Source organism: Coturnix japonica, chromosome 2 (assembly GCF_054131305.1).
Source record: "Coturnix japonica strain WE chromosome 2, WE-NBRP24, whole genome shotgun sequence".
Lineage (NCBI taxonomy): Eukaryota > Metazoa > Chordata > Aves > Galliformes > Phasianidae > Coturnix > Coturnix japonica.
The window spans coordinates 40895622-40967710 of NC_140664.1; the positions used below are offsets into that span (position 1 = coordinate 40895622).

General features: G+C 41.3%; 1 protein-coding gene and 1 long non-coding RNA gene across 4 annotated transcripts; both read left to right on the plus strand.

Moving 5' to 3' along the window:
- Positions 1–409: 409 nt before the first annotated feature.
- Positions 410–12001, plus strand: AQP4 (aquaporin 4). Of its 3 annotated transcripts, none has more exons than XM_015855491.3 (5): positions 410–1202; positions 5197–5611; positions 6528–6692; positions 7579–7659; positions 10098–12001. In XM_015855491.3, exons 1-5 carry the CDS (start codon positions 1135–1137, stop codon positions 10374–10376), a joined length of 1008 nt encoding a protein of 335 aa, XP_015710977.1. In that variant the 5' UTR covers positions 410–1134; the 3' UTR covers positions 10377–12001. The 3 variants fall into 3 exon arrangements, with proteins under 3 accessions (XP_015710977.1, XP_015710978.1, XP_085393610.1); XM_015855492.3 differs by having other exon boundaries at positions 1196–1372; XM_085537484.1 differs by lacking the exon at positions 410–1202 and adding an exon at positions 1457–1615.
- Positions 12002–20583: 8582 nt separating this feature from the next.
- On the plus strand, positions 20584–32806 carry LOC116652953 (uncharacterized). Its single transcript, XR_004306206.2, has 2 exons — positions 20584–20751; positions 32693–32806. It is a non-coding gene; the product is annotated as an uncharacterized LOC116652953 (long non-coding RNA).
- Positions 32807–72089: the final 39283 nt, after the last annotated feature.

The following is a 72089-nucleotide window of genomic DNA, read 5'->3' on the forward strand; positions in this document are numbered from 1 at the left end:
GATAAGGGCTTGGGGAAACTGATGCATGGGTAAGCTGGACATGAACCAGCAGCGTGCTCTCGCATCCCAGAAAGGCAACACTATCCTGGGCTGCCTCAAAAGAAGCATGGCTAACAGGGTGAGGGAGGTGATCCTATCCCTCTGCTCTGTGCTGGTGAGACTGCATCCAGATGTGGCGTCCTCAGTAAAAGAGAAACACAAACCTGTTGGAGTGAGCCCAGAGGAGCGCCACAAAAATGATACAAGGGATGGAACACCTCTCCTGTGAGGACAGGCTGAGAGAGCTGGGGCTGTTCAGCTTGGACAAGAGAAGGCTCCAGGGAGACCTGGAGTGGCCTTTCAGTATCTAAAGGGAGGCTATATAAGAGGGAAGAGGACAGGCTTTAACAGGGTCTGTTGTGGTAGGACAATGGGAAATTGTTTCAAACTAGAAGAAGGGAGATTTAGATTGGATATAAAGAAGAATTTTTTTATAGTGAGGGTGGTGAGACACTGGAACAGGTTGCCCAGAGGTGGTGGAAGCCCTGTCATTGGAGACAATCAAGGTCAGGCTGGATGGTGCTCTGAACAACCTGATGTAGCTGTAGGTGTCCCAGTTCATTGCAGGGGAGTTGGACAAGATGACCTTTAATGGTCCCTTCCAACTCAAATGATTTTATGGGAATAATAATCCATAGAACCCAGCTGGGCAGCATCACAGCATAATTTTAGCTGTTCTTTACAGTGGCCTCTGTTAGTAACTTTGCTGAACGTTGCAAAGGGAAGAAAGCTGAACACTTCGTTATGTAACATATAGTCTTGCTGGTGGGGTTACCTGGTGAGGTACCCATAGGTACGAGAGAGACAGACTTAGCCGGGAAGTACTGGCAATGTTGGACTAGATGATCTTCTAGGTCTTTTCCAACCTTGATAATTCTGTGATTCTGTGATTCTGTGAAAGCTCCCCGCCAGCCGAGTGCCTTACACTTTATTTCCATGAGCCCAGCGTGCAGCTGGAAGAAGCAGCGAACACTTTGAGCTTTTCCCCATGCCGCTCAGCCCCCACCGCGGGATATCGACGGGCTGCACCCTTCTGCCCCGACTCCCTCTTTTCTCCAGCAGCCGCGAACCCCCCTCACCAATCTGCATATTCACATGATCGCAAATGACCCGCGGCTCCGGCTGCAGCGTCTCAAGCTCCCTCCGCCCGCCCGCAGCAGCAGGTAGGGGCCCGCCGCTCGGCAGCCGCCCGCTCGGGAGCCGCGCCCCCCACCCCGAGCCCCGCGCCCACCCCGCTCCCACCCGGGGAGCACCGGCTGCTCCGCACCCGCTCTGCAGCGGCTCCGCGCTGCCGGGCAGGCATGAGCGACCGGGCGGCCGCACCGCGCCGCGGGTGAGTGCGCTCCGAGGAGGGTGGGAGAGAAGGAGGGAGGGGTGGCAGAGCTTAGGGGAGAGGGTGACCCCCTGGGAGCGGGAGGTTCGGGGTGCGGTGGCTCGCAGGGCTACCTCGGCAGCCCGAGGGAGATACATTTCGCTCGCCAGTAGGTGCGCTAAGTGGGGACGGAGGGATGCGGAGCGTCTTCGTTCCGCGTCCGAAAAGTTTGATTCTCAGCTTGCGGTCTGAGCGTGGAGAGAGGTGCGTGTGCGGAGCGCCGGTTCCGCAGAAAGGCATCAGCCGGGAAGAAAGAACGCTAAAAGTGCCGTTTGGGATTCGTTGGGAAGCCTTTGTTATTATTTACATTGTTACGGCTTCAGAGCCGCTGTCACTGCAGCCCCAACGCGTGAGCCCAGAATAAGGCTGTCCCATACCCCAGAGTCTTTAGACCGTGACGGCAACTTGAGCTGTGGCACCCACACCGTGTCCCATCACACACCGTCTGCTGTGTGATCCTAGAGCAGAGAGCTCCAAGCGTGGCCACGTGGAATGAATGTGTGACTGTAACCTGAGTTCTGTTTTTCTGTTATATTTTGTATCTGCGGAACATTGCTTTGCAACTTCGGTGGCAAATCTTAGATGCTGCAAAGTCTCTTACCAGCTTCAAACCTGGCAGTCATCTCTCTGTCCCATCTCAAGCCTTGAAGTTAACTGTGTGCAGATGGGATAGTGGGTGATGGAGACAATATTGATGTCTAAGTTGCTGAGAGCCTTTGGATTTAAGTGAGAACCTGAACTCCAAGATAAAAAGAAAGAAAGAAAAAGAAAGAAGTGATATTAAGCTTGTATTATCCTTTCTTATGTGAGTGGTTGGGAGGGAGCTAAATTTTCTTTCATTTTTGCTGTGGGGAATAAAGTTGTGCAGCTTGAAAGAAACCTTTTGCTGTGACAGCTGGGTGTTTCATTGGGTGTTAATATCAGAGAAAAGCAGGCTGCTTCAGAGAGGAAAAAACCCACAGCATTAAAATAGGTGTTTAGGTCATTAACTATCAAAGTACGACTGGCAGTAGAGTTCAACCAGTTGGGTTGTGGGTGTTTTTTTTTTTTTTCCCATGCAGTATGCTATACAGCATAAATAGAAACTTCATTTATGTTGATGAACAAGCTTTTGTGCTTAAGTTACACTTTTAGCTTGCATGTAGTGTTTTTGCATTTTGAGGGCTGTAAATGACATTGGTTGACTGGACAGCAGGTGATCTCAGCTGGTGCAGCAGTATGAGGTCTGCTCTTCATGATGTGTGCCTGGCCAGGCCCACCCGCACTCCTGTATGTACAGAAAGTGGTGGTCAGGCACACTGGGGTAAAGTCATGAATCCCCATATCCCTCCCTCCCATGCTGCAAATACATCTGGTGCCCTCCTTGTGTCCTCAGCAGTAGTAAATTTTGCAAAATTTAATAGAATATAGAATTATATAGAATTATAGAATCACTTAAGTTGGAAAAGACCACTGAGATCATCTAATCCATACATCAAGTCTGGAATATAACATCAGGGCCACTTGTACGAGTGCTGCTTCTGTTGTGTGAGCATCCAGGTTTATTTTCATGGGATTCAGGATATGACTCATCCCTACATGAACTGTTCACTTGGGACATGTTCTGGGACACTGAGCTCTTCTCAGTACAGATATTGCTCCTGTGTCCTACTTGGGTCACTGAACCTGAATTGTTGGAGAGGAGGTAGCAAGGAGGATAAAGATAGCTGTGGCTTTATTGCCAAGGGAGGTGGTAAATTTGGAGCCATTTTGGGCAAACAGTTGGATCTTGGTAGCTGGTCATTAACTGACTGTTAATACAAGATCTTACAAAAACTATTTCAGTTTGTCTTGAGTTTAACACAAGATCAGATTTGGGGGTTGACTTCTTTCACTTTTGAGGTTCTGGTTTCTATTCTCCCTTAGTGAAACAAGTCCTGCTCAAATTTTTGAGTCTGCCAGATCACAAGTGTTTTACAATAACCATTTGCAAGAGGTTCTTGTTCTTGTTCTCATCTGAGACTCCAGAGAACTGAGATAGAGTGCAAATGGCCTATCCGAAATACACAGTAAATTAGCGTAAGAAATGAGACAGGGAAACACATATTACTTGCTCCAGACACAGAGTTAAATTGCTATTCCCTAACTCTCCACAACTGTTAAGAAATTCATGGCCCATTCCTCTTGCAGTAACTTGAAATGACTAGACATGCATTTTGTGCTTCTTTCTGATGTAAGTTGTATTAAATATGCATCGTGGTTCAGTTACCTTAGATAACTGAAAATAAATTCATCCATCTACCACTTGAAATTCTGTTCCCAAAGCAGAAGAGGAGTGTTCTTTCTTTTGCTTTCTGTTGTGGTTTTCTTTGTTTGCTTGTGTTTTGTTGTTGTTGTTGCTGTTTTTGGTGGGGGTTTTTTTGGAAGGATTGGAGGTTTTATTTGCTTTTGTTTTTAAAGGAGAATCTTGTTAGCATTCCTTAGAAACTCATTAAAATGCTTCCCTTTTGGCTCATTCTCCTAATTTATTAATACCACAAATAACTTTTATTTGGTGACCCACTTTCATAGGTATCTGAGCATCTAGCAAGGCTGTAACTCATCAGGAAGGTTGTGCAGACTAATAAATAGCACTTCCAGACAGTGGAAAATCCAAGCCATTTCTTTCTTTGTCACACACAGCTGTACACACCAAATGTGAAGAAAATGTTGTTCTCTTCTACTACTTGTTCTGCACCCTTAGCCTAAGAGAAAAGTCTTTATTAACTGCATGGTTGATGTAGAGGTCAGAGTTTAGAACTGCATTCATTTTCCTGATTGGATTCATTTTTAACCCTATGTCCTGAAAGGAGAAACTGCACTTTGTATAAATACAAATTTATATTTTTTTATTTGTTTGTGTGAGTGTTCAGAAAAGTAAACTCTCTCTAAGAGATCCCAAGGCAACGTCCCATCACTACACTATTGCAACAATGATTAGGATTTGACTGTGGTATGGGCTTAGGCTTGTTTGACTATTACTTGGGCTTGTTTAGCTTGGAGAAGAAAAGGCTCTGTGGAGACTTCCTTGCAGTCTAGTGATAGGAAACGGGAATTGCTTTAAACTCAATGACAGAAGATTTAGGTTAGATATCAGGAAAAAACTCGTTACTCAGAGGGTGGTGAGGTGCTGGCACAGCTGCCCATAGAAGCTGTGGTGCCCCATCCCTGGAGGCACTCAAGGCCAGGTTGGATGGGGCCCCGGGCAGCTGAGCTGCTGGGGTGCAGCCCTGCCCATGGCACAGGGTGGGACTGAGTGTGTTTCACGTTCTCTTCCAACCCAAGACATTCTGTGATTCTGTAATATTGCTTTTTACTGAACTATTGCACCTGCCTTGTGAAAAGTAAGGATTTGATTAGAGAAAGAGTATACCCATTGATTTAATGAGCTTGATGGTTAACAGGCCATTGAAAATGATAGAGCTCTGCAGGCTCCTAGTTAGACAGAGGCCAGCTAGGATAGGGGAATGCATTTATTTTCATACTTCCTTAAGAAAAAATAAAGGGTGTGTTTTGCACGAACCACAACTATAGGGACAGACTTATCTTAGGGAATGATTAATTACCCCATGTCCTGAAGACCAGCTTTGAACTTCAGCAATGTTTTAACGGCAGTCAGCTCTGACAGCACATCTGTCCAAGACTATCCCCTTCCAAGAGTACTCTGCCTTGAGTCTTCCCTCCAAGCTTTCCAAATAACAACCCTCTTACAGGAGAGAATTAGGTTTATTTTGTGACTTCTGATGAAGATTTGTTTTCCTTTCCAGTAAGTGTGGACGACTGTGCAAGTGTGAAAACATCATGGTAGCATTCAAAGGAGTCTGGACTCAGCCCTTCTGGAAGGCTGTTTCAGCAGAATTTTTGGCCATGTTGATTTTTGTCCTCCTCAGCCTCGGCTCTACAATCAACTGGGGTGGATCAGAGAAGCCACTGCCTGTAGACATGGTCCTTATCTCTCTCTGCTTTGGACTCAGCATTGCAACCATGGTGCAGTGCTTTGGACACATCAGCGGTGGCCACATCAACCCTGCTGTGACTGTGGCCATGGTCTGCACAAGAAAGATCAGCCTCGCCAAGTCGGTCTTCTACATTCTAGCCCAGTGCCTGGGAGCCATTGTGGGAGCTGGCATCCTCTACCTCATCACACCACCGAGTGTGGTGGGAGGCCTGGGAGTCACTGCGGTAATCACTTCTGCTCTGGCGCATGCAGTAGAGTAACTCAGAGCCTAAGAACACAGAATCAGCATCACACAGAATAAAGAGAGCTCGAGTAGAGATTTTAAGAGCTTGCTGGTTTATTTACAACACCCAGAAAGGGTTTAAAGCTCTCCCCAGGATGGCTTTATGCAACGCTATATCTGTAGCTGTTCTTTTTATAGAAGTAGGCTTTTCTAGAACTTCCCTAAATCTGATGACAGCAGGTAATGTTAATTTACATGCAGAATTTAAATAATATATGCATGAAATGCCATTTTCTTATGGACTGGGGAGGGGAAATTAATTCTCTGCCGTTATGATGGGGATTGAAAAAACATCAATTTAAAATGACATACTTTCGAAATAGATTGTGGCTTAGATTTCAGCTTTGTTCTAAACTAATAAGAAATGCCATCAGTTAGCCCTGTTGCAGGACTTATTAAAAATGCACTTGAGCTGCACACTGCTTAAATTTTAATTGAAATTTAAATTAATTAAGTCAGGGCTAATTAATGAATTTATAATTGAATAGTAAATTACAGCACTCCCAAGAAGAAAAAAAAAAACCAAAAAATGGTGAAGTGCAGCCTTTGCAAATCCCCATGTAAAAATAAAGGATACTTCTGCAATCTAACTTTGAAGTTCCCATTGGGTGTTACTGGCAAGCCGTCTGTTGTCAGTCCAGCAGTAATTTTCCATGGCTCTCAAACTAGACCAGCAAGAAAAGAAATGGAAGGGGAAGAGAGGGTTGGGAATGTGTGCGTCTAAATGTTCACTGTTGTCTTTCACTGCATACCACTTAAAAACATCATTCTCTGAAGTGTAATTAATGTAGGTGGTGTCTTTCCGATTTACAGAATCACCTTTGCTTCATCTCCTGTGTTTCTTTCCCTTCTTCCAGGTACATGGGGATCTTTCCGCTGGCCATGGACTCCTGGTGGAGCTGATAATTACATTCCAGCTGGTTTTTACTATTTTTGCCAGCTGTGATTCAAAACGAAGTGATGTCACTGGTTCAGTAGCTTTAGCAATTGGATTTTCTGTTGCGATTGGACATTTATTTGCTGTAAGTTAATGCCTTCATTTTGAAAAATAGAGCTTTTGTCCCTTTATGCTTACTTCAGAAGCAAATGGAAACTTCTGTAGACTTTATAGCTGCTATAGCTATATAGCTGCTGTATTATAGAATCATAAAATCCTAGAATCACCAAGGTTGAAAAAGACCTCCAAGATCATCCAGTTTAACTATCCACTATCACTAGTATTTCTCACTAAACCATGTTCCTTAGTACATCATCTAAACGCTTCTTGAACACCTCAGTGGACAGTGGCTCTACCACCTGCCTGGGCAGTCTGTTCCAATCCCTCACCACTCTTTCAGAGAAGGAATGTTTCCTAATATCCAACTTGAACCTTCCCTGATGCACCTTGAGGCCATTCCCCCTTATCCTATCACTGTTACTTGTGAGAAGACCTCAACTCCATCTGCACTGCATCTTCCTTTCAGACTGTTGTAGGGAGCAGTAAGGTCTCCCTAGAGCCTCCAGTTCTCCAGACTGAACAATCCCAGTTCCCCCAGCTGTTCCCCATAAGATTTGTGTTCCAGACTCCTCACAGATTTGTTGCCTTTCTCCAAGCACACTCCAGAACTTCAATGTCTTTCTTGCAGTGAGGGGCCCAAAATATGTTATTCATGGATAATGGATCATGGTACAGATCCATGTCAAAAACAGTTTGAAAGCAGCAGAATCTTCTTGGTTTGGGTTCTGGGTCTGAGATTGTCTTCCTGTTTGTTTGACAGTTTTGTTAATTTTGTAATAAGACTCAAACAGTACTCATTGTCAGGATTGGACACCATGCAATACCAGTCCTTCTACTATGGGTAAAAGGAAAGACACTGAATGGCTGTCTCTGAGGTTCTAGAAACATGGAATATTTTTTCTTTACTTTAGATCAACTACACTGGTGCCAGTATGAACCCTGCTCGCTCATTTGGACCTGCTGTCATCATGGGAAAATGGGAAAACCAATGGGTAACTCTTTTTCGTGCTTCCTTCTTCATAGCAGCAAACATCCATCACATTTCTTCATAAAGCACTCGATTTTTTACACATCCCATCAAGACCATTACTGGGAGGACGGGTGCTGACCTGCCACACACAGTAGTACAATCCTGGACCATTTCTAAAACTGCAATGTGGTAGACAACATTCTAAGATAGCACGTAGCTACCTGGGGTTTATTTTATGGAGGGAGTAACTTGGGTAGAAGAAAATCATACCAAAAGAGCAAAACAAACAAACAAACAAACAAACAAAAACCACCAAAAACAAAACAACCCAGTGATGGGAAGAAATGAACTGTAAGACAGAAAAAGTCCTCCAAGGCAGACTGCAAACCCTCACGTCATGTTGGTGAGAAGTTATGGAAGTAATTCTGTTGGCTTCACATTTCACCTGGTTCTATGGCAAATTGAGGCAGACATAAAATGAGAGCAGGGACTCCCTGTGATCTGGTTCCAGAGGGAGAACCTGTCATGGCAAATGCCCACAGAAAGAGATGAGGGGGTTGCAACCTGGTCTTTATGAGCTGGACCAGATGTTATCTGCTTTGATTAGAAAGCATTGGCTTGACTAGGAGCGTTCGCGCAGGCAACGGTTTAATAAACAGACTGTGCATGTTGCAGTTTCTTTAGCATCCCACTACTAAACTTATCAACATTTTATAAGGAGAGATGGATCACAGCTCAGCCTCACCTAATTAAACATAAGGAAAGCACTTCCAGGGATGATTTCAGTACTGACTGTGGAAGCTGAGTATTTCAGAGCATATAAGGATTTTCTTGATTTTTAAAGTATGGAGCCCACACTGCTCCCACTGAAGCTAATAACAGAAATAGCATTGTTTTCAGGCCCTGAGGCTTCAATTCTGCAAACATGATACCATGTGTAACTTCGTTCCCAAGAGTTATCCTATTGAGGCAGATTTACCCAGTTATCAGTGAATGGCTTGTTCCTATGAAAAATCTGCTGTAGTTTTCCACAAGATTAATTATCCATACTCTGGGGGAGTCTGTAATTTGTGACTAAAGCTGTAAACAATAAACAAATTTACTATGTAGAAAGTTGCTGGTCACTTAGAAACAGGGCCTTTTTCTCCTCCTTCAAAGCAGTGACATTAGCATGAGAAGTCAGTGGGCCTTTGCACCTACTAAGATTACAGAACTGCTGCATGTCAGACTAAAATAGATAGGTACCCTCCAAAGTTGTGTGTGTCAGTCGTATTTGTTTATCAAATTAGATAATAAGATAGCTGCCTGCCTGTTGCAATCTGCTGGATCAGAAGTCAAATTTGGACTCTGGAAATGTGAGTCTGAAATATTGAAGTAGAACTGCTTGTATGTATGCACTAGGATAGGATTTGTTTCCTTACAATTTTGTAATCTTTCTGGAGTAAAAATGCAGAAAGATCAGCTGCCTACATTGGTGTTCATTTTGTGTGGCATCTTGCAAACAGCACAAGTATGTTATCTACAGATGGCAAATAAACAATGAAAATTTAGAGAAGGCTTCTTGGAAAGAGATTAGAAGTTGGCAAACCCATTTTGCTTCAAGGATAGGGGGCTGCTTCTCTACCACCTTACTTTTGGTAGTCTAGAAAAAAACTGCCAGAGCAACTGTGTGTTGTACATGACTACAGAGTACTATTTCATAAGTCATACCCAGTTCCACAAAGATCTGTGGCCTTTTTTTTTTTTTTTCAAGAAATGCTGTTTTTATGATTGATCCAACTAAAGATGTTGAAGAATGTTCAATCTGTCCACCCCAGGAGGTTGCTAACCAGATATGTAGAATGAAATCTTTCTCAGACATCAAGGAAACAGCATCCCTGCTTACTGATTCATTATCATAGTTCCCTCTTTTCCTCTGCTTCATATGGTACACTCTATGGTGATTCTTTCAGTGCTGGCATGACAGGAATATTTAGGGAAAATCTGCACCCACAAGGTGTGAAATGGTTTAGATGACTACATTCAAGATGAATAGAGAGAGTATTTCTGAAGCAGACAAAATGCATGTGAAAGATGAGAGACTGAGAGGAAGCAGAGAGGTAAGAAAAGTGCATGGAACTAATGCCATTAACTGCCAAAGAGACTGCCTTTTGACCAGTTTCATTCCTCAATTTAAAGAATTCACTTCACTGCTGAGCTCCACATCACCTTCTGTGAAATGCTGGGTAGTTAGATTTCTCTGCCTCGTAAACTGTCAGATTTTATCCCAGTTCATGAAATCCAGTAAACTGTGTGACCAAGGTTTTCTGGAAAACAAAGTTGGTGTAAATGATGGGGCCAGGACATTTTGCAGAAAGTTTTCTGAATGAAGTCTGCAGTGACACGCTTTTCTCTGAGATTCTGGCTTCTTTATTTCTCTGGAACCTAATGCCTATGTTTTTCTTCCATCTCTTTTTGCAGGTTTATTGGGTGGGACCAATAATAGGAGCAGTCCTTGCTGGTGCTCTTTATGAGTATGTCTATTGCCCGGATGTGGAGCTCAAGCGCCGTTTTAAAGATGTCTTCAGTAAAACATCCCAGCCGTCCAAAGGGAAATACATAGAAGTGGATGACACCAGGAGCCACGTAGAGACCGACGACCTGATCCTGAAACCTGGCATTGTTCATGTGATTGATATTGACAGGAGTGAGGACAAGAAGGGAAGAGATCCATCAAGCGAGGTTCTGTCTTCTGTATGACTAGCAAGGAGCACTGAAAGCAGAGAGCAGCCTGCCAATGAGTCTACAGATATCCTTCCTATTAAAGAAACAGATCTCCTCTAAACTGAGCATCTACCATTTCTTAAAAGGTGTGGTGGAGGCAGCTGTGTGGTAGTAGCATGACGAAACCATACATCTGCTCAGCTGGAACATTAGGATTTTGTTCTTATTAGGATTCCCCATGAATTGTTCCAAATTAGGAGTTGTTCCTACTATTTTCCTTCCTTTCTTTCTGGAACAACCCCAAAGTCAAAAAGAGATGAAAGCATTCTTCTTTAATAAATCAGTCAATAATGAGATGAAGATAGAGATGTTTAACATTCAGATTGACAGATAAGACATATCAGGAAATGCCTATAGACATCAAGACCTACTTATCAGATTGTTCTTCTGACACTTAATTGACTGTTGTCAGCTTTGATTAGAACATCTTACCCATTAAGCATTCTCTGTGAGGTTCAGGGACAGCACCAACAGTTTTCAAGAGTTTTATCCAAAGTCAAGCGAAAGCGTATTGTTTCCACTCATGTATGTCACTACTACTTTGCAAACTACCTCTGCAATAAATTATTTTAATAGGCTCCAGAAAAAAAATTGATCAACCCATCAAATTTCACTCATATGATTTTCTATATAAATGTATTGCCTTCATCTCTTCCCAGGAGAATGAAATTGAATATTGAAGTCTATGATAATAAGGCTGCATAGCATTTAACAGTACTTCATGCTCACTTCCGACATTGTCTATCTGGTGAAACATTCTCCTGGGGTTTGACTATTGACCATTTCATGTTAGCAGACTCTCAAGGTCACAAGAAGAATATAAAGGCTTTCCTGTTACTTAATAACTCAAATAAGACCTATCAAAAGAAAAGAAGGCATATCTGTTTTCAGTGCACTTGTTCAGATACAAATTTCTGTGAGAATTTATGTAAACTAAAAGTTTAAATTACTTAACTACTTTCTTACAAGATGGTTGGAGGTATGGGGTTTTTAATTTATTAGTAATATAGAAAGTTTTTAAATTTTAACTGTATTGAAATATTGATTGAGAAGTATTTTTATAACAGAGGATAAAAACATGACTGCTTCTGCCTTTTTGTTGTAACTGATGCCTAACTAGTTGAACAGGATCCGCTCTTATTCCACAGCTCATCTAGTCTTAATTACATCTCCAGTAAAGGCTGCTTTATTTGTTGTTAGAAAAAGATGCAAGCACTTGCAGGGTTTTCTGGGGGAAGGGGACATGAAATCAGTAATCAGGCTTTCCCCCATAGAAGTATTTTGATAGACATAATCATCCCACTGGAACATTTCTATAAAGCTGTTACTTACTGCTTTTGCTTCTGATCGGTGGCTTTGAGTTTTACAACATGCAGCTGCCGGAGCAGTCAGGAGCACTATGCTATTACTGTAATTGTATAGTTTTTATTTTGAAATTGAAAAACTGTTCCTGCCTACTTAAGAATAAGAGGGGAAAAAAGCATTAGTCCTGGCTGTGGGCTGTAATAGACTTGTCTCCTCTTTGTCATGCTCTACATGCAATCTTTATTACAGGGAATTAGATGCTTCTGGTGAGATAATAAACCACTGCTAAACTCAAATCTGTGCACTGTGATCCAAGGGCAATTCTGCTATTCCAACTCACAGTACTGTATAGCTCCAGCATGTCCTGCTGTACTCATTCTCCTAGTTTCACACTTTTCTTGCCTTAAAAACCTTGTTAGAGAGTGGCACAAGCTCCCTGCATCGAGCGCTAGAGCTGTGATTCCTCTACTATTTGTGGCTGGTCCCTGCTTCTGCCTCTGCTGTACAGGCACAGCACATGGCACAAGTGGACACAAGTCATGGATTCCTCAGGTGACCCAGTGACAGCACTGCTCCTGGCCAGATGCACTCCTATTACTTACCTGTGGAGTGTGGTAAAACAGCTGATGGTTGTCCCTAGCTGTACTCCTTAGGACAGCATCGTGGTTCAAGGGCAGGAGCATGGCAAGATACCTTCTGGTATTTGACGTGCTGTATCAAATCAGAGATAAGAGCTAAGCAAGAGTCAAGGATCACAGATAAGAGTTAAGCCACAGCAGGAACTGAGTGTCCTGGGGATGGGCAACATAGGTGTGACGTTTAAAATTCCTGTATGCCTTTTTTCAGATGGGTAAGTATCGCACTAAATAGATTCAATCAGAAAGAGTAGAAGTAGTGGGTGTTTTTGTTTGTTTCTTTGTTTGTTCTGTTTTGTTAGTTGTTTTTTTTTTTTCTCCTCTAGGCATTTATTCTGGCTTTATTTTTTTTCTTCAAACACTGTGTTTGTTAAAGGGACATTTTTATTAAACCTTTTTCATGGCTCATGCAGGTAAAGTGAAGAGTTATATTCATAGCACTGGTGGACTGTTAAAATTTTTGCATTTTTGTGTTTAAAGGCACTCTTTATAATATGCAGATTTTGCATGGTGCTGTATTATTTAAATAAGAAGCTGTGATTTGCTTTATGCTTAAGGGTCCTTTACACAAATTGTGTAATATTTGTTTTCTTCACACAGACTGATTCTGCTGCAGAGGTGAGCATAGCATGAGCATGGCACTGGCCAACTCAATTAGATTGTTTTTTCCCTCTAAACACAGTTTACTAATGAGTTATGGCAAACACCTAGAACCAGTCCTAGGAGAACTCCTTACTCGACAGGAATATTGGAGATAAAATGCTGAGTCTCCTGAAAAGATGAAGAGAAATAAGTGAAGCTAAAGTAAAGAGACCACTAGCCAATAAAGGATGCTGTCATGCATTGGCCATTATTAGGAAAGTGAGAACTGTTGCTTTTGCTCCTGCTTCAATTGAATCAAACTCATGGAGAGGTTTGTCATTAGCTGCAATGGAAATGATGCTGAGCTTTTAAGGGAGCTGATGGCTCCTTTCATGCACTTCACTGTAGTTTTTCCAAAATCAGCACTTCTAAGCAAGACAGTAATTTCTGGAAGGAGGTACGTTCAACTTGAGGTTTATGACTCACCCTAAAGTAAATCTTAGGTGTAACTGCCACCAAAGCCCATTGTACCCCACAATAGGAGATCACTATTCATGGTGATTGAAGTATAATCAAGGTAACATCTCACTTCAGTGACCCTTGAGACTCAGCTTCAAAAATTTTGTTAAATAATAGACTGGCATCACCTTCCTATGGGTTGAAAACACTTAGCATGTGATGTATTGGTTAATATTTGTGTATATATATCACAGTAAGCTTGACAGGCATTTCATCATTATACTGGAGTCCTAAAAACAACTGTGGATAAGTCTCATACCTGTCCATGATGGCCCAGATGTTTTCAGCACTGCATCATTAATGAGCATATTCAGAATATTTAATCCCAGGCCTTCAGAAGAGAAAGGATGAAAGCTGAAGGTGGTTACATTGAGGCACACCTTTCAGGTTGCCTAATAGCTCCTGGGGAGTTTATCAGCTAAATCTTAACTATTCTCATGGGGAAAATGAAAGAAAGAAAGAAAGAAAGAAAGAAAGAAAGAAAGAAAGAAAGAAAGAAAGAAAGAAAGAAAGAAAGAAAGAAAGAAAGAAAGAAAGAAAGAAAGAAAGAAAGAAAGAAAGAAAGAAAGAAAGAAAGAAAGAAAGAAAGAAAGAAAGAAAGAAAGAAAGAAAGAAAGAAAGAAAGAAAGAAAGAAAGAAAGAAAGAAAGAAAGAAAGAAAGAAAGAAAGAAAGAAAGAAAGAAAGAAAGAAAGAAAGAAAAAAGATTCCTGCAGCATTTGAGATGTCATAACTCTTCTTATGTTGAAGTATATGGGAGATTTTTCATTCAGTGAAAGCAGGAGCAAGACTCATCTCACACACAGCATTTAGGCTTCTCACATGTTTTTACACATGAGTTTTTCAAAATGTGTTTTATTTTTAATTATTAATTATTGGTCATGGTAGATGTCTAAAAAGATTAATAGCCTTCAGATAGGACTTTCACCTTTCTAATGCTTGTTAACAGCAATTATGTCTGAAACCTACAGCATTTTAGATTAAGTCTGTGTAACACATGCAGGATGTTATGCACCATCCACTATTTGAAATCTAAATAAAATATGTGAGAATTTACATTGTGAGCCTTTCTGTCCAAGGTGAGAGATGAGAACGCTGCACATTCTGACTCTCAAATCAGCCTTTGTGTATCTGAGTTTCTCAAGGACTTACAAATAGACATGATGCAAGCACAGACTGAATTATTTCTTACGTGTTTACTTATATGATTTAAATCATACTGATGCAGTCTTTGTAATTTAGGACAAACGAGGTAGAGCAAACTATGTATGAGGATTTTTCCACAATTTTACTTATTGTGGAAATGTTTAGTCACCATCATATCAGAACTAATGTTATAGGACTTAAACTTTCCATGTGTTACATTTGGAATAATCTACTGAGGAATGCACTATAAAATAATATATCATTTTCTGATTCCCACATGTATTCTACTGTATCTCACACTTCTGTTGCAAATAAATTGTCTGTTCCAAAAAAGAAAAGGCATCATTTATTCACTGAACACATTCAACTGTCCCAAGGCTCATGCCCAAAATATATAGAAAATAAACAATCTGAAAAATAGCACATCTGAGGAGTTTGGAAGTGTGCTTACTTAGATGTATTACAGAAGTTGTATGTTAGTAAAGAGGTGTGATTGCAAAAGACGAAATATCTTTATGGACACAAGCTAAAACAAGTAGAGCAAAAGTTATGCTGGTGCACTCAACCCGGACTTTGCTGAATGGGTTTAAAATGCATATATAATAGTGGGGAGCTAAAGTTTTATGATATCTTTTTTATCTAAAGTGATAGAATCAATGCAGGCATTTCAGAGTTCTTTTGCTAATGCTGAGTTGTGAAACCCAGATTCCATGGAAAACTTCAGCAACAAGATTGGGTCTGGTAGCAGTAATATTTTTTGGTGCCTGACTCCTTACTTGGAATTCAAAGCTTAGCTTCTAAAACATGCATGACAATCAGACAAGTGGGGATGTAGCTGTGTCCAGGGTTAATACACAGGAGGGTGCTGGGAGGAGCAGGAAAGCAGCAGTGTGGCAAGGGAGAGCTCTATAGTTAGCTCTTACTGGCACTGTGGTGTCACTTATGTGATAAGGACATGGTCATACAAGGACATGCACGTAGGCTTGTGGAAACACAGCAGAGACACAGAACAGGAGGAACTGCACTGCATCAAGCAAGTGATGTCCTCACCCTAAGCTCCAGTAGTGACACACGCTTCAGCTGCAGCAACTGCAAACTGTGGCTCGATTGTCTTCTTAAAAAGATAACTGAGGATGTAGATACTCCCAATATCAGCTTCCTTTTGAACCCTCCCTTGTGTTTTGACTCCTTTATCTGTCGCAGATTGTGGTATATTGTAAGCTTTATAACTTTATTTATATCAGATTGATAGCTCTTATCTTGGCTATTAATTTCCTTTGACCTTTCTTACCTCATTAGAAAAGCAATCCTCACAAATACAAAGACTGTGGAATAATCTATCTAAAAGAGATATCTCAAGGTTCTTTTGAAAGGCAAAGGGAACTTATGCTGTTTGTCAAGCCTAGCAAAGAGTTCCCAGCCACTCACCATAGCAATGGTTTTCCTCTGATCTCTACTTCCTTTTGGATAGGAATCTTCATAAAACAAAATTCATGGTATGTATAAATGTCCGTATTAGTGTGCTCTGTGCTGAATGCATGTGTATTTGAAAGTGAGCTGCACAAAAAATGAGCATTGGATTTACTCCTCGAGAGGGACAAGATTGGTAGGTAAATCTTTGGGAAACTGGGAGATTGGCTGCCACTTCAGATTGCTGCATGCCCCACCGGGATCCTCATATCTCATTTATTCCCACTTATGTCTGAGCCATTTGGATTTCAGCCTGGAGTGGTGTTAGGACCATCCCCTACTGACATGAAACTCAGATGGGTTCTGCTGCTCTTCCTCACAAGGATCATATGCCATGAGGTTTTTTCTTTCCACACACGAACCATTCAAATGTTGCTTGCCTTACACATTTTGGAACCTTCAAGCATTAGAAATATTTTGTCACTATCCACTTGTACCTTAGGTTAGCTTCATTTCTTCTGTGGAGATTATTGCTTCACTTTGGTACTGAAGATCCAACAGCATTGTAGATGAATTTGTTTTTCTCAGAATTTCCTTTGATAATGGTTTGATTTAGCTTGGCTTGGCTTGGTTTGGTTCCCTGCCTTCCCAGAAAGATGGGCTCATTGGAGATGTAGTGAGACATTTTAGTTTCCCAAGCATACTTCCCCGAACTTCTTCAAGAGGATGCTGCCACTCCTTGCCACTTTGCCCTTATGGCCACTCTCTCCAGGCAGCAGAAGAGATGTCCTAAAGGGTACTACTCATTTGCCTTGACTTGCCAGAGCTGCACAGTACTCAGGATAAATCCCGTCTTCCCTTCACAGAAAAGACAAAGTCAGCTTGCACCAGTTGAACTAAGCCTTAGAGAATCACAGTAGAGTAAATAGGGACCCAGAAAGGAGGTAATACATTTTGAAAGACTGGAGCTTGTAGCAAGTCCCTGGGCTCTGATTAGAAAGAAAAAACATCAATAGGAAAACTGGAACAATTGTAGATCAGCCCTGTAAGTTCTGAACATATGCACATGAATATCCAGTAAGAAAAAGCTTAATGTTTCATAATTAAACATGACAGGGTAGGGACAAAATGAACTCTGGAGATCAGGAAGATGTACATAGATGCTGGACTCTGCTGCTGCTTGCCTACAGGTATAGCTCCAGAGGAACAGCTGCATGGCATCTTCAGAGCTGAGTCAGACCAGCTGTACAGGCGAGGATGCGCACAAACACAAATGTTTCAGACACAGGCTTTTTTGTTTTGTGCCTTTCTTCCACAGCTGCCCAGTGCAGTTCCGATTTACTGGAGGCAAACATTGCTAGGGCATAAATGCAGAAGACTCTGTGGCCTGAAGACTAAAATGTGAGAGTAAAGCTTTGTGTTCTCCAACCCCTTAGCTTGAAAAAAACCCAACAAATACCACAGAGGTCAAAAAGTTCACCTGGATCCCTCAGTGTCCTCATCATTCTATACTTAGAGTGGTTATCCTTATGTTAATTTACCGCTGTGTAAATAAACATACCCCAACTCCGTTCACCACTGGCCTTTCTGAGTTAGAATAGAAATCCTTTCACTGAGTGTGGCTGAAGAACATCAAAAGTTTATGTATAGCAGAAGATCAAACTGAAATGATTTTGTTCTCTCCCCAGTCAGAACAAATCACTCATTTTTTTGTATTGGTGTGGGAGTTCCTTTCCACGCTTTATTTTATCTTTTCTGGAGTTGTAAGTAGAACAGTGGAGCCTGAAGCATATGCATTCCCTGTTCATATTCTTCATCTCTGCTGTTGTTGTTCACATAGTGTTTTCCATAATAAAATACTCAGAATTTCCATAAACTTCATGCTAAAACTATGCTTTTCCCGATGTGTTGTCCTTTCTTACCCTTTTTTCCCAATATTTTGCTAATTATTTAGAAGAAAGCTCACATTCTGGCAGTTAAAGATTGCAAAACCAGAATCCTCAATACTGGAAGAAACCTAAAAAGCTATCATTTTACATCCCAGCAAACAGAAACTTCACTTGACAGTCAAACATCATTTAGAAGTTTCGTGGATGACTGGAAAATGTATAATCCAACCACGTGGTGAAATCCTGGGAACTGAGTTCCAGTTATGCAGTCAGAGGATGAAATAGCCAAACCACACCCCTCAGCCCAGGAAGGTCTCCCAGGTGATTTGCCATGTCTTAAAAACCGTCTTGTACAAAATGGATCTGAATCAGCTCAGAACATACCTGATAATTAGAAGGTTCCTTTGCCATCATTAAGAGCAGAGTGTCTCCATGGGCAGAAGTTTCAGAGCGGCTAGGACTTCATGTATCTGAACTCATCTGTGAATTTAACACGGCAGCAGAAAGATAGACATGGGGCTGTGCAGGGATAGGGTCATTGAGATGCAAGCTGGGGACAGGCAGAGAAGGGGACAAGCACTTGGCAAGTAAGGTAATGATTTGTGTTCCTCTGGGCTGCTCCCCCAACAGCTGCTGTAGAGCCAGTCAAGTAAGGTTCTCACCTCCACCTCCAGGAAAGGATGTGGTAGAAGGACCTAAATAACAATCAGCTTTCCAGTGCCCAGAAGGAAATCCTGTAGAACTTCATAGCTAAAATTCTTTTCAAACAAAAAGTCTTACAGTCCTAGGAAATGTATAAAACCTTTTTAGAATTGCAATCATAGACACACATTTTAAATTTTAATATTTACAACTATGTATTATATTAATATGTGTGTATATGTATATACTATATAGTATACATGCATGTATTACAAATGTTTAAGCAGTCTAGAAGTGGGAAAAAGGGAAGAAGGGAAGGGAAGGGAAGGGAAGGGAAGGGAAGGGAAGGGAAGGGAAGGGAAGGGAAGGGAAGGGAAGGGAAGGGAAGGGAAGGGAAGGGAAGGGAAGGGAAGGGAAGGGAAGGGAAGGGAAGGGAAGGGAAGGGAAGGGAAGGGAAGGGAAGGGAAGGGAAGGGAAGGGAAGGGAAGGGAAGGGAAGGGAAGGGAAGGGAAGGGAAGGGAAGGGAAGGGAAGGGAAGTTCAAACTGGGTTTTGCTGCTCCCCACACAGTGTGTGTGAATTCAAAGAAAATATTGGAATAAAATGTTTAAAATAAGAATAAAATTTGTTTTCAAAATAGACGGTAAAATAGGAATCATGAAAGCAGGAACTTCAGAAGGTATTTCCCAGGAAGCCGTTATCTCAGATTGTTTCATATTAGGAATTGCACTGTATTTTAGTATTTTTCATTTCATTATTCATATTATCAGCCTGAGTAGTCCCTTAGAACATTTCTTACATGACTCTCAGAGCTTCTGTCAAAATCCACTTGCAAGCCAATCTCATAAGGGAGGCAGGAGTTTATGCTGCTAATTAGTAAGGCCAACTAAAAGATGAGCTCACAGTCCCAGAGGCAGCAGTAAGTTGCTTTAAACTCTGTTAAGAAATGAGATCTTGTTGGGTTTTTTTTTATGCTGGATGTCACCTACTCAGTTAAATTGATGTATGGAAACAAATGCTTCCATAAAGAAGTCAGCCTCCTTGGAAGATGCAAACCTGTGCCAGACTTCCACTCCCAGAAGTCTGCATGTCCTTCCCCTCTATCATCAGTGCAGGCCAAGCAATGAGACCCTGAGAAGAAAATGTCAACATGTATGTTTTCAGATTCTGACTTTCCCACAAGCTTCTACACAGTCTGTGCTGACCTGCATGGGTTTCTAGCTACTGGTTCAAAACCATTTTGCCTTGTCAAGGCTACCCTTGACAACGCTTGCTGTAAGACTAGTAGCAATGTTCTTATTGGCAGCTGCCACTAAGGAATGTCATTATCTAATTGGACACATTTGCACAGATCTAGTGGGAGTGGGTTATTCCTATATTTTGATCCAGATCACCCATTTGTTGGAGAACCTGAAACAGAACAACAGAAAAAGTTGCTTTCCTCACTGGAAAGCAACCTTGGTTAAACAGCATATGAGAATTATTTAAACCAAACTGACAGAGTTTGCACCTATACCTTTGAAGATCATAGGGGATTGGCTCAGGAGGCAGCCAAGAGATAACATGAAAGTGATGTCCATAACTCTTAGACTCTTCTGCAAGAGGAATTCTGATCATTCCCATAGTCAGCTGGACAGAAAACCAACACGTATGAGTACTAAGAATACGTGACGCCTGCAAGCAGTGTTGCCTGATAATTTTCAGGGGACTCCTGATACAAAATACTAGGGCCATAGAGTTTGAAAGTAGTTTCATCATCCTGACAACAAACAGGCTGACAACAGGAGCTGTGGCACATCTAGCAATCAGAGGTGTGGAAATAGTCTTGTCAAATTATTTGGGAAGGCTTTGAATTTTGTTCCTTGACACAGACATTCATCACTTTTTATTGCACAGTATTTTGTACCAGCAGGTCAGATTTCCATTATTAGGAGCTAGCTGTAGTGTGATAACCTGGGGGTCAGTGCTTCACTGTACTAGAAATAATGCAAGTAAAACAAACAAATTACCTCCATCCCAGAAGCCTGGCACTCAAACTAGAGAGCTGTTGGCTGGAGAGGGGATAAAACAAACAGCCCTAGGGAGCAAAGAGAACATGAAACAGCTCAGAGGCAGTCAGGGAATGAGGATCACATCAAACCAGGTGCAAGCTGCAGGAGTTTCTCTTCAAGTTTCTGACACTCCTCAGTGATACAGGAAATCTTCCAATAGATTGAACTTACACAAGTGAGTATAAACTGTACGTATTGGACATATAAAAGTATTTTTAATGTGTGCTTCAAACAGACATTAGAATTTGATACACTTCCTGACTTCAAATTTAAATAAATGATAGATAGATAGATAGATAGATAGATAGATAGATAGATAGATAGATAGATAGATAGATAATGTAGTGACAGATAGTATGTATGGAATTTCTGGTTCAAAAAAGTTATTCTCTGTCATAATGCCAAGTGCCATTTGGGTGTAAAAGTATTTCTTTGTTAATGTGAAGAACTCCTGGATACTTACATGGATAATCGTCATAGGCAGTAAGTAGGGCCATCCTACCTGCAAATGTACTTTGCTGTTCTTGCTCTCAAAGTTGGGAGTAAATCTGAGGTAGTCTCATCTGCCCTCTTTTGATGTATCTTGTTTCTATTGAGCTACATAGTTTCTCTGTGTCTACTATGTTTACCAACTTCAAATATTGATTTTTGTTTATTTTATAACCAGCAAACAACTTGTGTTCTAGATTTACAATCCAATGCCTTCAGCCCATTGATCATTTAATAATCGCTGTCTGCATTTCTGATACTGTTAGAATCTTTTTAGCAAAATAATCCCTAGGACTTGCAAAAATTCTGCTGTGATGATAAACACCGAGAGATCTACATTGGATCACTCCAAGAGAGAATCTCTTTGCATATACAAGTTTTCATATAATCACTTACTGCTGCAAAAAAAACAGGCTGAAATACACTAACCCCAAGAAATTCCAGATTCATTAAAGCTGTGACCAGAAAAACTATCGTCTTTAAGTACATCAGTACTGCAAGCTTTGAAACTCTCACTTAACGTCAACCTGGAAAAAGACTGTAAGATTGAGAGGCAGGGTGGGGAATGGGAAGCCAGCAGATAAGCAAACATTTGGGGAATGTACTAGCAAACCTCCTGCACGTCCTGCAGAAGGCAGACACTGCACAGACTCTCTCAGCAGGGGTGCAACTGGCACCACTCATCCCAGGAGGTATTGCTGGGCTGTGCTGGAGCTGCAGCAGCAGTGTGCCCTCTTATGGCCACACCAGTTGCTTTCCAGATCAGTTATGCATTGTGGTGTTGAGGTGGCTTCTTCACGAGCATTTTTCTTCTGTTTTGTCATCTTCTTTCTTTTTTTTTCTTTTTTTTTTTTTTCTTTCTTATTTTCTTCCATAGAGAAAGAGATGTGGAAAGGAAGCACTAACCCTGTGTGCTGTGACATGTTTAGAAAACAGGCTTGCTATTTCATGTCAGAAACACCAAGCATCAGTCTCTGTGCCAAAGTAGATGAAATGGTGAACAAAACTTAAAGAGATGCTAAATGTCATCAAGTTTAACATTTTCTGATGACATGTAACAGCTTTCGTGCCAAGAAGAGTGTAAACTGCAACAGGGTTGTTGATTAAAGGCATTACCTCTAACAGATAACATCAAGTTAGTTGGCTGTTTCTGTACTGGATCCATCACAAACTCTGGTCTTAACATATTTGCCTGTATCGTTGCAGCATTTCCTGGGAATATTGCTTTATCAGTGTTCAATCATCAGTCCTGTTCTGAGGAGTGTGTTCCTGTGCCTCCTTCTCCCTTTGCATCTGGTATATTGATTTACCTGATGTTTTCCCATGTCATTTCTCAAGCCTGCCCCCAAACACCTCCTTGGAGCACCTCATGGCTCCAGCACAGCCTTCCCCCAATGCCCCTGAATCTCTCCCTGCCTGCTGAGGATGGTCCTATTCTCACAACATTTTCCAACCCACAGAATCACAGCTGGAACACTCTGGGATTCAACTTCTACTTTCATTTCTATTTTATCAGGACAGTCACACCAGTCTTGCCTATTTGATATTATCCTTCTGCTAGCTAAGTATTTAAAAGAAATGACCAGTTTCTTGGACACCAGAGACCCAGTATATTCTGACCAATTAGAGTTTCCAGTTCCTAAGCTGACCTAGTATCACAGGAAAACAAATACATCTCACTGTTCAACTCTTGGTTTCTCCATCAGAATAAATCCTGGAGCCGCAGGATGGTAGGCAGATGACACCACATGCTCCAAGCAAGAACTGTTCCTAGGATGACCTGTTGTCCTGGGGTACAGGTTCATAATGGTGCCCAGCAGCCATGCACGAACACCCTGGTATTTCTGGTTGCAGTGTGTTTGTGTTTCCCTCTGGCTCATTGCCTTTTATATTTACTTCAGCATGCCCATTCACCTTAACATAAAACAAACAAACAAACAAAAGAATAAAAAAGAAAGCAATCTAAACACTTTTCCTGTAGATCAGATATCTTCTGCTGCAGTTCATTTTCCTAAAATACATACTTCATTATAAAAGTACAATAATCAGGCAGTTCCAACACCTCTGATTATTGATAAGACAGATGATATTTACTACAAAAAGGCAAAGGTTTTTTAGAAACTAGAAACCAACCTGCAGGCTCACTTTGGATTTCAGTTGAACCAAAGCCCATTGAAATGGAGCTAAAATCCTATGATAAATCTATCTGAAATGTCACAGCTATCTTGCCACTACTTGCCTTAGAAAGCAAGGTAAAGCTGTCTAGAGTTACGTCACTTCCACCCAGTCTTTGGGAGCATAGCTCAATGACCCTTTGATGTTCCTTTTGTACTTCTTCTTTGATAACTGGACAAAATAATTGTAATTAAGTCAGTTCATATCACCTTGTCGCAGTTTTCTATACCATAGGAACTGCATTTTGTAGTTGAGAGAGAGCAAGGATGTCAGAATCTGGCCTTTTCTATTGACCTGCACGGGAGCAGTCAAGAGTGTGACTGTTTAGCACCACCCCCCTGGCACACATTTATTTACTGTACAATCCTTGCATTTGTTTTATTATTCACAGTAAGGATTGTACTGTGGAAGAGAATACTGGTGGGAAGCTCTAGAAGAAACAGAGAGGTTTCTGTGCACCTGAGGTGTTTATTTCCATACACTAGTATGATAGGTAGTGAGCAAATACTTTCTTTAATTAGGAACACAGAACAGGGAAGAACCTTGTGGGGTGCAGGGCTCAGTCTTTGACCATCTCCATTAACCATAAAGCAATACTTTTAGCCCAGTGCATCAGCCTCTCCTATTGTTAGGATCAGCAGCTTGTGAAACTGCTCTAATAGAAGGTTGCTCCAGAGCTTGCAGATCAGAAAGCTGAAAAACTTCTCAGTCTCCAGCCTAAATTTATACACATTTAGCTTGTGCTTACTGTTCATTGGTGTGATCCCAGCAGCATGGAGGGCCTGTGTCTCACCAGGACGCTGGACCTCTCTGCCCACCTCTGTCCCCAGCAGTTTCTTGTGAGCATTCACTGGCTTCCCCAGCAGGGCTGTGGCTGCCTCTCCTCATTCTTCCCTTTTAGTTTCAAGACATGTAGCTAGCAAAGTTGTGCACACTCTTAATTCAGACACTACCTTAAGGCTACTGGTTTTCTTCCTTAGCTTCCCCTCCAGCAGTCCTGAAAATAAAAGAAGGATTTGTGAGTTCTTCTTTCAATCCTAAAAGGAGAAAAACAATATAGACCTGTGCAAGAAACAGGAAAAACTCTTCCCAAAATGAGTGCCAATACTTGTCTCTTGATTTTTGCTTTCAAGGCTGGGAAACTCTCCATATATCTGCAGGGACAGAAATGAGCTGATACTGGATAGCACTCAAGTGCATATGTTCTATGAAAATGGAAGTATATTGTACAGAATATGCATACGTATTCTGCCAAAAGACTATGTCTAATATTGAAAATGAGCACCAATCTCTTCTTAGCAATAACATGGATAAAAATGTCCTTTGTGTCTGTATCATCCTTGAAAGGTCACAGAGAATGGGGAGAGGTGCCTGAAGACTGAAGAAAAGCCAGTATCACTCCAGTCTTCAAAAACAGTAAGAAGGAGGACCCAGGAAACTACAGGCCAGACAGCTTCATCTCTGTGCTTGGGAATGTGATGGAACAGCTTATTCTGGATGTAATCTCCAAGCAAGAGAAAGAAGAGAAGGTTATCAGGAATAGCCAACATGAGTTTTCCAAGGGAAAATCATGCTTGATCAACCTGGTAGTACTCTATGGTGTCATGGACTGACTGAGTAGATGGGGAGAGACTAGTGGATGTTGTGTACCTTGACTTCAACAAGGTTTTTGACACTGTCTCCCATAACAACCTTATAGGTAAGCCTAGGAACTGTGGGACAGATAAAAGAACAATGAGATGGGCTGATTGGCAGAGTTCAGAGGGCTGTGATCACTGGTACAGAGTCTGGTTGGAAACCTGCAGCTGGTGGTGCTCCCCAGGGGTTGGTAATGTCTAGTCTTGTTGAACATCTTCTTTAGTGACATGAATGAAGGGATAGAATGCACTCTCAGCAGGTTTGGTGATTATATAAAGCTGGGAGGATTGGCTGACATGCCAGAAATCTGTGTGTTGTCATTCAGCAAGACCTGGACAGGTTGAAGAGTTGGGTGGAGAGGTGAACTGCATGGATCAGGTTGTGGAGTCTCCTTCTCTGGAGACATTCAAAACATGCCTGAATGCTTTCCTGTAGGGAACCTGCTTTAGCAGGAGGTTAAACTTAGTGATCTCAAGGTCCCTGCCAACCCCTATGATTCTGTGATTATCCCCAAATAAAGCAGAATAAAGTAGGAGAAAACTAAAGTTATTGAATGTATGAAAACTAAAGTTATTTAAAGTATGAAAACTAAGGAATATTGAAATTATACCCAGGTAGGCAGTACTCAGTGAGGATATCTGGACACTGCGGTTGTGCAGGAGTACTGCTTTTTCTCCATTTCTTCAGCCTTTACACACTGACAAGTTCACAGGGCGTGCCTTGTTTTTGTCAGTATTCCCAGAGCATCCTTCTCTCTATTGAAATACAGATATTAAGAGTCCTGGCCCAGAGATGATTACTCACGTAATCAAACCTTTTAGATGTAATGGCATCTCATAAACCACCAAATTTTGCAGATTAATCATCATCTTCCTTTTATTTTATTTTTGGTGGAAGTAGTCTCTGTGTTTTCAAAACGAATAACAAGGGCTGGAGCATGTCTCTGTGTGTGTGTTCCACTAGTGCATGCTTGTTTCAAGCAAGGACCTGATCTCCCCCAAAGACATTTTGCTGTGAAAATTCTACTATAGTGAATTTGTGTATATTTACAATGCTGACAGATAATTTATCCAAGGCAACCTACAAGTTTCTTCTCTTTTAGTAATGAAATCTATGGATTTGGTTACACCTAGAAATCGTAACTTCATCTGCAGTCACATGTCAATAGAATGGAAATACGAAGGACTGTTTCATTATTTCAGTAAAGGAAGGCAGGAGGGAAGGAAGAGGGAAGAACGGAGGGAAGGAAGGAAGGAAGGAAGGAAGCAGGGATGGGAGGGAGGGAGTAAGAATGGAGGGAGGGGAAAAGGGAAGGATGGAGGGAGGGTGGGATAAAGGGAAGGAAGGAAGGCAGGAAGGGAGGAAATAAGGGAGGGATCTTCCAGAAAAATTTTAAACTGTATCTTGACATTTTCTGTTTCTAAATTGATTCAACATGAAGATTTCTCAGGAAAAAAAAAAAAAAAAAAAAAAAGGAAAATACCCTGCTATGACAGACAGATAAATCTGATTATGCTCTGCAGTGCAAAGCTGAGAAACTTGTAGGAATTGGCTTTATTAATTAAAGTAGGGAAAATTACAGATAAGAGCGTATCCTTATATCTACCACCAACCAGAAATGATACTGTGATGTACGAGCCATCACAGAAGCTGTTTCTAAGATGTTTAGAGCAGCCTAATTCAATTGGCTCAGCAGTAAAAGCTGAAATAGGCTAAGAGAATGTGTGAGAAAGATTTTCTTTGGTAAATAAATGACTATGGGGACACCACAGCATCCCACTTGTTATTTAGAGCTTGCTCCTGTATCTTTCCATGGAGGTCAGAATAGCGTGCTAGTTTTCAGTCATGCTTCTAATGGCTCTGAATCTCCATTTTAGTTGCTAGTGGAGCCATGAAGCTGATGTTGAAAATAAATAATACAAATTTAAAAGTGTTACACAAGAGCCTGGAAACTTAGGCTTGGGAGAATTCAGTACACTTGTCACTGCTCTTCCCGCACCTCAAACTCACAAGGTACCTTCACCTGATTTTGCCAGTCATGGATGAGGTTAATGAAGTGAGAGCCCCATGGGGTGACCTGTGCAGAGCCACCACTCCTGGCTTTCTTCCTAAAACAAGATTAAGCTGTGCTCTGGTCTCTGTGTGGACAACTCCAAAAGCTTGTTTGGAGATTTCAAGGGAGCCAGGGTCCCATGTGTCATCCTTTCACTTTCTCACAGGGAATAAAGACCACCAGGAAACACATTTAAAAATCATCTGTGTTGCACAGAAGGAGAAGAGAGAAAGTTGTTGGTACATTTCAGCAAGCCTCGTTAAAAACATCTCTAGGCACTACAAAGTGCATGTTATCAATATGCATATGTGATGTCTCTGAGGCAGAGTTGCCTTTAAGGTACATATTCAGCAGGACAACATTTTCCCATGTGAGGCAAGGAACAACAGTGAATCATATGTGTGGGAGGGAAAGGCCTTCTGGCTATGTACAGTATTTATTCCCTTTTGTGTCTTGCTTCACCCCCTCCCCTCTTTTATTAATGGCTTTTGCAATTACTGCTAACAGTGTATTGCTAGCTGGCAGAAAGTGGTGACTTCTGCAGTCGATTGTTTGGCAGATGCTGGATGCATGGGGAAATGAAGCAATGCTTGTATATGAGCTTTATGTACCCCTCGACCCTGGGTGAGAGCCGGCCAGCATGCAGTGTTTGCACTTCCCCCAAGCTGAGTGCCACATTACTGGGCTTCACATAAACACACACACAGATTTAGGAATCCAGAAGGTGAGGCCTGCAGTGTACACATTAAAAATTCCTACTGAAGATGCCAGTAGGAGTGCAGAGAAGCTGATTTAGACTTAGAGGTAATCTGGACAAGAGGTATCTGGAGTGGAAGTGCCTGCTCTGCCTAGAATCACAAAAGGCTAATTACAGCAGTTTAGTTTTAATTTCTCACCTTATTAAGGAGGGGTTCCAGCCCAGGATTGTTAGTGCTGGGAAACACTGCAAAAAGCATGTAGATACAGTTAGGCAAGCGATTAGTGCTGCAGGGTCTCTGGCTGCCCACGGAGTTTCTGCTGAGCTGCCTGACCACCACCAGAGCTCAGCATTTCCCTTAGTGCTGACCAATCACAGAACCATAGAATGGCTTGGGTTGGAAGAGATGCTGAAGCCCACCCAGTACCACCCTGTGCCATGGGCAGGGCTGCCACCCCCCAGCTCAGATGCCCAGGGACCCATCCAACCTGGCCTTGAGAGCATCCAGTGATGGGGCACCACAGCTTCTCTGGAGCAGAGGTGATCCCCGTGTACTTTGTACCTACACTTCTGGTGAGGCCATACCTGGAATACTGTGTTCAGTTTTGGGCCCCTCACTACAAGAAAGACATCAAGACCCTGGAGTGTATCCAAAGAAGGGCAACAAAACTGTGAGGGGTCTGGAGTACAAGGCTTGTGGGAAGTGGCTGAGGGAGCTAGGATTGTTCAGTCTGGAGAGGAAGAGGCTCAGGGGAGACCTTACTACTCTCTACAACTCCCTAATGGAAGTTGTGGTGAGATGGAGGTTGGCTTCTTCTCCCATGTAACTAGTGATAGGGTGAGAGGGAATGGCCTCAAGTTGTGTCACAGCAGGTTCAAGTTGGATATTCAGATAAAATTCTTTTCAGAAGGAGAGGTGAGCAATTGGCAAAGGCTGCCCAGGAAGGTGGTGGAATCACTGTCCCTGGGGGAGTTCAAGGATGACGTGAGTGCGGTACTTAGATATATGATTTAGTGTGGAAATATTGGTGGTAGGTGGATGGTTGAACTGGATGATCTTAGAGCTATTTTTAATCACTGTGATTTTGATTCCCTGGGCAGTCTATGCCAATGCCTCACTGCCCTCTGAGTTTCTTCCTAACACCCAACCTTAATTTTCTCTCTCTTAGTTTAAAGGCATTTCCCTTTTTCCTACCACTATTAGATCATATAAAAAGTCAGTCCCAATCCTTCTCCTAAGGTCCCTTCAAGTACTGGAAGGACAAATGGCAGACAGTGGATGTTAGCAGTGACATGCAGTCAGTAGGCAGCAGGCTGTCCAAGGTTTGGTGAATAAACCGTGGCCAAGCCAGTACTCAGATAAGTACCCAAGTATGTACTTGCTTGTGATCAAGCAAGTATCGACTAGTCATTGAGGATCCCTGATGTCTCCAGAGGGGCAGTTTTTCAGGATCCATAGAGGTCTGGGAAGCTTACAGTTCCCTCTTCTTGTTTCCTTCCCATCCCATTTTCCTCTGCCTTTAGTGGCTCCCATGTAAGTTGCAATATCAAAACACAAGACATTGTATAAATATAAAAGTGATTTAATATTTTAACACTGGAGCAAAAGAACTAGGAAAAAAATATTAAGACCAGGATTACTGAGCTGGCAGTGTTAGTATCAGAGGATCTCCGATTGCCGAATTTCTTCCATTTGCTTTATTCTTCTTTCTTGAAAAGCAGATGTGCAGTGAGAGTGAAAAGGGGAACAGGGAAGATGGAATGAGCAGGATAAGGCTCATAGGAAAATATGTGAGAGGGGTCACAGGATGAAATCAGAGCCAGCAGTCACTGATCAGAAAAGAGCATCTGAAAGGTTCTGAGGCACCGGCAAGTAGAAATGGTTGACAGTTTCCTGTCAGAATGGAAAGGATGTCATTCTTTGCTGCGGAAAATGCCCTTTTAATAACTGTCCATCAGATAATATTTCTTTGAAAATTTCCAATTTTACCTGACTCTTATTCTAAATTTGTGTTGGGGAGGAATTGTCACGCAGCTGGGAGCTGACATTTCTGGCAGGCTCTTATCATTCACGTTTTCTACCTAGAGGCAAAGAGCGTGAGATCCTTCCAATCTGGGAGCTACAGCTGGGTTGATGGAGGCGCTGCGCCCGGCGCGCGCTCCCAGCCATCTGCCTGCAAGCCTCACACCATGGCAATTCTCTCCCCGTAGGCAAAAGTCAGCCTGACAAGAGCCTTTCAAGACAGCAACCAGCAAATCAAATGAAGCCTTTGTTCCTTCAGACTGGAATGTTTCCCTTTTCTTCCCAAATGAGACATGGATGTACAAACAATTTTGTGAGAAAAGTCTGACTCTACTGATGACCTGGGAGAGTACAAAGATCCTTTGGTAGCTGCTTCCCTGTGCTTCCACTGGCTAAATTTCTTGACAGACCAGTTATTTTGTCCCTGAATTTCACATGGCTGTAAGCAAGACCAGCTGCCCTGAGGAAAAGTCTTTCCTACGCACAGCTCTGCCCCTGGGAGCACTCAGAAACAAGGAATAAGCTTGATTTTCCCCCTCCTTTTCCTCCACACTGTGCCCATCACAGGCAGTTGCTCTGCTCTATGACAGCTCCCTAGCTAACACAATTAAGCAGGTCACTGTAAAATAAGTATAGCCTGGCATCAGCACTGGTGTATGTAACAGACTACAAATTTTATTGCCTACATCAGGAAATGTTTGCCAGTCTAAATCCTACAGGGTCTGTTAGTTTCTCCAGAGGTCCCCCACAGACCACAGTGGGGGAGTAAGATGACCCTGTGAGCTGCTTCCCACTGGACTGCAGTTGGAGCACCCCCTTTTCTGTTCTACTCAGAATATTCTAAGACTTGGGCGCTGAGCTTTTAGAAGGAGATAGGCCAGCTGGAGACAGTCCACAGGCAGAGCAACAAGAATACTCAGGTGTCTAGAAAACTTGATGCTGGGAAGACTAACCTGATCAACCTAAATAATTCTTCATCTACAGAAGAAAAGCTTGGAAGGAGGTAGTTTGACACATATAAACAATGCCCTCTGCAGTTTAAGGTCTGAAATATAGTAGATTTAAATTGCTATAAGAACATCCATATAAAATACTGGGAACATTTGTAAGTGATGAAGTGGGGAAGGCATTGTTTGGAGGGTTTTCCATTGGAGAGTTTTCCACATACATATTCCTGGAGGGGAACGAGGTGGGGAAAGATTTATCAGATCTGGTGGTTGATCCTGTCTTTGAAAGGAAAAAGGAGTAGATGACTTTTTGAGGTCTTTCTCAGGACGATGCTTCTCTGTTCTATACTCTGATACTAAATCTTGGGTTGGATTTCCTTTTTTTTTCTAGACACTTATGTTGGTCAGTAAGCAGATATGTGGAGGGAATCCAAATGCTTAGAAAAAAAGAGAAGTAGTGGAAATCTGAGCAGCTTCAAACAAACTAAACAGACAGTATTCTTAGCAGGGAATACTGCAGGGAGGTGCTCACTGATTAGGTTAAGGATCTGTGTGTATGCCTGAAAGCTATAAGAAAAAACATTTGGTGGTTGGGATGGATGTATCTTGCTATCTTGGGTTTGACTGCACTACACTTACCTGAGTTAAATAAACAAAGAAAGTGCTTTAAGTGTTGCTCTAAGATTGAATAATAAGCGAAGCATTTCTTGTTTTGTTAGTAGCTTGTGTCCTTGCTTATTAAGTCTCAGGCTGAGAAGCCAAAGGGAGTGTTTGAGACATAAATGCCAGAGGGGACTCCCACTACAGAAGGCAACCAGCAAGCAGCTTCAAATGTGCTATTTTAGTTCCTGGAAGACCATAGCAATCAGAAATACAAGCTTTGAGTCCTTTCCTCCTTGCTCTTTATTCTCTTTCTCATGTTCCATCTCCAAACTCTTGAATAGTTCTCAGGAAGCCCAAAACTTATCTTCAATTGCAGACTGGCAACAGATTACATGGAACTGGTCTTTTGTCTTACAAACTAAATTAGTTAGCATTAAAATGAATACTAACTTTTTACCCAGTTTTCTGTCTCTTGTCTTTAGGTGTTAAATCACCAAAATTTCTATTCCTTATAAAATCCACCAAATTGCATAATAAGAAATGGAACATCAAACCTGTTAGATTCACTGGACCTTTCAAAATCAAATCTCTCATAAGAAAAGACATACTTATTCACTGCTCTGAAAAGGAACAGTCACGTACACCACATCGTCCTTTGTCTTTTAAGTTATCTCCTCGTCAAGTTGTCTGTGCCTTACAAAAGTCAAACCCAAAGACAAAGTCAGGCTTTGTTGGTCCGAGCAAGAAACATGACTTCCAAAGCAAAGTACAACTCATAAGCAGTGTCCTACCCAATTTTAACGTGTCTGTCATGACTTTTATCCCTAGTATAGCTGCTAATCATACCTACTTTCTGTCACTCAGAGTGCAAGACATTTTTTCTTTCTATACCTGACACATCCCCCCAAAAAATGTTTGGAGCCTGTGTAGATATTGCAGTATTCCCTTTGTAAAGCCTCTGCATGACAGAGAGCTGATCCAGTGTGAACTGAGCAGCGCTGTGTTTTGCATTATAACAACTCGTTCATGCAATTATTGCTAGATGATTGCAAGTATTCTTTAAGACTCTCATCAAATGTTAGCTGCTCTTTCCAAATTTTGTACAGCACTCAGAAGCTAAGGCTGCTGATTGGCTATGCTGGCAAGAAAGAGAAGAAAGGAGCCTGTTTTCTTTTGTTCTTTCTCCTGATAGTTACAGGGATGAAACCACCGGAGTGATGACAAAGTCCACAATGCTATGGAGACACATGATAAGAACCAGATTTTCAGGTCTCCTGTGTAAATGATATACCTCAGTTTCAATAATGTAATCTGTACTTCTATTTAATCATGTATTTGAGAAGAATAATACTTAATTGGTAATGCATGTCATAATTTTACAAAGAAAGAGCACCTACCTATTCAGATAATAATAACTAATATGCAGATTAAGTAGCTGAGATAAAAGTCTTAATTGGTTGACACTGTTCCCTAATATATTTTTCTTTGCAGGCATCGGAATGGAATGTATTGACCACTTCATCCTGCTTCGCAACAGCTGTTGGTGGATTTGCCTGCAATTACCCACTGAAAACAAAATAAAACATTAGTAGAAATAAGATGTCACTCTGGACTTAAGACTCCTGTTGCTAGGGAAACCTGATTAGGGCAAAAATTGCTGTAACAATGCTCTACCTTTGTCAACACCCATGATCATTACAGCTGCAGGGACACTGTCTGATCAGGTATAGGAGCTGCCCACTCTGTTCTCCTGGTTGACCAAATAGCCCTCACTGAAAGCATCTCATCATGACACCAGATCACAGAGACACATTGCAGGAGCTTTGTAACTGAGTTACACAAATACAACACCAGAGCAAGCAGATGGGAAAATGAAAAAGGCTAATGGAGAAAGAGAGATTAAATATGTTCAATAGCCACTACCTCTAATATCAAACCATTCATATCTATCTAGGCACCCAGTGCCTGCCAACCACTCCTACAAGCACACATTTCATACAGGAAAAACGATAATAGAGAAATATTAGCCAAGAGAGAGCTTGGCAATAAAATCTGCAAAAGGACTCAAAGCAGTGGAGCAAGGCCAAAGGAAATTAAAAGTACTGTTACATGCTTGTTTCTGGGCCTCCAGAGAGAAAAAAATGGGATATCACATGGAAAGTAATGGATATGGGAAGGGGGAAAAGAGTATTCTCAGGAGGTCATGATTTATTACACAGTACTGACTGAAGAAGAAACTTCATTGTGTTTTTGGTAGATCAAAGAAACTAATATCAGGAAATTCTGTCTTTCCCACTTTTCCCATATTGGAGAGTCCCCATAATGGGAAATGTTCTGTGAAGGTGCTGGTGCCTACAGCTTCATGTAGAGGCCAAAAGTGAGTCTGATGTAGAAATCCTAATACCACAACATTGTCATTACATACTTGGGTAACGGCAAGAGAAGAGGTTTCAGTCTCTTTCATGATGCAGCTTAATGCTGTGTATTTGCAGAGTTTGAAAGTTGTCAGGAATCAGTTTCAGTATAACAGAATGAACTGCAAATTAGCATTTACCAGGATTCAGAGATGTGTCTCTTATAGAAGTAACTTCTGTTTCAATTCTGCTAGAGGAGTGACATTTAAAATACTTGAAAGATTTGTCAGAATGTTACAATATTAAATGAGGAAGATGGTGGGTCATTTTGCTTTTCAAGGACTTTGTTGATTATAGTGTATTACCCATCATTTCACCTAATGCAAATGCTGAATTTAAGCTACATGTAAATTAGAGAGTAGAGAGAAGATCTATAAAGTTATCACATACTTAAATTATTGATTTATTTTTACCTGCACATTGAGAAAGAATAACCATTCTTAAGAGGAGAAACTTGCATTTTACATGCTTACATCATGACTTGAAACACAAAAACCAAACTACTTCATTAGTTCTTTCTTCTTTAATATTTCCCAAATGCTGATTTTTTAAAGTAATCAGGGATTAATATTTTAAATATGCACAGATGTCCTTTAACCACAACTTTAATACCAGAAGGAACACTAGAAATGCCAAGATTACAGGAGCGCTGAAAGGAAAATTATATCAAGCTCAGAAAGTACTACTTGTCTGTATGCCTAAGAAGCTATATGAGGCTTTCCTTTTCTTAGAAGTTTGTGGAATTTAGTACTTAAAGGGTGTCAGTGTTTGATCTTGAACGGTTTGGATTTATTTATTTATTTATTTATTTATTTATTTATTTATTTATTTATTAGATCTTGAATTTAGTTTATAGAATGCCCCATCCCTCGAGGCATTCAAGGCCAGGCTGGATGTGGCTCTGGAGAGCCTGGTCTGGTGGATGGTGACACTGCACATAGCAGAGAGGTTGAAACTGAATGATCACTGTGGTCCTTTTCAACCCAGGCTATTCTATGATACTGTGAGTTAGCTGCAATACCCTTCGTAAGCAACCCACCACACATTCTGTATTAAATTACACCACTTTATATGAGGTGTGGCAAAAAGCAGAGCAGGCCCATTCCTTGGCCATCACAAATCACAGCTAAATGAGTCTTAATGCTGAGTGAATCAATGATTCTATGAAAAGGGTACCATGTTAGCCATGGTTTTCATGATTTTTTGTGTATCCTACACCAATGAGAAGCTGTAAAATTCCTGCTTAGACTCCTGAGCAGCTCCCCTTGGCTGCTCATATTAAAGGAATTTTCTCTGGAAAACAGGAAGAAAATTCTGAAGTAGTAAAAGAAAAAAGACATCCGCAAAACTAGGGAAAGCAAGAAAGGAGATCACAACAAGGCACAGAAGAGACTATATCTGACTGATGAAGAAAATGCTCCAGTGTCTGCCCCTTAGTAATGAGCAATCAAAACAGGAGTGCGATTCCACCAGAGTATTTTGGAAATAGGACATTTTCTTTTCTAGATTAAGTTTATAGATTACTGGAACTCTAAAAAATAATGATCAGAGACAGGTGCTGTCTGAATTAAATTGCACACGGAAGCAGCAACCTTGAGGAAAAACACATTTGAAAACATTCCTCACAATCATTCATCAAGCCAGAATTTTGCAGTTCTTTTCATGTTCCTTCTGTCCAAAGCATAGCTCCTGGTCATGTCTGTCCTGGTGATGAAGGCAAGAGTAAAATTTATCTGTACAACAGAAAGTAAAAGACATCTTCAGACTGCTTTGAGATTTTGTAGCCTTACACCAAATGCAAAGAAAAACCAAAAAATAAACACAAAAAGAAAAACTAGAAGTGAAATCCTGATTCCACTGAATCCATTGCTAAAATCCCTTATATCCATTTAGTTTAGGATTCTACATCAGCAGGACATTCAGAAACTGACAATACAGTATACAGGTATCACTAAGAATCCCACCAAAGCAATCAAAATTCTAATGTATACCCTGTAATATAGATGGTGGCCCTGCTGAGGCCCTACTGAGGACAAGCGTATATATAACCTGAGACAGACATAGCAACATTTAATGTGAACGAGATAAACTTCTCCAGGCACTGTTTTTTGATGTCTCATAGACTTTGCTCCATAGAGAATGTGAAGTGAGACCTTCAGTCAAAAGGTACACTCGTCTATGGGAAGAGTCCTTTCTTAAAATCTGCTTTCTTTCTAATAGAGTCTGTCTTCCAAACAGTGGAATTTGAAGCTGAACATCTGTGAAATGAATATTTTCAGTACATGCTAATTCAGAATACGCTGCAGGCAAAAAAGGTGCAGCAGCTGTGAGCACCACAGGTTCTGGTTGGGTGCCAGTACAAGGCAGTCTGTATGCAGCAGACCTTGACCGCTGGTGCACATTCTTTAGATCTGAGAGGACCTCTGCTGAACAGTCCTGATTGGAGCAGTGGGCAGGGATACAACAGCACAACCACTTGGAGAAAAACAACTGCAAATTTCACAGAGTATAATGACAGGGGAGAGATTCAATTAAGGAATCAGGACTGGAAAGTGTTAGAAAGTTGGCAATGATTAACCCAATGACTTGAAATAACATCCACAGAAGGCAAGAATAAGCTTTGACCAGTGACAGCGTTGATTTTCTAATCAGCAAAGATTCTGCACCTGGAATTCACCTAGCCGCTCTCTCTGTATATGTGTACATATTTACACAAATGAAAGAGATGGGGAAAAACGTTGATGAAATGATTTCAGTGTCAAAAACACTCAATGATTATTAGATGTATGTTTATACTAAACAAGTAGCTATAGGCCTCACCTTATTTTGAGGACTCCTAACGTTAGATGTGATCTGTGGGTCAGATGTTACAGCATGCATGATACATGATACTCAATAGCCATCTTGTGGGTCCTTTGCAATGCAGGATAGTCTGTGATTCTAGGATTCTTTCAAAAGATTTCATCAATTGAAAGACAGATCAAAGGAAGTGCTGTCTCTCTTTCTGCATGCATATTGCTAACTGTACTTAAGAGCTGAAGTGCAGGAGAGGAAGGAGAGACTGGGAAAAGGAAAGGCCAGTGTTCTGGTTTCAGCTGGAACAGAGCTGATTTTTTTTATCGTATCTGATATGATGCTGTGTTTTGGCTTTAGGAGAAAAACAATGTTGATAACACACTGATGTTTTAGCTATTCCTAAGCAGCGCTGTACAGAGCCAAGGACATTTCAGTTTTCAGCTTTTCATCTTGTCCTGGCATTGAGGGACTGAGGGGGCACAAGGATCTGGAAAGGAACAGAATTAGGACAGCTGACTGAAACTGGCCAAAGGGATATTCCAGACCATATGACATCATGTGAAAAAACTATAAAACTGAGGAGTGTTGGCCAGGAGTGGCTGTGGCTGCTCAGGGTGTGGCTGGTGGTGAGCAGTTGCTTTGTGCATCACATTTCATGTATATATATATGTGTGTTTATATTTGAATATGCATATATATATATATATTTAATAAATATCATAAGTTATTTCTCTCTTCCTTTTCTGTCCTAGTAAATAGTTTTTATCTCAACCTACAGATCCTACTGTTTTTCTTTTCCTTCTGATTGTCTCCCACATCCCACTGGGAGGGGTTAGTGAGCAAAAGGCTGCGTGGTGGTGCTGAGCTACCTGCCAGGTAAAGCCACTACAGTTCTTGTTGAACACAACATGGGGCTCAAAGGGTTGGGATAATGACAAATCTGGCCAGAATATGTTAGAACAAAATCATTATGAGCAGCATAGTATCTCAGTAGCTGCTGGTCACAATGCTGATCTTTTCATTCATAGTGTGAATAAAATGCTTTCAAGGTTGATTTTCTTAACCCCATCTGTTTTGTTTATCACCTCTAAGGGCTGTCCCAGTCTTCTTTTTGCTAGCTTGTATATAGTAAATGCTCGTGTTTTAGTGGATTTAACTTGGTACTTGTACTCAACAGTGCCATCATTCTCAGACTTCCAGATATTTACCACGAAAACTCTTCACAAATACTCTCTCTACTCCAGGCAAGCTAAAATAATTGTTGAAAACTTTGAATATGCCTGGACTACTCAAACTAGTATGATCTTACTGCTATGTCTTCTGCATGTGTTTCTGGTTTTATCTGTGGTTAAGAAACTATTCAAAAATACCACCCAAAGATCTACCCCAAGGCGGGATGGCTGTGGGTGGCAAAGTGTGTGGGAGGATATGGGCAGGTATCAGCCATGATTATCACTTCCGATGGGAACTCACCCCTGAATGAGTGTGGAATCCTAAAATGCTAACAGAATGCTCTAAAAGAAGCATGTCCTGATCCTGGCAATGTCGAAGAGTTACAGCTTGCTGCATTGCTCTGGGGTCTGGCCTTCAACTACCAAACACTATCCAACAGTATTCAGCACCCTCAAAAGGAAGAAAATGCTTCTGGATCTGACCCAACTCCTGTGACAGGCCCTGTAGCTTACCCAATCCCTGTCACAAGACCTGCAGCTGAACCAGAGAACCAACCTGCACCACCGTCCATCAACTCTATCCACAAGAAGAAAAAACAGAGGTTAAATGTTCATGTTTTAATGGATTTAACTTGGTACTTGTACTCAACAGTGCCAACATTCTCAGACTTCAGGAAATTTATCAGAAAAACTCACTTAATACAAAAGGAAGAAGAGGATGAGTCAGGCTACTGCATACCTGTGCTACCACAAGAATAAGAAGAAGAGACAGAGGTTATAACTGAATCAGTAACCACCCAATGCCTATCCCTAGGTGGTCTGTGAGATATGCAGAGATTTCAGCCATTGTCCATGCAAACACATTGCCACCTGGCTGCTCTGATGTTGGGATAATGGGACTGATAGCCTGGATTTTGTGGGCACAGAAACCAGACAGTTGGACTCTCTCTAAGGGAAGTGGGCATTGACAAAGCAATTAAAAAATAAAGAAGAAGATGAAAGAAGAGAAGAGAAGAGAAGAGAAGAGAAGAGAAGAGAAGAGAAGAGAAGAGAAGAGAAGAGAAGAGAAGAGAAGAGAAGAGAAGAGAAGAGAAGAGAAGAAAAGAAAAGAAAAGAAAAGAAAAGAAAAGAAAAGAAAAGAAAAGAAAAGAAAAGAAAAGAAAAGAAAAGAAAAGAAAAGAAAAGAAAAGAAAAGAAAAGAAAAGAAAAGAAAAGAAAAGAAAAGAAAAGAAAAGAAAAGAAAAGAAAAGAAAAGAAAAGAAAGTGTGGCGCAAGTGGTAGAAGTGCCGCTCTGCTACACAGAGGCTCGAATTCCGGGGGCTGGACTCGATGATCTCTAAGGTCCCTTCCAACCCGCATGAAACTATGAAACTATGAAACGAAAAGAAAAGAAAAGAAAAGAAAAGAAAAGAAAAGAAAAGAAAAGAAAAGAAAAGAAAAGAAAAGAAAAGAAAAGAAAAGAAAAGAAAAGAAAAGAAAAGAAAAGAAAAGAAAAGAAAAGAAAAGAAAAGAAAAGAAAAGAAAAGAAAAGAAAAGAAAAGAAAAGAAAAGAAAAGAAAAGAAAAGAAAAGACTCTAGATGTAGAAAATGGCTGTGAAGGGAGGATAGCCCTTCAGGGATAATATTACATGTCAGCCAGGCTTATGGAACACCACATAAAATGGTATCTAGTATCTGAGGGAAGTAATTGAGCTAGAGCCAGTGTATATTGTTGACCTGAACAATGATCAATTATCCCAAGATCCAAGTAGCATTAAGTGCATATGATCCATGGGGCCGAAATTTGTACAGACTTCACCATCACTGTATGTCACCATCACTGGGTCCTGCACTTTGGCCACAATAACCCCATGCAGCGCTATAGGCTTGGGGCTGAGTGGCTGGATGACTGTGAAGAGGAAAGGGACCTGGGGGTATTGACTGAACATGAGCTGACAGTGTGCCCAGATGGCCAAGAAGGCCAATGGCATCCTGGCCTGCATTAGAAATAGTATGGCCAGCAGGAGCAGGGGGGTAATCATCCCCCTGTACTCAGCACAGAGAACAGAACCAGAACAGCTCACCTCAACTGGCCAAGGGGATATTCCATACTGTATGACATCATGTGAAAAAAACTATAAATCCGAAGAGAGTTTTCAGAGGGGGATCCACAGCTGCTCAGGGACTGGTTGAGCATCTGTCAGTGGGTGGTGAGAAACTGTTTTTTGTATAACTTATTTTGTTTATATACATACATATATTTATTATTATTACATTATTATTATCATCCTCATCATCAACGTTATCGCTGTTACTTCTCTCTTTTGTTTCTGTTTTAGCAAATAGTTTTACCTCAATTTACAAGTTCTCCTTTTTTTTTTCCTTCCAGTTCTATTCCTTATCTCATTAGGAGCAGGGAGAATGAAAGGCTGCATAGTGTTCAGCTGCTTGCTGGGTTAAACCACAACAGCTCAGAGCAGAGAAATGTAGAAGGGGGTAGAATAAACATACTTGCTGAAGTCTCAATGGGACTAAAAAGGAGGGAGCAGCCAAACAGCAGCAGCAGAGAGGTAAGAACCAATCCCAGACTGGGTTAAATCTGACAAAGGCCGGAGCTGGTCTCCCACTGCAGCAGGAAGCAAAGTAGCATAGTTCATCAAAGAGCTGGTCACAGCTACTATAAGCATGAGCAGGGCACCCTGCTGAGAAGGAGGGAGAGAAACAAGATACCATGAGTGCCAAAACATCCAGAAAAAGAAAATCTTCCTGAAGCATGTGAAGGAAGAGTAAGAACCAGAGTTCCATTCTTATATCTCTAATAGGACAAAATCAACTTTCACCTTCATGTGATGTCTATTGTGACAGGACTCTTCAGCATGTGAGCTTGAGACATGCACTCTAGTAGTTCTGAAGTTCATTTGACGTTGTTACTGACATCTGGGGACAAAGGAGAGACCTTTGCCTTTCCAGACTCTTTTTCTGGAACTAAATAAAAGAATGAATGTGGGAGTAAAGAAATGCTGTAGAGGAGTTGATGTCAACCGAATTCTTTCCTGTGTTAAAAAGCACCACTTGCAGAAGAGGCATGGTGGGGAACTGATCCTACATGATTCACATATGAAGAGTAGATATGTGTATTGTCCCTCTCTTTCTCATCATTCTTTTGGCCAGGTCCACCAAGTAGAGCTTGCATAAGTAGTGACAGTGAACAAGGGGAAGAAGGGAGGACAATTTTTTCAAACTGAATTAAAACCAGTCCTACGTAAACATGAGTAAAATGGATGAATATGCATTTGCTATTTTTCAGCTAGGATGAATATTTGGTTTGTCAGCTATTTACCTACACATATTTAACACCCACAGAAGGCCTAAGGCAACAGCCATTGATTTTCTTCCACTTGCTTTTTGCAGAGTTCTTACAGAAGCCCCATAGGAGTTAAATTACTGCCATTATGATGCTATGAATGACTGATAGAAGTATCTTCATCTCCAAAGTGTTGGTTGACTTAATGTAAGCCAAAGTATAGCTGGTGTATAACAGCTTAGGACTAATTTCTTTGGATCCTCAGTTATGGCCTTTGCGAATTGAGGAAATTTGGCTAATTATCTTATTTTTTAATATTCTTCTCTGTTATGTGGATCAAATTGTGATCCAAGAATAAAATTCCAATCCTGTCGAAATCAGCGGTATAAGTAATTCCCATATGAACTGAATTTTAAGAGAAAGTGAAACCCTGTTTTGGCAGAACCATCGCAATAAGGACTACAGCAAATCTATAGATATCTATAGCCATTATGGTGAAATGTCTGGGTAGCAAGTCACAGCCTCTTAGAAATATGAAGAAGCCTTTGTCAAAGGAAGGTACATTGAAAAGGTCTTTTCTTTACCTTCCAACACTCTCCTTTTAGGACATATCATATCTGCTTGAATTTTTGAAAGGGGTCTATGCACCTATAGATCTGAGGATTGTTTAGAAAGCTAAGAATTATCAGGACTCCATGTTTCTATCCTCACTGGCTTATCCTGTCTACTTTTTAAACACAAATGGGCCCTGGGCAATGCTGCTATCTTGATATGACAGCTTCCTAATATATAGGTGGCATCACGACAATTTTACTTAACAGAAATCAGACAGGCCTGGCACCCTATTTTTTTGACTGCAACATGAAGGAAGGATGTTACTGAAACAAGAAATTGAGGGAAATGGGGATACAGACCAAAAGTGTTGCATAAGAGAATGGGGTACTCTGAGTTGTACTGGGTACCCTGCTGACAAGAAGCAGTAGTCTATTTTGGCAGCTTCCAAAGCCTTTGGAAAGCTGATTAAAAAGGAACATGTTCCTTATGTCATTAATTTAGAGGAAACTTCAGAGGTGTTCTAGAAACTTCAACAGTGGTGAGATGTTCCTATTCAGTATTAGCACAATTATTCTACAATTGTTGAAGAACTAATATTTTACAATAAAAGAATCTACCCAGTACAATGGTATATTACAGACTAGAACAAAGAGACTTTGTTATCTGAATTCCTGGACACTGCATATTTCTAAAGGACTTTGAAATTGCTATCACAGAATCACAGAATCACAGAATGACCCGGGTTGGAAGGGACCTCAAGGATCATGTAGTTCCAATCCCCCTGCCTGGCAGGGCCACCAAACATACGCCTTTACTAGATCAGGTTGCCCAGGGCCCCGTCCAACCTGGTCTTGAACACCTCCAAGGACAGGGCATCCACAACCTCCCTGGGCAGCCTGTTCCAGGGCCTAACCACTCTCCTAGTGAAGAACTTTCCCCTAACATCCAACCTAAATCTTCCCTCTTTTAACTTAAAACCATTTCCCCTAGTCCTGCTATTATCAGCCCTTTCAAAGAGTTTACTCCCCTCCTGGGAGTAAGTTCCCTTCAGGTACTGAAAGGCTGCAATGAGGTCACCCCGCAACCTTCTCTTCTCCAGGCTGAACAAACCCAACTCCCTCAGCCTGTCCTCATAGGGGAGGTGCTCCAGCCCCCTGATCATCTTCGTGGCCCTCCTCTGTACCCTTTCCAAAATCTCCATATCTTTTTTGTACTGAGGGCTCCACACCTGGACACAGTACTCCAGATGGGGCCTCACAAGAGCTGAGTAGAGAGGGACGATCACCTCCCTATCCCTGCTGACCACCCCTCTCCTGATGGAGCCCAGGATCCCATTTGCTTTCCGAGCTGCCAGAGCGCACTGCTGGCTCATGTTAAGTTTCTCATCTATCAGGACCCCTAGGTCTTTTTCTGCCGAGCTGCTCTCAAGGACAACTCCTCCCAGCCTGTACAGGTGCCTGGGGTTCTTCTGGCCCAAGTGCAAAACCTTGCACTTTGCCGTGTTGAACCTCATTAGGTTCACCCGAGCCCAGCTTTCCAGCCTGTCAAGGTCCCTCTGAATGGCATCCGTTCCCTCCACCGTATTGACTGCACCACTCAGGTGTCATCAGCAAACTTGCTGAAGGTGCACTCCATTCCCTTATCAATGTCATTAATAAAGATGTTAAAGAGCACCAGTCCCAAGTCAGACCCTTGAGGGACACCGCTCGTTACCGGCCTCCACCTGGACATAGAGCCATTGACCACCACCCTCTGTCTGCGGCCTTTCAACCAATTGCTTATCCATCTAGTTGTCCACCCATCAAATCCACCTCCCTCCAATTTGGAGATGAGGATGTGATGGGGGACCATGTCAAAGGCCTAGCTCAGGTCCAGGTAAATGACATCGGTCGCCTTCCCTTCATCCACCAACGCCGTCACTCCATCATAGAAGGCCACAAGATTAGTTAAGCACGACCTTCCCCTGGTGAAGCCATGCTGGCTGTTTCGGATCGCGTGCTCGTTCTTTATGTGATCAAGCATGTTGTCCAGGAGGATCTGTTCCATAATCTTCCCAGGCACAGAGGTGAGACTCACCGGCCTGTAGTTACCCGGGTCCTCCCTGCTCCCCTTCTTGTAAATGGGAGTGACGTGACCCTTCCTCCAATCATCCGGGACCTCACCTGACAGCCACGACTTCTCAAATATGATGGAGAGCGGCTCAGCAACCACCTCAGCCAGCTCCTTCAGGACCCTGGGATGCACGCCATCTGGCCCCATAAACTTATACTCATTCAGTCTAAGGAGGCACTCTCGGACTTGCTCTACCCTTACAGTGGGGAGGGATTTACCTCCTTGGTCCCCACATAGAGGTATGGGGCTGCAAGACTTAGGGACGTGAAAAAGACTAGAATCCTGGCCACCAGTGAAGACCGAGGTGAAGAACTCATTCAGCACCTCAGCTTTCTCTTCATCTGTTGAAGCCATTTCTCCTTTTAAATTTACCAAAGAAGGTACTCCCGTTTTGGCCTGTCTCTTCTGGCCAATGTACCTGTAGAAGGTTTTCTTATTGTTTTTCACGTCCCTTGCCAAGTTCAGTTCTGCCTGCGCCTTGGCTTTCCTGATCCCACATCTGCAAGTTCGTACGGCATCCCTGTATTCTTCCCGGGTGACACAGCCTTGTTTCCAGAGCTTGTACACCCCTTTATCATAGATTAAATCACTTAATTTTAAAACAAAAAAACAAAAAAACAAAAAAGAAAAAGAAAAAGAAAAAGAAGAAGAAAAAGGAAAAGAAAAAGATAAAGAAAACTACCACCACTGAGCACCTTTTTTTTTTTTTTACTTCAAAAGTTTTCAGTATTGTATTGTTCCATTAGGCTTCATCAGCTGAGACAGTGATTTAAATGGCAGCCCTTATTCCTCCTACCCTATCACCAAAGCGTCAGTGTGAACCTACTCTAGTAAACAGTTGCAATATTTAGAATATATCACTCAATACTCTATACTTCAGTAATTTGTTTTGCCTGCTTTTCCCTTTTGCAGTAAAATGAAACTGTTTCCTTGCTCTTTATACTGGTTTGGCTTATTTAATTTAAATAATGCATCTTCAACTCCTGCCATTCCAGTGTGCCAATTTTTAACCCAGGAGATTGGTGAAACATGTGCATAAACCCAAATATTAGCCAGACTGATTCATCCTGTACATGAAATGAGCATTCTGTAAATACAAACCTGGTTGTTGATTTCCATTCTTCTCTCTTTACTGCACTGGAAATAACTTTAAGAAAATTTCTCTTGTCTGTGTATAATCACAGGACTCGCCCTGAGGCCTGAAGAATCAAAACTACTATAATACTGTAGCACAAGAAAGTACTGTGGAATGGAATGGAATGGAGTGGAATGGAATGGAATGGAATGGAATGGAATGGAATGGAATGGAATGGAATAGAGTAGAGTAGAATAGAATGGAATAGAGTAGAGTAGAGTAGAATAGAATAGAATAGAATAGAATAGAATAGAATAGAATAGAATAGAATAGAATAGAATAGAATAGAATAGAATAGAATAGAATAGAATAGGAGTGGTTCAGTTGGAAGAAACTTTCAAAGATCATCTTTTGGCCACCTGACCACTTCAGAGTTGACCAAAAGATAAAACATGTTAGTGAAGCAGTTGTCCAAATGCCTCTTGATCACTGACAGGCATGGGAGATCAACCACTTTGCTAGGAAACCTGTTCTAGTGCTTGACCACCCTCACAGTACAGAAACATTTCCCAGTGCCCAAACTGATCCTTCCCTAGAAGCTTTGTGACATTCTGCTCCTGCCATCAATTCCCAGGAGCAAGGCCCAGCACCTCCCTCTACTTGCCCTGCTCTGCAGGGACATGCATGGAGCAGTGAGGTCATCTCTTGTTCTTCTCTTCTCCAGTCTGAACTGCCCAATGTCCTCAGTTTCTCCTCACAGGACATTTTCTCCAGCTTGTTACCAGCTTTCTTACCCACCTCTGAATGATTTTGAGAATGCTAACATCCTTTTTATATTACGAAGACCAGAACTGCACGTAATATTCAAGATGAGGCTACACCAAGGATAAACATGGTGGGAGAACTACCTGTTTTGATCATTTCTTTATTGAGGAAGTTGATGAAATATCTTGCAGATACAAAGGTTGAGGAGCAGTGTCTTTCAAGGTCCTTGTTAATACCCTGTATTCAGCGTCCCTTTCTTCCTCCTATAAATTTCACGTGGACCATCACAAGCAGAAATCAGGGCCTGAAATTCTCTTCTATTCACCTGCCTTTCATTCTGCTTTTTTCATTAAGACCAGACAGAAACCAGAGTATTCTTTGCCCTGTTCTTTTCATCATTAAACTGCTCTGAACATTTGTTTTGCACTGTTAAATCCAGATTCTTGCCTGTTCCAAGGCAATTCCTAGGTTATCTTTTAACTCCCTGTAAATACTAAATTCAACAACCCCAACTGCAGATACTTCTGTGTATAGAGAAGGCAATTTCTATATCTGAGATGTGAAAACAGATGCAAAGACTTACATGAAATTGCAGTATCATCACCCTGAGTTAATGAAACATTGTCAGTAATTAAAAAGTGGTAATGTAACAGATTAGGAGCACACATTGTCCTACTTATGTACAACTATTAAACTTGTAGTTTGACTTAATTTTCTACTACACTGTACATTCTGGGGGCCTAACACAAAATCAAGTGTCAAGTGTTTGAAAAATCTTAATGAGTGGATACTATTACCTTTATCACTTTTTATCATATATATTAGCTATACTATCAATATATTATGGGTATTATTATAACCCAATAAAGATATGAAACTTTCTACATAGAGCAGTAGCGCTATGCTGTAAACAAGCTTTTCATTTACACAGAGGTCTTTTATTCTTTTTTCTTTTTCTTTTTAACATAGATCCCTAGGAAATAAATGTGTTGTTCATTTTGCAGGACATGCTGCACTGAGGTCCAATGTCCAGTGTGCAAGACCCAGGAGGGTCTCTGCCTATGGCAAAACACAACAGCTTCAGAAACTGAACTGCAGCTGAGGTCTGCACTACAGTGTTTTCAGGCCCTCCTTGCCCAGCATCTCTCCTGCCTTTCCTGCTCTGAATGCAAAGTATCAAATGGAGCATGCAGAGTAGAGAAGATAGTCTTTGATATGCATCTGATCTCCAGACCTTTCAATCTGTTTCCTGGAAACCCATTTAAGAAACAAGGGCTGAAAGGAGTGAGGAAGCACCTATACTAGGGCTAAAGGTGAGGCATGGAGAAGACAGACTTGTCTGAGACATAGAGCAGTTTCATAAGAACACAGATTCATAGAAACATTAAGGTTGGAAAAGATCACTGAGATCATCTAGTCCAACCATCAACCCATCCCCACCATGCCCACTAACCATATCCCTTAGTGCCACATCCACTTGGTTCTTGAACACCATCTTCCCAGGCAACATCTTCCAGTACCTTACCACACTTTCTGAGAAGAAATTTTTCCTAATATCCAACCTGAACCTCCCCTGGAGCAACGTCAGGCCACTATGCCTCATCCTGTTGCTAGGTTTTGTGGTTTCTCCAACTTCTGACACTGTTCTTCGATCAGCAGAAGAAAGCAGTTCTCTATGCGCTAACTTGATGTTGGCTTTGTCCAGAAGCTTTGCTCCTGGACTGTGAAAAAATCTCGTTTTGTACCAAAGGCAAAGATGAAGGTGCTTCAACCTACACCTACTTCACACTGCCTCTAGATTTCCAGGTTAGGAACACTATGTTTCAACATTACTAGTAGTAGCATTTCATCTTCATTAGTGCTAGCTGTCATCTTTAGTCTCCATTTAAATGTTTTTGCTCTGAGGTCTTCACACACAGTCTTACCTCTGCCTCTGCTTTTTGGCACAGCTCTGTGCAGTAGAAATCAGATCAGGATAAGGTTATCATTTAGCTCATCAAAAATTTATGCTTTCTGAGCTACTTCAGAGAATTTGGATATTGATTAGCTGCGAGTATGCTCCCAGTAAGCTGCAAAGCTTGGGGATCTGCTAATGGAATATCAATATTGCAAAGCTTGCAGGCTGAGAAATCAGGATATGCACCTAAAGAATCCTGTGAGATTGTTACACTTACTTTTGATATCTCCTCTTATATTGGTTATCTGATTTACTATTATCTTTTACTCTTTCACTACCCCTTTTCTAAGATGGGTAATTTTCAGTAAAATCTACCAGAAGCAGATCAAATATGTTCTGTGATTACTGAGAGGGCTGGGGTGGTCTTCCTGTTTGGAGGTTGCCCCTTAATGCTGCTGCAACCAGCCCGTTTCATAGCCACTCTGCCTCTACTCCTTCTAAGTACCACCTTCTACTAGCAAGACAGGTGGACAGCAGAGAGTGCAATAGGCTGTAAGTTTTGACAAGAAAACTGGGCACTTCTTCCTTTTGCCACAGTGACCTCCAGGAGATGAATTGGATCTTCCACTTTAACATATGCAACATCTTCCTGTCCTCTGTAGTACTTCAAGAGACGGTAGTATGCTCAAGTGATGGTGACCGACTGCTGCATTTAGTGGCTCAAGTACTGCTTCAAAGATTTTGGTTTGAAGTCTTCAGCCTCTGAGAATCTGTGTGCACACTGCAATGAAGTAAGATTTTTCCAGAGTTCTTGCCCCTGTACTTGTGTGCCACTTGGCATCCTTGATGCACAGAGAGGTTTTACAGCTGATGAGCAGTTTCAGTGTATCATCTCTTGCGTGAAGACATTGAATGGCCTCCATGTGATGAGTCAGGGCCAAACTGATAGCAAGGGTTTGAATACTGAAAGATGTGAAAAACAGTAGACAATGCTTTGGATCAAAGACTTCCCACTCCTTTTCCTTGGAGGGCTGCTAGATGTAGCAGTGGAGCAGATGTTCACAAAGGTTCAGCCCAGATCCCTAGACCTTAAGAAGTTCTCTCAAGAAACACATGTCATTTCAGTTTCTTCTGGGGAGAACTGCAGAAAAAGAGGACTATACAGATTTCTTTTATTTGTCCAGTAATTCAGATGCAGCTGTTTCTTGAGGACATTATGGTTTTGGAGAGGGGCAGTTACCCCTGCTGTTTACATTCATCTCTATTCAAGGGGTAGCAAAACCAAGAATTTTAACAAACAGTCAGCAACTTGGGAGGTTCTGGTGCCTGCCACCACCAAGCAGAAAGTGAAGATCTTGCACATTTAATGACTTGATTACTAAACACAGACTGTTTACCATAAACAAGGATCAGTGTAGTTTGGTAGGTAACTAATCTACTGATAAATCTGTCTACCTGCAGCTCACTTCCTTTCTTTACTTACTCTCTTATTTCTGGCTCTACTCTATTAACTCTACATACATTTAAAACATTCATGCTTTTTACTCTACATAGCTGGTTTCAGTCTGTAGCAGGTCAAAGTCTTTGCTTCCTACTTTCTCATGGAAGGCTTGTGAATATGAATGTCTTGCTGGCTTGGTTTTAATCTGTATTCTCTAACCCAGCTTGGAACAGTTCTACCACTGAGATGAGAGGATGAAGTGCTTGTTACTACAGCCCTGCCTTACATAAGTATCTGGTATTAAATCTAATTATTTTACACTTTTTCTTTGCTGGCAATGAACTGCTGTGATGACAGGGCCTGTGTAACTACAAGTAAGATCATCTATACACGCCTCTTCAAGCAGATTTTAATCCCCTTTAATCCTGATGGTAACCCCCCTAATATTTGGGTTTTCCTTTCATTTGGAAGAATGTTTGCCACACCAAAATATTCTGGGGGCATCTGACCCTGAGCAGGGCAGGGAGCCATACCTGAGTGAGGTTGCACAAAATCTTCCATGTCACCAACATTAGGGTGATCAGCTGGTTCTGAGCATCCCCGTGCACCTCCGTTCACTCTCCTTACACCTCCCCATCTCCTGGAAGGAAAACAGCCAAAAGCCTTAAATTGGCCCCACAAGGAGTCTGCGTGCTGTTGTTGCAATATTTTCCATTACAAAGAAGAGAGGGAACACAGAAGTAATCCCTGACAAAGTGCAGAAGTTCATGAATGCCAGATTAACAGATATAAACCTGTAATGCATCAGGTTATCAGATTTGTCTCTAGGTGCTCATCCTCTTGCCTTGGTATCAGCTTCTGTAAATTACCTGGCAACTTCTGAAGGCATTAGTTCCTTTCTCTGTGTCTGTAACAATATTAAGTCTGAAATTTCTGTCTGATACTTTTAAATATATCCTAGTTCCTGTTTCAAATCTGGCTGAAGTTAATAGGAATGGGTTTAAGTGATTTCAGTCAAGATCTAGGAACTTCAAAAAGAGCACTGGAACAGGCTGCCCAGAGGGGCTGTGCACTCTCCTTTTCTGGAGATAATCAAAACCCACCTGGACTCTTTCCTGTGCAACCTATGTGGGGAACCTGCTTTGTGGGGGGTTGGACTGGATGATCTCCAGAGGTCCCTTCCAACCCATATGATTCTGTGAAAAACTTGCTAGAAATTATTTGGAACTACACGCATTTATTAAATTATTACGTGGTTGTCAGCTATAGCAGGTGAGGGCTGCCCTAAACAAATAGCCAGTGTGAAGCAGCTGCTCCTGACCTCTCTGCTGCTGCCTTGGGAAGCCATGCTCAGAAACCACCCCTGTGGTTTGATTACATCTTGGACACAACAGCCACCTCAGCTCCTCCATTATGAGATGTGAGACCAGTTATGAAGTCCACAGACCACAGGCAAGCATTTCTATCGTGCCCACTGTAGAAGAGCTCCTTTCTCCACTCCAGCTGCTGTTCACCTCCATGCACATCTGCAGACTCTTCACTAGTGCTTCAACAGATGTCTCAAACAACATCCCCACATCCCCAGCCTCCTCCTCAGCTGATGTGACTGAGATAAGCACTTTTTAGGACCACGAGTGCTGTGGTCTGATGCCTCCCAAGAAATTACTGCTTTGCTGAAGGATCCCAGCAGACAATTGGCTTGCTCCTGGGATGGACACAAATGGACAAATGGCTTTGATAGTGCATCTGCCCTCAGGAAATTCACTGTCAAGAGTTTAAACCAGGGCTGCTTAATACGTTTTTAGCGTACCCTCCTGTTGGGTAATTTTACAATTATGATTTTATGATTAGGGAGGGAGTACACAGCTTTCTGCTTTGTCAGCCTCTTTCTCATCCCAGCACCTCCAGAAATCCAGAGATCTACAGCCTCTGCCTGGGACACAGGGAGAATAACCAAGAAAGCAAACCATCTGGGGAAAAGTGGAAGGAGATGGGAGGTATCTGTACTCTGAGGAGCATTTATTAGCAAAGAAAAAAGAATTATTAGTAGTTACTAGAGTTAAAGATTACAGGATTTTATGGCAGCTCTGACAGAACTCCGTGGATTTTGGAGCCTCTGCAAGAGCAGAAGTGCTTGAGAACTGAGATAAGAGCTTTTATATAGTATTCAGATTAGTCTCTGCTCATTTCTACTTGCTGCCAAACTGAGAAGTAACCTTATAATGGGAGTTCCTCTCTGCAGATTCCTAAAGTAGAAGCTCCACACAGAAGCTTCTTAACATGACTCATGTAATGTTTTCCAGCCAGCCCTCATCTCACAGCTCATTGTTGGTGACAACATCTTTACTTAAAAACATCCTACACATCTCTCTAGTTCTTGAATTTATGATGTGCTGAAGTGGTTTTTGTACTGTTATTTTTGGAAATCTGGGGTTGGGGAAAAATAAATTGCACATTAAAGCTACAGTCACTCCTTTGAGAATGGCTACTTGCCATACACTTCTCAAAGAGGAGCTCTCTTAACAAAAACATGCTTGAGAGTAGAGAAGGAGCTGTACATCCAACCATGAAGCCCTGTGTTTGGTAGGAGAGAACTGTTCCTGCCAGGACATGAAACAATTCCTGTATCTCTGCCAAAACAATTGCTTAATGTGTGCTCCCTAATAGCTCATAATGAACCACAAACAAGCTTTTAAAGTAAGGTTAAGGACACACGTGCTTATAATGTTCATAGATGCAACATCTAGAGAATTGAACGAACAGACGAAGAATAGATCAGCTAAAGGGGGATGCAGTGTGCTCCCTAGCACTCTGCTAATTAAAACAAGTCTCTGAATTACAATATTTCTGCTTCCTGGGATCTTTAGACACTCAAACTCTTCCAAATAACCATCCCTCCAATCAATATGTTGGAAGAAAAACAGAACCCTGATCCCAGTAAATGATGCACATGTGTGGTTCTTTCTCTTTATGAATTCCGTGGATATTTACACTGGAAATTTCCAAGGACTCATCTGGGCCATTTGTTTAGGATCACATAAATCCTATAATAGTGTGGACTGTAATTATAGTAATACAGAATATTTGACACACAGCAGCATCTGTTTAATACCATTGGCAAGTGTGGTCTGCTTCAAACCTGCTGAAACCAGGGTGCGCCTCCCCTTTGACTTGGGTGGCCTTTGGTTTCTGTCCTCTCTGTTTTTCATTTAATCTCTTCTCAAAGTTTTTAAAAATAAGACTGTTTATTCTTGCAATAAAACAGATTTCAGAATTAAATCATTGGCTACCAAAGCACTTACCTAATGCTTTCTATTCACATATGGCAAGAGGACACATACGTGTTTTGTGTGCACTTTTGACCACTGGAATAATAAAAGTATGCAGTGTCCAAATGCAGCACTCGAGGTCAGGGCAAGTCAATGGTTTAGAAAGATACTCAGGTCTCCTTTATTTCCCAAGTTTTATTCACAAGAGAATGTCGCCTTTTAAATGAAAGGAACAACAAAAAAGAGCTTTTATTCATTTATGGGAAGAAAAAACACAAGTACCCCTGAGGATGACGATAAATTATTAGCCAAAATCTCACTGAAGTTTTTTATGATTTGCAACATCCAGCAAAACTCAACAGTTACAGCATTAAATAACAGAAAGAAATTAAAAGCTATAAGGGGGAAAAAAAGGTGCTTTTTGAATAACATATGGGAAGGAAACAGGAATCAGTGATGCAGGAAGATGCAAGCAAAAATATTGCAGTGGACTGGAAGGATGAAGTGTCTCGCACCAAGGTGATGAATTTATATTAATCTATTTATAGCAACAACTGTTGCCCAGGTTGAAAGGCATACAGTGCATACACATACACACAAAGAGAAAAAGCATGTTAAAATATCGCTTTAGGTTGAGCTTGAGATAGTTCTTTATTGACTTAATTCCTGCAAACAGTTCCAGTGCAGGAGCCCTGTTAGCCCCACTCCTGCTTTTCTTCATATGCTGCAAGACACTGATAGGCCAAATCACTGCCCTTGTTCTCCACATGTCCCTGTAGCATAAAGTGCAGCATAACTGTAGGTGTTAATTAACTCTACAACCACCAATACAATATGCACATATGGGTACAGCTGTTTGGAATACACTTTCATATGCATCACCTCTAGAAATGTGTGAATGACTGGCAAAGTTATACCAGTCATAGGACTGTAGCAAGAAAACTGTATGGAAATAAATTGTTCTGTGGACTCAAGCCCAGAGGACACAAAGTTCTCACTCAGGCAATGAAAACCAGACTTTCAGGTAGGGCATTGAACTCAAGAGACTCAGGTTCAATTTTCCAGCTGTTCAGCCACAGATTTTTTTGATTCTGAGCAGGTTATATAGATACATCAAAACACAGGTGCAGACAAATCAAAGCCCATGAAAATTATCTGCCAACATCCTATACAAGAGGTCTTTAAAGCCAGAGTCTCTCAGAAGCCAGAAGATGCTTCAGGCAGCCACTGAAGCACCAAATGATCTCTCTTTGGTCAGCTGCCTGGTGATGAGAGAGCTATAAACTGGAGCAAAGGCACTGGGAATTTATCCCAAGAGTCACATATTTCTTTATTACTAATGCTAGTCAGTATTTAATTCACTTTGATGTTAGGAACTACTCTGAAGCCTGAGCTGTTTTCCCCCATGTTAACAGAAGGACCCCCATGGCCATCACTGGATATGCAGTGGGGCCTGGTGCACAAATAGCCAAGGCATGTTTTTCATTACTGAACATGTTATTCATTCTTTGCGCTTGCACTGCTTTCAGGACAAAACTCAGAAAGGGGTTATATAGATTATCATTTGGGTACACGTCTCTGGAGGTGCATGGGAAAAAGCTGCTAATGGAGTCGTATTCTGGCATCATGTACCACTTTCCCTCCATTAAAAAAAGAAAAAAAGGAAAAAAAGAAAAACAGAAAGAAAGAAATTGAAAGCGTTTTCAGTACATTTCCAACCACTTTTGACCCATCTGGTCCCAGAGGGAAAAGTGCAATGCAAAACAGAGCCCTTTAGAGGAAGGACTGTACCAGCGCATTTGGAGGAAAGGTTACCAGGCCAGAACATGCAGTCGCCTTTTATCTAAAAGGGAGATTTCTTTGCTAATGCAGACAATTATAACTAATTGAAATGGGTTGGGAATTCCAGACTAAGATCATTGCTGGATATTTTTGTGAAGGTGTGTGGTATGTTGTCGCACTCAGCTTGTGCTGTAGATGTTTATTCATTCTAGCTCTCCATGTAAATCTCATTTAAACTGTTGCACATGTTAGAAAAGCATAGTGAGAATAGGTCCACTATATAACGATGTTTTACATATAAAATTGTTGGCAGCACAGAAGACCAAGCTAAGTGAAATATGACAGTTTTTTCCTACCCAGAAGCCTCATGTCTGGGTTTATATGCCCTCAAAGGTCAGCCAAATGTCCTTTATTGTCCTGTTTCACTTAAATATTTAAACATGTTTATACTTAAGAACAGGGATGACAAGCTGAGGCAGGGTGGGACACAATGTTTAAGAAGACTATTTTTAATGCGCCAAATTTTCAATTAAATACTTCTCTGTTACGGAAAAAAAGACAATAACTGATCAGTTGTCATACTGAGAGGACAAAACTAATACTCATTAAAATAATATACTAATCCTACCAGGATTTAAAACTTGTTGTTTCTGCAATATGATGCATATTGACAAAGAAATCCAAAGCAACTAGACTGTGTAATTCACATCATCTTGCCATCACTCTCAACACATGTAACAATTTATCTTCCTTCTAGACGTCGCTGATTTTTGTACATTTGAGTCTCATATTAATGAGACAAAGAATTCAGAAAAGGCTCAGTGAGGCTATTAGCAGATCAGTTGAAAAAAAAAGAATATATACAGCATTTACAGAAGGAAAAGATGCTATTTGCCTAAATAGCAGCCCTGCAAAAGTTCTTGTATACTCTAAAATGAATGCTCAAGAAGCACATATTAACATTTACCTGAATACAGCATAGAAACTGAGGATTTTTTTTCCTTTGTCTTACAGACAATTCCTTCAGGTTCTTGTATACCAATCAAGAAGTTTCAGGAGCACAGTGAATCCTCACAAGTTAAGAAGTATGACTTAGAATTACTTATATTTGCTCTAACAGCAGCACTCTATGATACACCAGACATACCTAAAACAAAATGAAATCCTTGCTGACACTCTGCTCTTAAAGCCATCCAGTTCCCCACAGTTTAGGTAAGTGCGTACAGATGAAGATGTACTGGATCTAATCTCTCAGGGTCTCTTGGTGGTGTTTTAAGGTAGCAGTGATACCATACACCATCACCATAACGATAAGATTCCAGAGAGCTCCTACTTGCAAATCATGGACTTCTTCAACAGAGATCAAGGAGGCCCAAGGACTTAGGTCGTAATGCTATGGGGAATGGATTTTACAAGGCATAGCTCAGGGACAGCAGAAGACGTGTAATAGAGGTGTCTGTTGGAAGACTGAGTAGGGCAGTACCTCACCAAGGATTCAAATAAAGGGTTCAAGTAAAGGCAAGCTTTGGAAAAGAAATACTTTTTGCCTTGGCATGGACAAATTGTTGACTGAAAAACAGGGGGAAAAAAAAGAGTGAGGACAAAGTGCAAATTTTTTGATGGATAACTGTTACCAAAGCAGTCCTACAAGATCTGTACTGGGATCTGTTCAGTTCAAAATGATCAAAAGTGATGTGGAAAAGGTTAAAAGTAACACAATGAAGACCACAAATGACATAAAATTATTTGAGATAGCAAAGGCAAACAGCTATGGAAGTATCTCACAATTGTGAGTAATGAGGCAATAAAATCACAAGTGAAATTCAATGTAAATCACAAACGGAATGTCAATAAATGCAAGTCACGTGAGGAAGAAAAAAGAAACTATCTTTACAACTATGCACACAATGATGAACTCTAAATTAGCCATTAGCAAGGGGAATCAACACTCTAGAAAAATTGTATATTCATAATGGATAGTGCTTTGAAAAGTCAGCTCCATGGCAGTCAAGTGGCAAATACTGCACTGGGACTTGTCTCGCTCCAATTTAGGAGTGAGGCAAAGGTTCTTTTAATAATGTTATGCCCGGCGTGAGATTAAGAAGAAGAGCATTCAAATGTTGATCCGACCAGTTTATTGGAAATAATAGACAATTGAGGGGATGGGGAAGGGAGAGCGACGAATGCCAAAATTAGGGTGATGGGGAAGGGAAAGTAGGCGATAGAAAAAGGTAGAAAAGAGCAAGAATTACGTTACAGCGGGGAATAGTCACCTCCTGGATGCAGCAGCGTCCCGTAGCACGTTGTTAACGTTGGTCCGGGGCAAAATAAGCGTAGGGGAGAGCAGCAACGGAGTAGCAGGCTGCAAACAGCAGATCGGTGAATCGCAGAAAAGATGGTCAGAGTACCGTGGTCTCTAGAAGCAGAGTCTCGGCCAGCGAGGTCCCTCGGAGCAGAGTCTCGAGCAGCAATCCCAGAAGAGAGAATAGGCAGCAGTAGGACAACGGTGGAGGGATCTGAGGTCAGATACCTAGATGCCCACAAAACCGTGGTTTGTCCGTGCCCTTTTTATCCTTCTTTCCAGCCTTCGAGAGATTTCAGGACGGCTCAGGTCAGAGTCTTGTGACTTCCTCAGAGATGTCAATCTTCCTTGAGATGGGCCAACAGGAAAGACCACTTAAGGGCCATTAGTCCTCAGGGATGGCCATCTTCCTTGAGATAGGCCAACACAAAAAGACCACTCAATGGCCATTGATCAGTATCTTATCTCCCTTTCGTAGCTCCCGGACTTGTCCATCTCCTGTGTGTCTCAGACAAAGGCAGTCCTGGAACCTTGGCCAGGACTTGCCTGAACTTGTCCATTTCAGCAAACTTTGAGACAGTAATGTAAAAAGCATGGCTTCTTACAGGACTTAAGAAAGGAATTGAAAATAAAACACATAGCATCTGCATAACATGAATAAATGCATGGTGTGTCTGCATCTTCAATACTGCTGGTAATTTTTTTCCCCCCTTTTCAAAATGATATTAGGTCAGAATATTTCTGTATGGAAAAAGGTTGTGGAGTGGGTATGTGACAAAGAAGTAATGTTCAAAGGGACTCTTCATTTGAATATTATTATTTATCTTTATTAATTATTAATTATTTATCTTTATTAAATATTATTAATAATCTTTATTTAGTAATGCTATTATTTAATAATAAATATTATCTAAGTATTGAGAGAAACCAGAAGAAAACTCCATATAACTTCTGTCTCTCCACCTTTCCTGTTCACTGTAAAAGTTTTTTACATTCTGATAGCTGTTTGAGGCACACGACACTTGCCTTGCAGCACTGCTGACACTGGAAGCAAGCAGGACCAAAGGACCTAGTTCATCCTGGAGTGAGCACAGAGCTGAACACTATCTATCTCTCACCAGAGCCTAGACAAGGAAAGGAACCTGACCGTGGTGCAGGATGGAGGATATTCTTCTCTCTGAGGTGTACAAAGCAGTTAGGAAGGGTCCTGGTCCTAAGAGGAGAGGAGTTCATGTGCATTTGAAGAGGCTACATAGAAGTTCTATGGGACAAATATCATCTGGAAGGCAGAACAAGCCCAGGCTTTGTTGGGCGCTGGCATGCAACAATTTAGTGAAGAGGTAGTAAGTTACACTTCAAAGGAGTGGTGGAGCTACTGTTATTTAGGAAAGGTCTAAGAATTAAGTTACATAGGAATGTGTGATGAAATAAGACATGGGCAAAGACATAATAATACTGACAAAATCACTGTGATATGTTCTGGAGACCAGCGTGGTTCAAAAAGGAGCAAATATGTTGGTAAAGTGTGTCTTGAAAAAAAATTATCTCCATTCATCAGTTCACATAGGATTCCTGTGTTTTCCTCTGCTTTCAAAACACAAGTCACTACAGACCATCTCATTTTTTATCTCTCAGTAGGAATTTGCTTGAGTTGTGCAAAGTCCTTCATTTTCTCTCTCTGTTTTACTCTCCCTTCTATTATAATAGTTTGGTTACAAAGTAGGAAGCATATTATACTAAAAGAGCCTCAGAGTAAGACTTTGTTCCAAGGATGTATTACAGCAACACTCCAGGACAGCAAGCTGCCAGTTAGTTAGTGGGAAGATTTCTTATTCAAAACATGATGGGAGAAGAAAGAATCAAAGCATGGATCCTGCACTGCTGGAGAGGACAGCTCAGCTGGTGAAGGAGGAACTGCTCCTCTTGGCCTCTGCTAGGAAGCAGTAGGAAAGCTGCTGGTAATGCTAAAATCATTGGTTTTTATATAGCAAGAAGATTTTCCACAAAAGGGTAAGTTTTGCACCTGCTTTAACGCAGGTTGAATGATCCAAGCAAACACTATTGTGCTAGATAATTCAGAGACAATGGATAAAATCCACATATTTCAACTGCAGTATCTTTTTATGAAGTGGTGAAAAAACACATATTCTTTGGCTCCACTAACAATCTGAATCTCATTTAAACTACCGTTTCTCCCACCTGCAAAAAGCTACAGATAAATCCAGTGAACACATGCTGTTTATGAAGTTCTTTCTTTAAATAAAAAGCAGTGGGGTCATATGCAGTTACTTTCAGGCTTTGCTCCTGAGAGCACTGTGACTCATTAAAGATGCTAGGAGAGTTGGGAGAGAGTACATGGCTCTGGAGCATGCCCAGGAGATGGGGATTTAATTGATTTCCATCCCAGATCTCCTGAATATTTCCATAATTTTCCTACTCCTCAATTCTTCCTCTCTTACATCAAGATATCACTCCTATCTTCTGGGGTTCTGACAGGGGTAAATAAGTGAAAAAAATAAAATAAAATAGGTACTGTGGTGTAGAGTCTTGAATTTATAAGAGTGTAAGATAGATGCACTTCCACTGAGTGGGAGCAACTCATATTTGGCAGATGGGAGCAGAGTGATTGGCCCAGCATCCTCTTTAAACGAGATCTGTAATACATTGCAAAGTATCAATCAATGTAATGCTCTCCTGTCTGTCTTAAACTCTACATGTAATCTTAACAAAAGTGTATTGTCAATGGATTTAGATGGAAGAGAACTGGACAACGAATTGGATACTTAATTGGAATAAACCATGATATACCTTGTGAAAGTACACTGTCTTACAGCAGTCAAAGATCTGGTCTAAAGTTCAGTTGATTGAGTGTATACTTCATGTCTAAACAGTTAAGGGAAAGATGCCATCTCTTAACTGTATAAATGTATGTAAAAATGAAATATTTCTGCCCAAGCAGAAGAAGACACGTTCACAGGTCAGAAGGATTATCTGCCAAGGCATATATCCTATTTATTGACTGCAAAAATCCTACACTGTTTCCCATCTTCCATCTCCTAGTTTCAGAAGCAGAATGTGAAGAATAACACAGTATCACTCATGGCAAGAAACAGCAGAAGAATCTTTCATCTTTTTCAGTTTTCCTTAAAGTAACAAGTAAATATATAAAAAAGGAAAATATCTATGAAGGGTATTTATTGAACAGAAAAGCTTTTCTTCAGTGATCCATACAAAGCAATATACAAAGCAGTTAACTAGGTTACAGGTCATGGAAAGTTCAGCTGACACAAAGAGCGGGGTAGTAGAATTTTGCTTCAGTGTTTAAAGCAGCAATAGTTAACTTTAATAACATTAAAGTGTTTAATACAAGTATTGCCTTAACAAGATCTATACATACAGGCCTGTGCAATTGATCCCGTGCTATTATATCAATGCATTATAGGTGCAGAGAACAGGAATACCTTATTCCAGGGAACTGCCAGCACACTGCCATGTTGATTTAGCCTTCTCCTAACTACTCTAATTTCTGTGCAGTTCAAGACATGGAGGGTACGTATATACTCCCTCTATTTCTTCTCTAAAATATCACAGCATCACTAAGTGAGTTTGCCGTGTCAGCAGCAGGACACGGTTATTCACTCTTTGATGGTAATTATTGGACTGCATCTCTCCTATTTTGTTTTCAGCCCTTTTTTGCCAACTCCACTTCTAGCAAAAATGGTAGCTCCGCATAGATTAATCAGCAGCTTGAATGAAAAGAACTTCTGTCATAGCAACAGATGCAGCAAAGTACTGAGGTAATTTCTACGCCTCACAGCTTCACATATTCCCTCTGTTTTCAGCTAATGTGAAATTTTATGAGACCTTTCTATTCCACAAGAATATTTCCCCTCTCTCTTCCAAATATGTTCCAAAGCACTTCCAGTAATTTCACAACTACGCACCATTCCTCTATGCTGACGCTTTCTGAGCTCTTTATATCAACGCAGAAGTACTGCAGACTTGGAGAGAGATGGATATGAAGCATGGACTATTCAATGGATAAGGAATTGGTTGGATGGTGCAGCCAAGGGGTTGTGGTCAACAGAAATCTGTCCAGGTGGAGGCCAATGATGAGTGGTGTCTGCCAGGTGTCTTCAGAACTCATGGAGAGCAGCCCTGTGCAGAAGGTCTTTGGGGTTTGGGGTTTAGTATAAAGACAACAGAGTTTCCAACTTTGCTTTGTTAACTCTTTCTCGTATTTTCAGTTGCACACAACATTTAGTTTTATTTACAGTTTTTAAACAAATTGAAAACATCTTTACAGTTATGGCTTCACATTGTAAGTAGTTCATTAAAACATCAAACTTCAGTGAGATAAAATCCCTGACAGAGTAAGCAAGCATCCCTATATGAACCATAACATGTGCATTGTTGAACTCACACATGAAGAGTATCTGTGGCAAATTTAAGCCAAAAAGAAAGGCACTTATAAATTTCTCAGATATCATGAACTGTAACACAGCAGCACAGTGCACTGTCAGCTGTGTACTCTAAGCACTGGTGTTTCTAGTTGCTCAGCACCTTTTCCACCTTTCCCTTTCTGCACACACAGAAAGTCTTGTTCTTAGGCTTACAAACTTTGCAAAGTAAAATGAACCACTGCAAGACACATCTACTTCTTGGCACTAATGAACTTTAATATCAAAATTCTCAATCTGTTTTGTCCTTAAGGATGATGCCACTTGGGAAATAGTGTTTACTGTCTCACAGGAAATAAGTGTAGACAGTGGGATGAATCCGAGATGATGTATATGGTGGAATTAAACTGGGGGAATGGCAGAAGATATATATCATTATATTATAGACAATACAATACATTGTATTCTCTCCCTGCTGGCCCTCATACAGCAGCAGAACAGTGCATAACAAGATGCCTGATCAGATCTCTTTAACTCTTCTGTTGAAACACGACACTGTAGTATGGCTGCAGCTTAGTCAGGGGTTGCTAAGATTTGTGTGCATGCTGCTTGTACAACAGGAGCTGCAGATGAGTGGGTCCAGGATGTGAAGAAACCACAAATGCCAGATGTGGACACACTTCAAGTTGCATTGGTTGAGTCTTTTACTTGCCAAAGTACTTTGGATAGGTGTGGAAGGATGACTCCATTCCCTTCCAGCCCCAACAGCTCTGGCCTGACACAGGGAGGTACAAAATCTTTTGTTCAGGGCTGGACCTGAACATGAAGGGAATTAGTAATGTAAATACACACCCGAATTCAAGTTTCTGGGTTGTAGGCTGAATCAACTAATACCAGATTGAGCCAGAACCTACCCTAAATAATCCCAGGAGCTGGGGCTCAAATTCTGAGCAGCTCCAATGTTTTTGCTCAGCTAGTCTTGTAAGTTAAGGTGACAGGGATTCAGCTTGCCTATCTGACTGATGTTTCTGATAATTGGCCTTTTGCCCTGCCCTGGTTCCTGTCTTGTAAAGACTATTTTTCACTCCTTGCCCTTTTTCTTTCCTTCCTCATTCTTTTAACTCACCACTAGAATATTTTATAAATTTTAAACCTTTGTGCATGAAAAAAATATCAAAAAAAAGGCTCCTAGGCTGACAGTCTCTCATTGTACCCGTCATCTCCTGTTACACTCTGTGACATGACAGACCTTCAAATGAATATGATGTGCTATGACACGACACATGACACCAGTTACCCAACATTGTACCTCATTAGAGGAAATTGTAAAGGCATAAACCAAGGGTGAGCCCCTCCTATTAATCTCTTGTTACTTTCACTGCTGTCATTAGGAGTTTTGCAGTTGTTGCATATTTTTCCTTACGTGGCCAGTCTTTTAATTATTTTTGAATATAGATTTTTTTTAAAAAGAGAAGATGTAAAAATATGAAATGTTAAAATCCATCACCCTTTTTAATCTGGGAGCATAGGAAGCAAATCTTGTAAGACAGGCATAGCTGATATGTTCTTATGTCCAGAAAGAAAATAAGAGTTTGTATATCCCTCCCAGCATGCCCTCAGTTTAATTACTTCTTGATCACTGTGTTAATTGGAATTACTATTGGACAGGTAGGAAAGAACTGTCGTGAAGGATGCTGGCTTTCACTTTTAGCCACAGTTTGAGAAAAAATGATAATTCTTTAATTCACAGTAACACACTTTCTATCAAAATCCACTGGAGAGAAAAAAAAATTAAATGCTAATAGAGGGAAGAAAGGTTATTGTTCCTGTTGCTTATCATTTCTCTCTTATGCTTGATAAATGGTGTCACTGGTTCTTCATAATACTTACATACCAAATATCAGCTCCCAAGATAGCGGAACAATCCTGCATCATTGTCATGCACAACTGAGCATGGAAAGAAGCTGAGACCAACTTCTCTCCTGTTTCTCTTTCTGCAGAATTCCAAGAGAAGGTGTAAGGGAGTTCTTAATTTTCACAGCAGATAAGCTTCAGCCTTATTTTCCATTGTCCTGCTGATGTTGCCTATATGAGTTCATCATAGGCACTTTCCAGGCTGTGTTAATATCGCAGACATGGCTACCAAACATGCTGTGTGGTGACTACAGCTCGTGAAGATTGTCTTTCCATGTTTAATAAAATTTTAGTAGCAGAGAGTGTGGATGAGAAATGGATGTCTATAAAACTGTAGAAAACATTAGTAGGCAAATCAGTCAATACTAACAGCAAATTAGACATCTGGAGACAAGTTGTTATCTCCTGAAGCTACATCAAAGTCAATGAATATAGCTATAAGCAATCACATGGCAAATATTTCTCATTGGACAGAAGAGTGTGTATGCACATAGCTCAGGTGACTGAAGATGCTTCAGGGAGATGTCATTTGGATTCTTTAACTATATTTGATATTGTGATAATATTTTATGTGTTAAGAAGGACAAAGCACCCCCTCAGAGTTCATTGAACTGTACCAATTAAGACTGACAGCCATCATCCACCTGAGGAAGGCAGATGTTTCCATCCTGAAATCACATCTGGGACAGTTGGCACCTTTAACATTCAGCTCTTAGGACAACCCAAAGACTGGGTAACCTCAGAAGCAGTGACACTAAAGCTGGCTCATCCAGGTTGGAAGGATCTTCTACTGGTCAAACGGATAGAGGGTGATTCCTGTTCTGCTATAGTATCTGAAAGTGAATATATATCCTTACTGTTTTATATTGACATTCTCTAACATTTCACAAAATTTTCTTTCACTTTAAAAGAAGGTGAGACTATTTTTAGGATGGGATCTATAGTTGGACCTCATGACCCTGTTACTGAGTTTTCTATTTCTAGACAAATGTGCCCTACAAATCAGAAAGGTAATTTGCTGTTTGTTAGTAAATGCCAGATGTTACACTGCAGCTCAGCAGAAGAAATCTGTGGTACTCACCCTGACTAATTGTTACAGCCAGTTTTGGGATGTGTTAACATGGAAAAGATTAGTGATAGCCTCAAAATCCTCAATCAAAATGAAAACCAAAGCCCTGTAGGAAAGCTATCAGCCTTCCTACCTTCTTTCTCAATCTGCTGATCCTTTTCTCTTTATTGGTATGTTTTCCACACAACTTCTGACAACTCTGACAGTCCATTACGAGGAATGAACTCTCTCTAACAGTGGTGAGTTTGTTCTTTGCCCCAAATAAGTAACAAGTTAGCAAGAAAAAGCTGATTCACTGTAGAATGCATATTATCCATTTTAACAGTCTTCTCTTGACATTGTAGATGTTGAATTATCTAACACAACAGTTCATTTCCCTAATGAGGTGTCAGTAAATAGGACATAGGAAACCTCATTCTGCAAAAAGAGGTATGCATAGACAGCCACTGAATTCCAAATAATCCATCTGCAAGACTGTTATCCAGCACCACAACCCTTTTTACATGAGATCCACTCTGACCAAGGGAATCAAGCTACCCTATCCAAAAAGAGTCTCAATCTCTTGTGATGTATGACTTAATATGCTTTTAGATATGTGGCTTTGAACTGTATCTGAAAAAGTAACTAGTTTTGCCACTGTAAGCATCTAAAGGTAATGTACACTTTCTTAATTCTTTTTTCTACTTCTACTAAAACTTACTATGGATTTAACTCAGTGTCTGGTAAACAAAATTCACCAAGAGGATTTACACTTAGTATTGCTATCCATGATTCTCTGGTACCCTGCTGCCCATTAGACCTTTAGTATCTAGACAGGAGTCTGTGTTCTCCACAAAAGGAATGGTTTCTGGTAAGCAGGATAAGCTCAGCCAGTTACGTAGCAAGAACCAGAGAGAGAAAACTTGGGCTTAATAATCAGTGATAAGCCTGGTTGATTCTAGGTTAGAAAAAGTAAAATGAATAACAAGAAAAAAAATGATCAGAATTAGCAACCAAGATTAATGAAAGCTGTCCAGGGCAGATAGGGCTGCCTAGGGAAAGTAGCAGTGATGGCAATGTGTATAGCATCAGATGCTAGGTTAGCACCTGAGCACCTGGACAACTAGACATTAGGGGACTATGTCAGTAGAGTCATTAAAAAAAAATGACCAAAAAAAAAAAAGAAGTGGCTTTATAAGAAAGAGAGCATAGAGGAAGGAAGAAGAAAAAGGCTGTGGGTGTTGTTCAGTGTGGCATCTGCTTAATGGTGCAAGGACTGGCTGCAGACCCCTATCTAGCTCACAATAGACCTGAGCAACTCTGCTGCATGGGCTCTTGCTGTGGGGAAGGAAGGATATGGTGGCAGAATACAGTCATTCAGTGAGGCTGGAGAACACAAAGGTTGGCTGAGTTTCCATGCAAAAACCCATTTAATATTGTTATCTCCATTCCAGTGCTGGCCACCAACCCACACCATTCCCAATTTCTCATCCCTCTCTCCCATCACAAAGCTTTTGTCTCCACATAGCTGGTGGCAGGAGATGGTAGGCAGCTGGGCATGAACAAAGGGAGTGTAAGATCTGTAAGATCTGCCTCTTGCCAACCAAAAAAGTTGTTTCACTTTAAAACTTGTGAAGGAAATAGGATATTTTTGTTCTCAGCAAGGGTCTGGCAGTGACACAGGTGCAGTGCAGCACTGGCAAAGGCAAAATTCAAGTACCCAAAATCAGCTCCCAAAGGAGGGAGTGCTGAGCAGCCGGCTGAAACCCCAGAGGCAGAGGGGGTGTATGCCTACATCAGCCTAAATTCCAAATTGGCACAATTAGTGTAACTTTTCTACAGCATGGGGCTGGTGCAAGGCCCACAGCATTGTTTGGGTCCTTACCTGTGCATCCACAGCACACGGATGAGCCTGCATGGGGTCAGCAGGGCTAGCAGAGAAATGAAAATTCCTTGCTTAATGAGATGATGTCTCTGCCAGCTCTGTTCAGCTATCAGGGTACCAAGGATGCTGAAAACAGCCTAAAGGGAGAAAATGAAACTCAGTTTTAAAGGCATGTGACAACATCTGTATAATCCCAACAGATTACCCACTGTTCCCACATACCATAGCAATTTCTGTTCCTGTAACTCCTTGTGTGTTAGCCAGATACCATTCTGTGGGCAAGGGAAGGCTTTGGAAGAATGAGGGTGTGGTGCCAAAGACAAGCACAAGCACAAGGCTGACATATCAGATGTGGGGATGCACAGCACAAAGCTGCTTTGAGCAGGGGGCCTGATAGCATCTCCTAGGGATGTTTGCCTGGAGCTACCCTACCTTATGTGTACAGGCACGCTGCAAGGAATACTACCTTACACTCAGATTCAGCTCCTGGGTTCAGCTGCACAGTGACCTGAGGGTGGGAGGAAGAGAAGCATCATAGCTGACTGCTATTAACACCTCTCCTGGCAGGGAGGGCTGTCCCATCAGCCCCATTCTCAGAAAACCTACACTGGCAATTGGTGATTAGTGTGATGAGACTTCAGTACCTCCAAGCAAAGCACTACCCATGTTGCTAGAAGTGTATCATCACCAACCTTGCTAGAAAAGGCTTGTCTTAGTTCCCCCAGGCAGGACAGCAAGTGGGGAAGGGAGTGGAGCCCAGCTGCAGCCCTAATGCACCCCATCCAGGCCTCCAGCAGTTGCAGGGGACCGCAGCTAAGCAGGAATGGGCTGAAACCTGAACCACCCTCTTGTCTCCCTATTCCAACTTCAGCCTTGGACTGGAACAGAGAAGCCTTTGCTTTAAGACGCTGCCTAGTTATAATGGACCAAAACCCAGATAAGAGGTATCTACTGATCTTGCCCTGGGCAAAACACACAATGGTTTCTGGAAACTCCCTTGAACATAACAGTTCGATTGTTTCCTCTTGTGAGCAACACTGGGGAGACTCAATGAAATCCATTTCTTTCCTGTCCACGGACTCTTTATATACCTGGCTCCTAGTCCTATTGTAGCAAGGTTTCAAATACTACTTAAGAACGTACACTGATGTAAAAATACACACCATACTTGCCTTTTATGGGATATCTAGGGAACATATTTTTAGAGCTAGATTTTATAAAAGCTTATGTTCATTGTAGTTAAACTTTGGACCAAGAAAAGCCAATGAAATATTTTTAATACCAACAGAGAGGCAGTCGGATGTAAGGCAGAAAAGGAATAACAAATGAAGCACTAAGCCTATTGTCATGCTGTTCTACATGCAACATAATCGGCTCCCTCTGACATCTATAGGGTTTAAGCACACAGCACAGTAGGCTTCCTTTAATGCTTTTGTATACATTAGGGCAGAATTTCCATTGGTTTCAATATCTGAGCATTATTAAGAGAAAGCCCGAAGTTTTGAAAAGTATATATAGAAACAATAGAATTGTTACAATACTGGTGAAGTAGTCTAAATGAAACCATGTCCAGAAGCATTTAAACTGAAGGGAAAAAAAAATAAATAAAAAAAATAAAAAATAAATAAAAAAGAAGAAGAAGAAAAAAGAAAGAAAAACAATAGACCACTACAGTGGCAAAATCCATCAGCTGAGGAAAGCAGGGCAGACATGGTCAAGGCATTGTGCTTAAAGGATATCCACAAGATACACATATACAGTAACAGAGAGTGACATTCTTCATGTTGTATCAGTTTAAAAATCCAGATAGATCTAGATATAGATGTCAGCTACCAGGACAACCAGGCTTCATCGCCCATGGACATCCACACAGCCAGCACCTGTCTGCTCAGCAGGTTGCGTGCCTCCCAGTGAAGGGCTGCACACCATCCGCTCCCCGACCCCCACTGCCCCAGGTGCACCTCCCACCAGGCTGTGCCAGCACATGGCGGGCAGTCAGGGGAGGCGAGCGATAATTGCTTGGTGCTGATTGCAGATGGTCACTTCGTTAGTGCCCGTGTAGGGCCACCCGGTGTGAGGCATGGGGTCGTCTTTGTCCCTTTACAGGGACATCTGATTGGCTCATGCCTCTCCCAGGGCCTGATCCAGTGAGGTGCCGAGCAAGGTCTCCTGCATGAACAGAGTGGGGAAGGCAAAATTATCAACCCTTTGGGAGAGAAGCTTGGGAAGGAAATTAGAGAATAGCATTCCTGCATCGTGAAATATTAGGTACAGAGTATTAAATTGCTCCTAAATGGTGACAAAGGAGATCTGTTTCACTGTCTGTTTTATTAATTGTTTTAACTAAAGGATGTGTCTCTCTTGTGGGGGGACTGACTGTTAATTCCAAAAGGAGAAATATTGCTGATGCGTTATAATCAGGATACCATGCTAATTTTAAAGGAAATAATAATTGAGTTTTATATGTTGTGCTTCCAAAATTTATTTACTTGTTAAAACCAGGCCTTTTATTGAGAGTGGTTTCATGCATTCTTTCACCAGTCAAGTCAACATTACTGTCTTTTTAAAACAGCTGTAAATCTCTTTGATTGGGACTTGAGGCTGGAATCATTCGTGCTGTGCTAAACTAAACTGTCTTATCTCCTTGAGTGCTATGCAGCCTCTAGCATGTCCAGAGCTGCATCTGCCCATGGCCTAAGGAGGCCAATATTTGAAAGCTATTAATAAAGACATCTGGGGAGGAGGCAGAGACACGCCTTTAACCCTCAGTGCAGTGTGCAAGAAGAGATGACAGAGTAAGAGAGGCATACGTTTCCTTTTTCTCTTTCAAGAGTAGGGGTTATTTCTTTTAAACAGGGACAATCAGTGCCCTGCAAATAACCCATTATTTTCAAAAGAATGCAGGCTGCTGAACATCTGCACCACAGGACCGAAGGCAAACCCAGAGAAAGTTTTCAAGATGAATATAGGGGAAAAAAATGAAATGAAGCTGGCCCAGGTTACACCACTCCAGGGAGACTCACACCCATGTCTGACAGCAGGGAGACCCTCAGCCTTCTTCATAGGACTGTCAAGTAAAGAGGCCATAAAGCACCTTCATTAGGGGTTGAGACTTGCTTTGTGTGGGGGAGTCCTATCTTTCCACTCAGAAAGAACTTCATCTTTTGATAACCAGGTGGCCCAGAAGCAGTTTCAAGCCGGTCCTATTGTATCTTATTATTGGATCTATCTCAAGTACTACATAATTTGGAATATATGATTCCCCTAGAAACATCAAATTACAAAGACCAGACAAATCCCCAGCTTGCATGATGAGGAGCAAGTCCTTGGTGAAAAGCTAGGCTTTTGAGGCAAGCTGTATTAAAAACATTTAGGCTGCTAGAGACAGATAGTGGGAAATTCCTCATGTACCCAAAAGCTGGACGTTTAAGTCTCTCTGTGGCCAGTCTCAAGAGTCAGAGACAGCCAGAGCTAATTCACTGCAGACACCCACAATGAAGGTGGCTGAGTTATTTCCAGTGCGTCAAGTGGAGGGGACATTGGAGACAGCCCTGCTCAGACTGCACCTTGCATAGATACTGTCTTAATCCAGAACACTACCTGGGGCTGTGACATCACTCTCAAATGTATATCATAAAACCAGGGGGAGGGAGTGAAGGGAAGCTGGGGGATGGCTCTAGAAAACGTTTTTCTTCTTGGTTTTCATCTTAGTCAAGTCTGCTGGAGATAATGCATTTCTGGTGCAAAAGGTGTTGGTGATATGTCCTGAACAAGCTGTACATTCCTGCCCCCATACTCCCTACCTCTATATCTTTGCTCTCAGAAGCCATGTGTTTCTCACAACTCACCAGGTCAACCTATGTGTTTCTCTCAGATTATGTTGGGATCTGTCTGCTGCACTTTCTGCCAGGCTAGGTTACTGGTGTTCAACACCAGGCAGTCAAGAAGGGCCATTCTCATGGCTATGGGAGAGGCATGCAAGTTGTCACACTGCAAGGCAGGGCATGCCTTTGTGTCTATCATTGCTTATTGCAGTAGAAGGAAATGTCCCTCTTTTACTGAAACCAAGATTTGACTTCAGCTTTCCTCCTTGTTGCAGTCTCTTCTGCAGTTCTCTCCTCTGCCACATCTATCTTTTTGATCTCCACACTATCCACCAAAGTAAAAGGAAAGTCCAAGCACAAGCCCTTACAAAAGTCCTCAGAGAGTACAGCACTGTTAAGATACAAAAGGCCATCCCTGCCCTTGAGATTGGCAGCACCTATTTCAAAAGAAAGTATGCAAGTACATTCAGAGCCAAATCTCATGGTTCTTCAAATAGACAAACTCTAACCATACACCTGGAATTTTATGTCTTTTAAAATTAGAACTTCCTCTGAGCTCTTAGGGTATAACCACACGATGCCATGGACCCAAGGTCCTTGGGTCATTGTATCCTTCTCAGCAAAGTGATAAGGAGAAAACACATGATAAACCGAAGTCACACTAATCTTACAACATCCAGGAAATCTCTGCTCCCTGGATAGCACCTATATGGGCTGATTCCACAGCCTGAGCTCGTTTTACTTTTTCAGGATTTTCTTTAGCTTCCTCTCCCAGCACAGTCTTTGTTCAAATTCTTTGTCACCACAGATCTAGTAAGTCTAATAAACCCCCCACAAAACAAAAGTGTGATGATTTTATTGCAATTAAAATGGCTGTTTATTTATTTGTTTGTTTTAAATGCAGAACTCTGCAGCTTAGTTCAAAACTCAAAGTTTCCATTTAGACTGAAAAATTATAAAGAAAGGAAATCACTGCTTCTAGGGAGTAAGAATCATGGCACGGATTCTATGCTGTTTTCTGACTGCAGCCTTTTCTTATTTCAGAAATTTCCATCAGTGCAGTAACTGAGCAGCCTGAAGTACAGATCACATTTGGTTTCATTTCAAAAGTGCTAAAGAGATTAAACAGCTCGCAGATTGGATGATATTGCATGATACGCCTTATACATAATCATACAGAAACTGGAGTTCAGCTTCCCATTAATTGTGCATTGATTCACTTTAAACAGGCTCTGGAAACAGGCTGAGATGTATTAATAATATGTTATTGTATTTTAACTCACTTCTGCTCTTATTAACTTGTTAATTCCTTTTAATGAATTATTTAGTTTTTCTCATAAGATTTATTAATGTGTCAGGCCTTACTTCCACCTGTAGTTTCATATTATATCTGTGGCTGAGAAGAAATACCAAGGAAAAGAAGCAGAAAGAAATGCAGCAGAGTATCTTTGCTCTGGTTGTACCATGCCTGGCAATTTATTATTACTATTTTGTTGCCTTACTCTGCACAAGTAAATTAACCAATGAGTGCCTAAGGATATGTAGCACATGTTCAGGGTTTGTGGCATAGGAGTAGAGAAACAAAGATGGTAATATCAGCTAATAGAACATCGCATCCCGTGAGGGGGGCTCATTTCTTTTGTTTGTATGATTCCAATCAGCAATGCTAACACTGTGAATGAAGACAGGACTTTATGCCTGTGAGCTTCAGGCTGGAGTGCTACAGGCCATCCAGTTGCAACTATTTTCTTCCTGATCAACTTGCAGCTGGGTCCAAAGTTGTGAGGTTTTGCTGTTCCCTTCCTTTATTTGACATTCAGGATCATCTGCAAAGTTACCTGTTAAGCATCAAAAACCACAGCAGGCTTGGGCAGAATTGGCATGAGAAGCCTGGGCTAGAAACCACAGCAGCCCAAATGAGGGTAAGGAGAACACTGAAGCAGTGATTACTTCCCTGCAGTAGAAATGAATCCTTTCCTCGCACAGAAAGCTTCCAGTGCCCCAGGTTTGCCAGACTGGAAAAGAAGCAAGGAAACATGAAAAGTTTCACCTTTATTATGAAGAATCTGCTGCTGCCGCTACACCTGGATCAGAATTTTTTGCAGTTTTTAAGTGCTTGGACTTTGATCATCTGATTTTTTGTGCCCTTGTAACAGCCATTTTCCTGCTAATGTCTGTGTGCCCCTACCAGGAACAACCCAGATCCCATAGCATGAATGCAGCCTTTCCGAGCACAATACGTTATACTTCCAAGTTGTGACAACTCATCTGGAATGAAAGATTTGTCTCATTTTAGATTACATATTCATACATATTCATATATATATATATATATATATATAGGTCCTCTTACTCATACATCCTAGTTCAACTATTTCCATGCCTCTGTAGTGCTGTTTGTGGTGGTTCCCACCTCCTCTTTGCAGTGTGAGTGCCAAAAACACAGGCAGCACTTCAGGATTCCTCTTCTCAGGTCTTTCATGATACTTCCCTGCTCCAGCCCATACAGGGCAAACCTGCTTACTTCCTCAGCCCTATCTGGGCATTCCCTACATCCCTGCTTCACCCTATTGACTGCCACGCATCCCTCATGTGCAGCTTGTATTCTTAGTGCTGAAATTCATTTTGTTTATGTGCCCAGCATACCAAATAATTTGGATCATTGTGTAATTTTCTCCATTTGGAAATAATGATGTTTAAGACCGTCGTTTTTAATATCTCCTTGTTTTCTTTCCTCTGCTGGTTGCAAACCACTGATTTGCTGCGTTCATACATTCCTCTTTTGTCGTGTCTATGGTATGGCTTTCTTGGGGTGACATGGCATGTGGTTTCTATATCCAGTTGTGTATCTTCTCCACAAACCTTCAGTCTGTGATTCGGGGACTCTTCTGCCTTTGGCAAAACCAGCACATCTCCAGCAGGTTCAAAAGTTGTTCCTGCCACGTAGGTGGAAA

Bases quoted from the DNA above. Each gene is read 5' to 3' on its own strand.
- AQP4 (XM_015855491.3), top strand. From the start codon at position 1,135: ATGATCGCAAATGACCCGCGGCTCCGGCTGCAGCGTCTCAAGCTCCCT. The intron at 5,612-6,527 runs GTAATCACTTCT...CCCTTCTTCCAG, and splicing joins GAGGCCTGGGAGTCACTGCG to GTACATGGGGATCTTTCCGC. The intron at 7,660-10,097 runs GTAACTCTTTTT...CTCTTTTTGCAG, and splicing joins GAAAATGGGAAAACCAATGG to GTTTATTGGGTGGGACCAAT.